Consider the following 72,089-nt stretch of genomic DNA (forward strand, 5'->3'; position numbering starts at 1 on the left):
TTCATTGTTCCTAAATTTTCACTAACCCACTGCTGATATAGTCTGTTGGATTGTGTTCTGTCATTTCACTTGTTTATAATACAGACTGGTCATGTCTCCATTCAAAAAGGCTGCTGTGAAAGGAGGTTCTTCCAAAGGGAAGGAACCCGTAATTGATGTTGATGAAGACACACCTCTCCCGAAAGTGACTCGCTCTTCATCACAGCGATTCGATCCCAATAAGTTCAGATCCTTTTCAGCCTATCAGTCATATGAGAATTTTTTTTCTTCATGCCACACCATTACTAGAGAGAGCTGTGGATCTGCCCTCACTTCATAACACTGACATTCCGGTATGTTTTGCTCACAAGGATTGGAATTACCTTCTCTCTGATCCAGATATCGTGTATGAAGAGTTGGTTAAAGAATTTTATGCGAACGCAATTGTGGAAGGAGACGAACTTAAGTGCTGGGTTCGGCAAAAGAGTTTTTCTGTCTCTCCTACATACCTGGCAGAAATTCTTCACATCAACAGACCCATTTTTCGTCATTCACCGGTCTATAATGATCTATGTCCTGATGAGGAGCTTCTCAAACAAAGTCTTGGTCAAGACTTGGAGTTCTCACCCAACGGCAAATCCATCAGTGTTTCCTCCCTTTCTCCGAAACTGCGAGTGCTTACAATTGTGATGTTTCACAATTTGTACCCTTTATCAAGTACTGGGTATATGAATCTCGGACGTGCTTTGTTTCTTCATGATCTAATCTCTGATGAAGAAATCGACATTTGTGCTCACATCTTTCATGTTCTGCGCAAAACGGTTCTTCGCAGTGAGTCTCGGATCTGCATTCCTTTCTGCAGTCTCATTTCACGGATCTTGAAGCTCAAGGGGATTTATCCAACGACTGATGAGTCTCCTATCCCCAAACCGAGTCCGATCAACATGCGTACATACAATGCAAGTGTTGGACATAGTCGGAAGAGAGCCAAACCAGAAACTTCTGCATCTCACAGTGACTCTCAGTTCAGCAATCTCTCCCTCGATGAGAAACTTGATCGCATTGTTTCCTCTGTCCACGAGTTGAATACAAAGATGTCTGGACTCACTGCTTCTCTACACCATCAAAGCAACCGATGGGATATGAAGTTTACCTCTCTTCAGAATCAGTTGGATCAAATTCAGAGAAAGCTCGAAGAGGATGACTAGCCTATTCCATGACAAAAAGGGGGAGTGATAGGCATAATCAAGGGGGAGGATATTACCCTAAGGGGGAGCGTCTTTATCTAAGGGGGAGTGTCTTTATTTTTTTGTTTCCTTCTTCTCTTTAAGTTGATATATTATGTTTTGTAAAACTGTTATTCAGGTACTTGTTTGTTTGTACCCATATGCTTATGTAAGCTTTTAGGGTTATTGTTTTATGCATAGTTTGTAGGCTTTATGGTATGTACCATGCTTAAGTACAGCCTTTATGCTATGTTGAAATCAGTACTTTAATCTAAATATTCTGCATTTTGGTTTATGTACTGTCACTCTTGTGCCCTTGTAGGATTGTTCCTAGATGCATATGCCTTGTGTGCTATGCATTGGTTGAGTGTTGAGCATACAAGTGTCTTGCCTTGTGCTTGTTAACTTGTATGTCTTTGTGTTCATTCCAAGTGTGAATGAGCACTGTGATCACTACCTTGTGGTGTTCACTTGGTTGATCAAGCCATGGTTTGTTTATTACCTCCATCTTTGCTTGATCTCATATTGCCTGTTTCATATGCATTTATAATTTTCTGCTTACAATGATCATGGTGTATTGTTGTGTTTCAGGAGTTTATGTTCATATGATTCAAGTGCTTCACAGCTTCTAGAGTTAGGTGTGAGTGAGTTTTGTTCAACTGTTCCCAACTCACATGTTAAGTCTAGAGTCTGTTTTAGGGTTTTGTCACGGAATAGCCAAAGGGGGAGATTGTAAGGTTGAATTTATTCAACAATCTAATTGGCTTTATTCCGTGCCAAATTTGCTTGTAATTCATCATTTAGTAACCTTGTATTTAGGTGGGATTGTTGTAAGGGTAGTGAGTGAGATAGTGTGAAGATTGCTCAAGAGTGTGCAAGAAAACAGAGTGTCGCGGCTGGGACTCGCGGGTGGACTCGCGGCTTCAACCCGCCAGAAGATGCACACGTGCCAAGCATGCTGGAAGATGAACAGTCATGCTAGCTGGAGCACTACAGGACAAAACAGGACAACTGGCCATACGGTTAACTCGCGACTGGATCTCGCGACTTGGTCAAGCCGTGAGGTCAAGCCGCGAGCCACCCCTGTTTTGGAAAAACCTGACGTTTCGCATTCCTCTTCACTCCAGTATAAATACCCTTTTAACCCACGATTGAAAGAGAGCTTCCGGAGAGAATTTTGAGAGAGAAACCCTAAAGAAAAACCAGATTGTTTCACCCACAATCTCTACCTTAGAGTCTCATCAAATTCCCTCACTCTCTTCCTCTCCATTGTCAAATCCTTGAGAGGCATTATACCAAACCTGGTTCTCACCATTATCATCTCTGTGAGACAGACGTTTGGAGTTCTGGGAAGCAGTTAGGAAGGAGTCAATCTTCATTGGTTGATGCTACGGTGTAGTAGCGGAATCCGGAAAGCTAGAAAAGAAAAAGGTTCGGCGCAACCTCGTTGGAGCAAGAAGCTTGGAGGGCTTAGGTGCATTGGGTAGATTAGGCTTGGAGGGTCTATTGCTGTCCTTGTATCCCAACTGTATTTTCTAGTGGATTGATTACCGCTTGGAGGGCGGCGGAGAGGTTTTTCGCCGAGGTCTTCGGTTTCCTCTTCGATAACACATCCGGGTGTTATCTCTGTGTTTGCATCTTCCTTCCTCTCTATCTCTGCCTTTACATTATCTGCTGCGGTTTATTTTGTTATGGCTTAGATAGTTGTTTAACCAATTTCATATTATAGCATATGTTAAGTTTCCGCACACTAGTTGTTTAACATATTGCTTGTGTTGGTTAAGTTGGTTTTTGGGGGTCTAAACGTTCAAAAGTGTTTTTGTACACGTTTTTGAACTTTCATCTATATTAATTGAGATTTATTTGATTTTAGGTATTATTCTTTTGGGGACTAATAGATCATGGATGGTTCATTTTATTTAAATAAAATTATTTCAACTTAAACTCAAACTCATCATTATCATTTTTTTAAAACAAATTTATTTTTGTTTAATACAAACTTAATAAGGAGTAGAACTCTATCTCTCTGACAAGTCTAACTTATAATCAAATTCAAACATTGATAATTTAATCATGAACACTATAAAAGCAAAGCAAACCCCAATATTTTTTTTTTTTAAAGCCAAGAAGACATATGAGCTCTTCTTATGTTATTTTTTGTAAGCCATTGCATGTTTAAGTAATGGCTTATTCATCAAATTGTAACACAAATTGAAGTCATACAAGAGCAAATCATGCAATGATGTAGTTTCTTAAATTTTTTATAAAATTATTTTAGTTTACTTCACGAATAGGTAGGTTCTCGTGTATAGCACGGGTTAGCGACTAGTTATAGTTATAAAGATTACCCTAGTACATAATTAACCTTTAAATTGATTTTTTTTTCTCAAATGTTGCAAGAATGGTCCAAGAGGCTTTTGACAAAAAAAATTATCTAGGTTGCATTTGGAGGCCTATATTTAGATTTGGATTGAATTTTAAATAGATTTGGAATGCCTTAAAATTAAAATGAATTATTGGAATTTACTATATACATAAAAGAATATGAAATTCAGATGTTTTAAATTTATTTTTTGAATGATTTATTAACCTATAAATTTGAATTTGAAATCCTACTTCCATCTCTTCCAAGATAACTAAAATACCTTCAAAATCTCAAAAAATTTCATTGAAACCTTCAAAATTACTTAAATATACTCTAAACCTTTAAATTAATATATATATATATATATATATATACAATTTTCAAAATCACCAACCTCAAAAACGAAAAAATGATTGAAAAAAAAAATCCCCAAAATCTTTAAAATAACTAAAATAATTTAAAAAATCTTTAAAATGACTAAATTATCCTAAAACCTACAAAATGACCACAATAACCTTCAACCTTCCAAAATAATCAAAATAAGTAAATAATACTATTGAAAACCTATAAAATGATTAAAAAACCTGATAGTTTTTAGACCCCTTAAACAATTGATTAAATCTAGGTAATTAGCCAAGTTGTTACTTAGTCCAATTAAACAAGTCTAGGTTATCACAATAATAAAGATCAAATCATGCAAAGCAGCGGAAAATAAATAACACAAGATATGATCACCTAGGAAACCAAACCGGTAAAAACCTGGGGAGGATTTGACCTAGCTATCCTCAAGGTAAAAAGCAAATCCACTAGAAAGAATCGAAGTTCATACAATAAGACTTACAAGCCCCCACGCTCGACTTCTTATTGCTACCAACCAGTAGAACTTACTGACTCGACCACGTGCAAGTTCCGAATCCACGGACTCCTTCTTTCTTGGATTCACTACCAGATACAAGCACACCCGCTTGTGTTTTCTTTAAACTTCAATGGTAGCAACTGAATTGATCATCAAGACGTAGATAAATCTTCTCCTTGAAAACCCTAAGTTTGTGTAAAGGAAAGATCTTCTAGATCTCACAAGAGAGTTACACAAACCACAATTATGAGCAACACTAAAACGTGGCTAGGGTTTGCCTTTTATACTTAGGACAAATAAGAAACCCTAAAAACGTTTTAAAACACTTAGGGCTAAGTTGGACGAATCTGCAGAAAAACATTCTGCCCGAGTTTCGATCGATCGAGCCTGTCTTTCGATCAATCGAGCCAGGCCGAAAGGCACAATCATTTCCTACTTTAACTCGATTCTAACTTTACATAGATGCACAACTTTGAGCTAGACTTAAGCACTTCTAAACACATTGTTTTGATCATGGTTTGCCAACAATACAAATTAGAGTTCTAAATACATAAAATACTAAGACTTTAGAATCTAACAAACTCTCCCTTTGGCAATCCGTGACAAAACACAACTAGAAGCACAAAGTTTACAAAATAAAAAAGCCATTTACAAAATAATGCTCATAAAACAAATTCAATCCTAACTACTATCCATCAGTTGCAAGTGTAGACAGCAGCTCAATTGAATCAACCTGTATATTTCCTGAAATACTAAACAAAATGCATAACCGCATGTGTGGAAACAATACAAGTAAACAAAATAACTTCTTGATTTCAAACAACACACAAATAAAGACAAATATCAATGAATAACTCATAAATATAAATCAATAAGTAGTTTGAAACAAGAAACATATAAAGTACCAACAAAACATAAAACTCCTCCTAACATGAATATCCCAACAAGAACATGGCAAGAGCTAAAAATGTAAAGTACAAAGTGAAGCACCTAGATACAATCTAAACTCCACAAGCTCCAACCAAAATAAATAAACTCCCCCTGAAAACAAAAACTCTACAAAGTACTCCCCCTTTTTGTGACAGAATGCCAAAGGGCAAACAAGATATCCATCATCAAAAGGGAGGTGGTCTAAACTGCGCCAACTCCGCACGCAAGACACGGATCTCATCGAGCACATCCACCAAAATCTGTCCTTAAGCCGCCTGAACGGTCAAGACATGATCCAACGTACGACGAATGTCTGAATCATCCGAAGCAGTCGGTGGAGGAACATCAGCATCAGCAGCAGCAACACCTGATGTCTCAGCAGCAGCAGTACCTGTAGAAGAGGGAGGAGGGGGAACACCACTAGATGACGCACCTCTAGGACGAGAAGGAGCAACTCTCAACTGAGCAGCCCTCTGACGAAGAAAGGTGGCACCTATGGGAGTAATAATATGAACAGGCTCACCAGATGGAAAACCATCTAGACCTAAGAAGAGCAAAATCCTATGAATGAAAATAGGATGAATCAGCGCATGCCCTACGGCAGAACTCCTATGAACCTCATTCAAAGAACGAAGGAACAAGTGAGGAAAACTGATAGACGCTCCATAAACAAAGGCATACAAAAACACACATCGCTCTAAAGGGATGGTGTGGAAGTGAGAAATAGGCCACAACGAATGACACGCTATCCTAAAGAAGAGATAAGCAGTCTTGGTAAGTTCAGCGGACGTGATCCGAGGATCAGAACCCTACTGGATAGATGACCCAGTGATGTAAGACATGACAACATCTAATGAGGGTGACTCATCATAAGGATAGTCAGGCTCCCGAACAACCGGAACCCCAAGAGCCTCAGCCACTACCCGAGGGGTAATGGTGAACTCAACACCTCGTATCCAACTCCTAACAAGGGTGTTGGAATCATAGATGTGGTAAGAGAGGTTCGAGAAGAACTCTCTAATCAAGGCGGTCGAGGGTGGATGATCTATCTCTAAGAGAGGCAACTAACCTCTAGATTCAAAATTGGCCCTAATGGCTGGATCAAGCTCATCCAACACAACAGCTCACTCAGCCTATATCTTACGCTTACAGTTCAAGGTCTCAAAGGCTTCTCTACACTTATCATTCCTAAACAACTCAACTCTAGTGGGAGACACAGAGGAAGTGGAAGTGGTCCTATGGGCTCTAGTTTTCCTAGGCATGGTGCTAGGATAAGGACCAACACAGAGAGAGAGAAAGAGAGAAAAAACAAAACCAAGGGCAGACTGCAAGTTGGCACAAAAACAGAATATAGAATAAAAGTCTATATGATGCATGAACATGTTAAATGACATGATGCATGTTCTAATGCAGTGAATTAAGTCCAAAAGGTTCAAATTCACAAAATTTGGCTTGAACATAGAGGTATCAACACAAAAACCCCAAAATTTGGAAAACCGCTTGATCAATTAAAAAATATTGACGAATTGATCACCACACATGATAGAAATCACATTTTAATGACCAAATTTATCAATGTAACAAGCCAATTTCATCAATTTAACCCAATTAGACAAAATCCCCAATTCGGAACAATTTCAAACCCTAGAATTTTCAATTTCTTAAAAACCACAAAATTGATCAAATTAAACTATAAGAATCATCATTAGAGCATCATAGAACAAAAACCCATTGATCAATTTCACCAAATAATAGGTTCGAATCATCAAAAACCCCAATATTTTGAAAGTGCCGAAAATACCCATAATAATGCATAAAAAATGCATGAAATCATGAAATAAAATGCAAAAGGAAGGGAAAAAGAGACTTACCGGCCTTCAAGGACAAAAACCTTGCAAAAATCTTGAAGGAAAACGACAAAAAATTGATGGTGGAGCCTATAGCCAATGCGGAGAGAGAGAAAAGCTTAAAAACTTTTGAAAAAGTCCTTTTGAAAAAGACAATCTGGCCTTTAAAAAAAAAAACATGTTTCACGAGTTTCGATCGATCGAAAAACAGCCTCAATCGATCGAAACAGACAGAGACTCTATAAAAACAATTTGAAACAAGTTCGATCGATCTAAAAACAGTTTCGATCGATTGAAATAGACAGAGACTCTCTCTATCAAATTTAAAAATTTTCGATCGATCGAAAAACATAATGGATCGATCGAAATAGGCAGAGACTCACCAAATTTTGAGGAAAAAACACAGTTTTTGAAAAACATTTAGAATTAACTCAAAGCATTGAAATTTAAGAACAAAAATACATGAGTATGTGATGATATGATTTTCAAAACAAGAATTTTAAGCCCAAATTCCCAAAAACAAAATTTCTTGCATTCTCCACAAATTTTCCAGCAACAAATTAATTTTGCACAAAATTCAAAGTATTTGCAAAACTTGGTTGGTCAGACCATAAACACACACAATAACATGTACAATGTTTAGCAAAGAGTAACTTGTGTAGTGTGTGCAACTAACAAAAGCTTGAGATACATGTGAGGTGATATGTGAATAGCAATTAATCACAAAGTCTACAAAATTCATCACAAAGAATTTAAAAGAGACTATCACCTAAAGAGTTACATCATATAACTCCCACATCTCCTAGATCATAAGCTTACAATCATGTAAGTTTCCTGTATTTATGCCTCATAATATACATACCAATTTTAAGTTATGTGAGTTTGGTATCAAGCCTAGTAGTACACACCAATTTTGATTTTAAGAATTAAGCAATTTAACCCGAGGCTTCACCTTATGTTCTTTTTGTGAATGTGCTACACTTTCTCGAGCACAAAATCTTATGATATGCACTAAGGTGTTCATGATTGGCTAGTGAACAGTGGTGAGATGGTTATTTATGCCTTTCTCTAAAAGTTCAAGTCAAACATTTAAAAACATGTGACTTCAAGATTAAGACATAGTAATCAAAAACCATAAACATCTTTCCCACACAACATGCACTACAAAGCTTCAACTAGTAAAGTGCAATAAATAAGCTCATTAAAGCTAAACAAGGTACATAAACTTGTTATGTAAAGATAATATGGCCAATCATTGATTATAAATCCAAGATGTGAAATACAAAACACAAAAATCTTTTTGGTTTTAAAAAATTTATGACCAAAAACAAAAAACACACATTATGCTAAATAAACAATGCAAATGCAATGCATGACAGTGCTTAACTAAGCTATAGAAGGTACACAAACAAGAAATATCAATTTCTTAATTAACTCATGAGTACATGTACAAACTAGTACATACTCATACAAAATCAAAAAATAGCTTAGCACATATATAACACATTCTATTCAAGTGTCTCTACAATGTCAAGCATGTTCTAAATCAAGAGAGAGATATCATAACTCATGTAATCCTCAAGAAAAATAAAACTAGACACAAAATAAATTATTTTTGTCTTTTTGAAATTTTTTAATGTTTTTGGATTTTTTTTAATAAAAAAACAACCAAAAATAGAAACAAGACATGTTCACAATTAATTGAAAGAATTAAATCAGAGACAAGTCAGCAGCACTAACCTTAGAGAATCTTTTCTCACCCATCTAACACGAGTCTTCGGCTTTATAGGTGAAAATTCATGAGAAGCAGAGTGTATTTGAGGAATTATACCAATCTTCTGAGAAAGACTAAAATCCTGCAAATTCCTTTCACAAGCCAACAAGCTTAAATTTTTCAAAAGAATATGAAACAATTTATATGGACTTATGGCAAGAGAAATATCATCACAAATCCTAGATTGAAACACAGAATGCTTAAATTTCAGTTTATGACAATTAGGACGAATGTGACCATGGACACCACAAAAGTGGCAGACAGGAACAAATTTAGGAACATCGGTATTCCTAGTGGGGTTTCCGGTCACAGGCTTTGGTTCTTGCCTCAACAAAGAACAATTTGGTCTAATATGACCAACAACACCACAAAGGTGACAAGTAGGCACAAAAACATATTTATTATGCTCTCTAACAATAGGTTTAGACTTAGGTTTAGAAACTTCAGCGTCTACATTAGAACTTTTCCCTTTGTCTAACCTAACAAAATAAGCATTTTCTTTATTATTCCTCTTAAAATGAGAGATATAAACTTTCTCAATTTTAGGCTTAAGAGAAACAGAAACACTTCTGTTATCAACAGCAGACTTGGTACAAGTCAAATTTTCAATTTTAGCTTTAGATTCAACTAACTTTTGTTCCAAGCTTTTCATCTTCTCATCTTGAGAGGAAATTTGATTTCTCAAAAATTCATTCTTTTTATTAGATTCATCTAATCTAACAACCAATTCCTCTTTTTCAAGATTAGCCAATTTTAACTCTTCATTGAATTTCTTAACAATTTTCATAGATTTCAATAATTCCTCACGAAGAGTTTCACAGGCATCAATAAAATCAACAAAAGCATGAGCAGAAACATGATCAGAAAGACACTTCAAATTATCCATGACAACAGGGGTCAAGGATCAGCTCTTAGATCAAAAGATCTAAAACAAAAGAGCAACACGCTCTGATACCATTTGATAGTTTTTAGACCCCTTAAATAATTGATTAAACCTAGGTAATTAGCTAAGTTGTTACTTAGTCCAATTAAACAAGTCTAGGTTATCACAATAATAAAGATCAAATCATGCAAAGTAGCAGAAAATAAATAACACAAAATATGATCACCCAGGAAACCAAACCGATAAAAACCTGGGGAGGATTTGACTTAGCTATCCTCAAGGTAAAAAGCAAATCCACTAGAAAGAATCGAAGTTCATACAATAAGACTTACAAGCCCCCACGCTCGACTTCGTATTGCTACCAACTAGTAGAACTTACTGACACGACCACGTGCAAGCTCCGAATCCACAGACTCCTTCTTTCTTGGATTCACCACCAGATACAAGCACACCCGCTTGTGTTTTCTTTAACCTTCAATGGCAGTAACTAAATTGATCATCAAGGCGTAGATAAATCTTCTCCTTGAAAACCCTAAGTTTGTGTAAAGGAAAGCTCCTCTAGATCTCACAAAAGATTTACACAAACCGCAATTATGAGCAACACTAAAACGTGGTTAGGGTTTGCCTTTTATACTTAGGACAAATAAGAAACCCTAAAAACGTTTTAAAACACTTAGGGCTGAGTTAGACGAATCTGCAGAAAAACATTCTGCCTAAGCTTCGATCGATCGAGCCTGTCTTTCGATCGATCGAGCCAGGCCGAAAGGCACAATCCTTTCCTGCTTTAACTCGATTCCAACTTTACATAGATGCACAACTTTGAGCTAGACTTAAACACTTCTAAACAAATTGTTTTGATCATGGTTTGCCAACAATACAAATTAGAGTTCTAAATACATAAAATCCTAAGACTTTAGAACCTAACAAAACCTTTAAAACCGCTTCTCAAAAAAAAAAAAAAATCTTCACAACTTCAAGTACAGTTGAGACTTGAGATACTCTTAAAACCAACAAAATGATAAAAATACCCCCAAAATCATTGAAACCTCCTAAAACCTCCATACTGATCATGATATACCCCAAAGCATTGTGAAACTGCCTCCAAACTTTTAAAAGTCACAAAAAACGTCCTCCAAGATTCTTGAAGTAACTCACAAACCTCAACAATGAACCAGGCATCATGTCACTTTTAATACATTCTTGGTATTGGATCTTGCTATCTTTATTGAATCTCCTTAATTAATTCTTACAGTAATTTTGGAGAATTCGTTGTGAGAATTTACTGTTAGATAGAGAGAGATGCCAAACAAACCTAAAAAATGGAAAACACGTTCTTCTGCCTAGATAGCTATAAAATGGCTTTTATGTATAGATACCAAAAATTTCTTTAATGTTCCGAGTATCATATAGGAAGTGGTCCATGTCTGTGCTATTGTTGGGCCTCTCCGCCCCAGGCTTTACTCATTATAGGCTCTATCCATGTTGAGGAAATGGAACTTCGTTTAGTGTCTTCAGACCAAATGTCTGACTTGAGCCCTGTAAGAGATTCCGCTAGGCCTCAAATTTGGGCCTCCTCAAGCTAACATAATGTAAAGAACTTATTTTTATATGAATTTTGTATTTAATATTAAGTGGGTTAAAATGAGTTGTGCTACATTCGTGTTAAATAAACACGATAATTAAAAAAAAAAAATGATCTATTTATTAAGCGTGTCAAGTGGGTCAGGTTGTATCAACCCACTTCATTAATAGGTTGAGTTAAGGTTAAAGAGACATGACACGATTATTAAATAGGTCGAGTTCGGGTTAAAACTATTAGTCGAATACCCCTACCTCGACATGACATGAACCTGACACACTAACCTAAATTAACACTCCTATTAACATTATGATTCATGGCACCCACATAGTTCATGGATAGGTTTATAGAAATAATGAGTTTAAAACCATGCTATTAGATAGAGCCAACATTTGATAACATCATTAATAGGTTGAGTTAAGGTTAAAGGGACATGACACAATTATTAAATAGGTCAGGTTCGAGTTAAGGTATTTAATCGAATACCCCTACCTTGACATGACATGAACTTGACACGCTAACCCAAATTGACACCCATATTAACATTATGATTCATGGCACCCACATAGTTCATGGATAGGTTTATAGAAATGATGAGTTTAAAACCACACTATTAGATAAAGCTACCACCAGGTAGTGTGGCGTAGTGATTGCCCCCTTCTTAATGGCTGTGCCAAGTGCAGGTTCGAGTCCTCATACCCCACAGGTGTGGGGTTTGGATTTTGGTTTCTAAAAAAAAACAAAGCACAAGGGTGGAGTCCAAGTTGTGGGCACCATTATGTGTTGGTGGTACCCACAGGCTATGTATCTGTGGGGTGTGGTCGGCTGTGATAACACACGTGAGCCACCCTTTTTGTTCCTCAAAAAAAAAAAAAGATAAAGCCGACATTTGATTACCGGTTTGGCTTGGCCTGAATTAGAGCCTCATCAAGACTATGATAGAAATGATGAATTTAGGACCACTTTATCAAATAGAATCAACTTCTTCTTTATGAACTGAGTACAATCTTTTCTAGATTGAGATCCAGCTATTGCACTATACAATTAACACATGTATGTGAGGTATAAAAATTGATAGGGTGAAAAAATAAAAAGGTAAAAGAGTTAAAAAGTTAAAGAAAATTTTACTTTATCAACTTAATTTTACATCTCACATGATGTGGTAATTGTGTGGTGCAAAAACTCTAACTATTGCACTGAATCCAAATCCATATTTTCCCTACAAAAAATGATAGGTCATGAGTTCAAGTTTGGAATCTGTCTCTCCAAAAAAAACATAAGTAAAGTTACCTACCAATCACATGTCTCAAACCCTACAAAATGAGAGTTATGTAAACTAAGTATGACTTTTTTGATATTTTGGAAGCGTATTTATCAAATAGTTTAGACCTCGATTGTGATAATTATCAAGCCAAGTTTATTAATCAGTCCAATTATGCTTATGGCCTTGGTTAACAATTGTCAGGGACGTTTTACTACATGACCAAAAATGTAAGAACAACCCAAATCTCCCCTTGGGTTCTTTAGAAGTGATTATTTGTGGAGAGTATCAAGCCCAAAATTCCAATATTTTGTGAGTAGAGGCTAATGGTGCTTTAACAAGAGATAAATCAAAATACCAAAAACAAAAATGCAAAGAAATGCATAAAAATGCAATAGGTCCAAAGCTTCAATTTGCAGTCAATAAGAAGAGGAAATTGAGAGAGGTTATGGGGAAGAGAGGGAAGGTTCCCTCCTACCCATATTTCCACCTCTAAACTCAAAATTGTGAGAGTGTCTCCTAGTTGAATAAGCTTTTGGTATAAAGTTTAATAACAAAATGCATAAAAACAATAGATCTGAAACTTCGACCAATAGTCGGCGAGAAGAGAAAATTGAGAGAAGTTGTGAGGAAAAGAGGGAAGGCTCTCCTGTACCCATATTTCCAACCCTAAGTTTCAAAATTTTGAGAATTTTAGCTAACTGAATGAGCTTTTGCTCTAAAGTTTTAGTTATATGGGGAAAGTGTGGTTTTTCTTTTTTGAATCTAATTAGAGCCTTTTATATTGAGTTTTGGGTGCTCCTAATGACTAGTTTTTGGGCGGGGAGATGAGCCTATGGACCTCCAAGATGCTAAATTGATGTTTGGTTTATTTTGCCTTTTGTTTGGATAAAAGGGTTGGCTTTCTTTCTACATAATTTTTGAAATAAAGTGGTTGGCTATATCAGCTATTGTTTCCTTGCCATTGTAGGCTTTTGGTAGCTACATTTGGTGGTTACAATAGGCTAGCTAATTAGTTTAGGGCCAGCTATGTTTTTTGGGTGGAAAAGAAAATATGGCAGCAAACTTGGTCCACAAACAACAAGAGCAGAAGACCTCCTCGGGGGTGGAAATTTTAGATACAAGACCTACTCCATGAGCCTAAGGTGCTACTAGTGTCCCTTACCCACTTGGTAGCACGCACGTGTTGAGCTCATGCAAAAGGTTTAGAAGAAACTGACCCATACCCTCAAAACCACACTTCCTCAATTTCTTTACTATGTCGCATGGGCTTCGGTCATTCTAAAAGAATAAAATACAATATAATACATGAATTGAACCCATAAGGAAGTTGGGCTTGGTTGAATCGGCCTTGTAAAAAAGGTGTCACAAAAATTGGTATCAACAACAATATTAATGCCTATTGTGTAAAACAAATGATAGCGGCAACATAAGTACACATGATATGGTGACATAGGGAAAACCGATGGAAAATTATTCAAAAGCAAAAACCACAGTGGGGTTTTGCCACCAACCCCAAGGAAAACAATTCACCTCATAGAATCAAAGCTTTTAAAAGATAGAATAACTTTATTCTAAATTGCTACAACCTGTGGTACTTAATGTCATTACCCAATGCAACTATGAAACCACAAACTTCTTCTATATATGAACCATTGCATGTGAACTTCCTGATCATGACTCCAAGTACCCACTTGAAGCTTTTTTTCCAAGAACTAGATAATTCTGGATGCAGCAGCTTCTGAATCATTGAATTTTCGATTTTTTTCAATTTTGATCTCTGAATGATGCTTTGAGAGAGCTTGGTATGAACTAACCCTAGATGTAAAGGCACAGCTCTTTAAAAGTCTTGAATCACGTCCTATAGGATTTCTTTTATAGCTTGGCTTAGGAGGCACTAAACCCTAGAAACTTAAACAGTTAAATGGGCTCAAAAACTAAAATTGGATACGATTGTTGATCGATTGACTTCAATTCTCGATAGAATGAAAGTATTAAATCTCGATTTATCAAGTATCTATCGAAACAGTGTTAAGAACACAAAAATAATAAGTGTTCCTTTAGTAGTCTTGAGCATCAATCTTGAATTTGAATCAACTCAAAACACACTCACAAGACTTACATTTGATCACATGAAAATGCTCACAAGGCTTGCATTTCATCACAATGTTCATGGTTTTCCAACCTACCACTATGGACTCAACAATATTGAACAACATGATGTGGTAGTGCAATAATACAAGAGCAAAATTGCCACTTCCAGTTTTCCACACATACACAATTCTTTTCGGAGAGAATCTACCAAGCCAGCTCCAAAAACAATGAAATCTCAAAATTTTCTAAAACCCAGCCCTCCCTCATCCTTTGGTTTACACAGGATACTCCATTCCAAAGTAGTGAGGTAGTGCTTGGTTCTTTCTATTGATTTTGATCTCCACCAAAAGTGTTTCAAAATTGAATCTATGCTTTCACTAAAGCTTTTACTTTTAGGAAATAATAGCACTGACATTGTATAAGAGGAATTGGCTAACGCTACTAACTTGATCGGAGTGGCTCTTCCCGTTCAAGACTGACTCTTGTACTTCCAATTTGCTAGCTATGTATTTGTGAGTTGTGACTCTAAATTTGTTGGATCTAAAAATTTGTATACTAATTATATGTTTACTATGAGCTTTCTTTTTCCTTTTTTTTAGTTACTTAATCTTAATTAGGGTTAGTTCTTGACGTTAATGTAATCAATGGAAAATCTATGATACTAGACCAAAATTAAAGAAGAAAACAATGAGATTAAGAACAAAATAGATGTCATGCCTCAAACGTTTAAACAATTTGCTCGCCATCAACAAGAATTTTTTTAAATATATTTTATTTACTGATTTTGCAAACACTTTAAATTCAAAGTTAGAACCCCTTAAAAGTTACTGTGACTTTTGAATGAAGTTGTGGTGTGCTTTTGTGTTAGAACTCATTTCCCTCTATCTTGTGTGTGTGTTTGTTTCTCAAAATAAAAATAAAAATAAAAATAAAAATAAAAATCCCCCAAAAAATCAATTAAATTGTCACAATGAAATAGTTTATTCATTCTAAAGAAATTCCATATATGTACACACAAAAAAAAAAAAAAAAAAGTCTGCTTCACCAAGTTTTGTGACTAGTTTTATGATATATGGAAGCATTTGATTTTTTTACACTCCATCCAATGTTTACAATTTATTTTTGAGAAACCCATCCAATGTTTACTTGATAACTCATTTTTCTCCGCATGAACATTTTAGTTTTTTTTTTTTTTTTATTTGGCTTTTAACTTTTATGAGTTATAAATAGTATTAAAGTACCATGACTTTTGAGTAGAGTTTGTAGTATGCTTTTGTATTAGAACCCCTTTCCCTCTCCCTTGTGTGTGTGTTTGTTTTTCAAAAAAAAAAAAAAAAAAAAGAATTAAAGTGTTAAATGTTATTTTACGAAAATTACAACTCACCATTCTATTAGACTAAAGTAACCTCATGTTAAACGAATTTAGAATAAATTATTTTTTTACATTCTCTGAAAAAAATTCTAATTAAATTTACGACAGATTGTATTTTATATTTTTTTGCCCCATCCCGTTGGTCATTATGTGTAACCTTAATGGGCTCTATTCTCATATGGGTCTATCTTTTGTAAAGAGCATTCCCTGCTAGGAATGCAAAATTACCATGTAGAAAATAAAATACCAAAAGATACCCCCATTAGCTGGTGCATGATTGTAGCAAACAATATGCATATTATTGTAGCATGGTGTAAAACATATTTTGATTGATTTTTTTTTTCTCTCTCTTGTTTTGGTTATAGTGGGCTTGTTACTTTTGTTTTTTGGGCTGTTGGTATTGCTGCAAGTGGTGTAAAAGAACATATTATTTTATTATAATTTAGTGTAAAATAAAAAATGAGATGTATGATATGTTGTTTATGTGGTAATGTAAAATAAATAATGTGGGTTTTGGTAGTGTACAAAAATGCATATTTTTTATAAGAATCTAATGGAAATGCAATAATACAACTGAATAGGCTCTTGACCAATTTTTTTTTCTCTGTTTTTGAAAAGAAAGTATCATGTATAAATTCACAATTATCTTAGATTAGTTTGTTTGTTTGCTCTCTTTTGTTTTTAGATAGACATCTTATGATTAATTTTGAACTTGGGTATGTAGGAATAAGCCCAAATTTAGGTAAGCCCACTTGAGAGAGAAAGAAGATCGCAGAAACTTGTGGCTGTGTGGCACCATATTGTCTATGCGCCTTATCCACTGGCTGTTGTGGTCGTTATAACTTCAAATATAGTGATAATACATTCTCTGACATTTGCTTCCCTCTTCATAATACCACCAAGAATTCTCCACCATGGCTTCCTCCATTGTGTACCCAGCAATACCTTCAGAGGTAAGTTTCATCGATATCATCTAAGACTAAGTTTCTTCGTTCATAAATGTAGTCCTCAGGTTGCCAAATGCCAAACCTTTGTTTGGAACTTAACATGGTGTTGTTTTTCAGCTATGCTCTAGAAAGAGTGCAATTTTCTCTTCCTCAAATGCACTTCTTGTCAAGCCCACAAGGACCCAGATGGTGGGGAAGGGCAAGGGAGTGAGAATCACTTGCCAAGCCACAAGTATTGCCGATGATCGAGTTCCTGACATGGCTAAGAGGGAGACCTTGAATCTGCTTCTTCTAGGTGCTCTTTCACTTCCGACTGCAGGCATGTTGATTCCTTATGCTACTTTCTTTGCCCCACCTGGGTGAGTCTTGCCCCCTTCCATATTCTTTTTTCTTTGTTATTTACTTTCCTCATTAATTTCTTTATATGATCGATTACTTTATTTTTATTGCTGATTAGAATATGGTTGGCTAGGGCTGGGGTGTGGAGCAAGCCTGGGATTCAAGTTAGAGTAGGATTTCTATCTTGTATAAAAAAGAAAAAAGAATATAGTTGGCTAGCTGCTATGTGATTTAGATTAAAGTTATTTATATAGTCTAAAAATCGAATGCATTTATTCTCCCACATTAAATCGTCTGTGGTCTTTATTTCTTTCCATAGAAAAGATTTTCATTGAAAATTTGTTAAGCTGAAAGCTAACTTTTTTTCCTCCTTCCCCCACAAATCTAACTAAATGAAACATGATATATTTTATCTCTCAAAAGTTTAAGCGGTTAAAGCAGTTAGAAAATGGTTAATTCAATCATTTAACCTTAATTCTAATACTCATTTTTCATGTGTTAGTCTAAACTCCCATTTAATAAGTGAAGCCCTCTAGGTATGACTTTTAACTTTTTAAATGGGAAATAGAAAGGGAGACAAGGTTCAGGACCACATGCTCCCAAAAGGCTAAACGGTTAGGATTTGTGAATTTAATTGTTTAACTATTGTTCTAACACTTTACTTAACGTGCAAATCTAGACTCTCCCTTAATAAGTAGGGCTTAAGATGTTGGGTTTTTTTTACTTTTTTAAATGGAGGTAGAGTAGAGACATGGTTCAACTTCAGGACTTCTTGCTCTGGTAAATTACCGACTTTTTTCAAAAGTTTAAGTTATTTGACAATGATGAATTTAATCATAATTCAAACAATGTTTAGAATGGAGGGAGACAATAGGGAGAGGAGAGGAAAATAGAAGGGAAAGAATATAATCAAACATCATGACCAGATATATACAAAAGAAATGGAACCTTAAATTTTCTTGGTGGTATTTTGACTTGAAACAACAATGATAGGTAGCGAGGCAAATTTTCAGTAAATTTTACAATATTGATTAAGAATGAATTTAAAGGCTGTTGCTTTTCAAAATTTTACTTTGTATGTTAGTTGAATACTCTAAAGTCTAAACTCACCTTTTGAAAGGAAACATCAAAAAATTTTGAATGAGCAATCATCTCCTTATCTGGGAGGAAAAGAAAATGATGATTGGTGATCATGATTGGCACATTAGAATGCAGATATGTATTATATAAATATTTCTCCCCCATTATGCTCATCCAATTATCTGTCTTCATTAAGAAGGTATATTAAGGTGAGCAATAACTTCGTTGGTATAAATGGCTGATAAAAGTAGCGTTTTTCCCAGAGAACAGGATAATAAGTAAGTCTAGACCTATATTTGCAAGTTACTGGAAGATCCATCTCTACAGTGGCTTCGATTTATATTTTGACATCCTTTTGAGGCCAAAGAGATGAAACATAGCATTGTCAGCATAATCTCTTTCTTATTTTTTATTTTCTATTTGAAGTCAGCATAATCTCATTGATTTGCTTGAAATGTGATGGAAAGTTGTCTTCTACAAAATGGAGTTCCTTATTATTATCTTGACTCTATTGTCACTATATGAACATTGCCTCTGCCTCTAAATCTAACTCTTAGCAGCTAAGTTCTAAAATTGCACTGGCATCATGCCTATTGCTCATTGTATTTGGCATTAATTTGCCGATAGTTATGTTTGTTATCATCAAGATACCAAATTTTTGTTCAAGTTGGAATCTGAGTTTTCTAATCTCTCTTCTTATGCTTAATTGGAAAACAATTACAGATCAGGAGGTGCTGGTGGTGGTACCATTGCAAAGGATGCCATTGGCAATGATATCATTGCAGCTGAATGGGTCAAAACCCATGGCCCAGGGGACCGGACCCTTTCACAAGGACTAAAGGTACTGATATATCACACTACTCACCACTGAAACTATTTGCCATAAACATGGATTCAGAGAGATTTTATTAATATGTTTTCAAAGGGAAGGAGCATTGAATACGCACGATTGAAATTTTACACGGCAGGCATGTTTGGGCACCCTATAACTCACAACATGCTCTCAAAATAAGGTGTTGGAGTAAGAATATAATAAAATATGTGAAAAGCAATCCATAGGAAGGCAGAGACACTAAGGATATGCTAGGACTTAAAATATGTGACAATCAGGGACTTTTTTAAATGTAGGCATGAAGGATATGCTAGGAATTTAAGATCATGATAGAGCAGTTGTTATGATTGAAAGAGAGAGAGTAAAGATTACCTTGGTTTGACTTGATAGCCTACATTCGTAAGCCCTAAACAACTAAATCTTTACTATATTAACTATATTATTGCAATGAGTTTATTGAGAGTATATAGAATGCTATCAACCCTAAACTAATCATTACCTAGTCCTAGGTCGTAGATATACAATACAAAGTATTGTTGTTAAAGCGGAAGTACTTATGTCTATTTGTTGAAATAAAGGAAGTTGAAAAAGAAAATTGACATAAATATACACGATTGACGATACAACAACAAGAATTTACGTGGTTTGAAAAAGAAAATTGTACTAGCTAGTATAATAAACCTAAACCGAAGTCTGGGTTTTAAGCAGGATGTCTTTCAAAGTGCTGTATACATCGTCAATAATAGATTGTAGCACATTTCAAATTTAGACTCATGTACAGTTATAGAAAAGCAATATGGATTTTTCACTTTTGATTTCCAGGGAGATCCAACCTACCTTGTTGTGGAGAAAGACAGAACTCTGGCAACGTATGGAATTAATGCTGTCTGCACGCACCTTGGGTGTGTTGTGCCATGGAACACAGCTGAGAAAAAGTTCATTTGCCCTTGTCATGGATCCCAGTACAATGATCAAGGGAGAGTTGTTAGGGGACCTGCACCTCTGGTAATTGAAACATAACTTTACCCTTTCTTGGTTATTCAATTTCTTCTAGTTCTAGATGACATTGCATGTAAAAGTACCATTAATAAAATGACCTACTTATTTGAATGACCTCTATGTTGAAATGGTATCAATGTTTAATGTGATTTAAAATATTTTTGAGAAATTTAGCCATCTGAATTCCCTTGTGATTACCAAAAGTTCTAGTTCCTTGAACATCTGAAACATATGAAGCATGCGGATGTATAACTTTCCTTTGCATATTTATTGACTTCTTTTTTTTTTTTGGTACTTGTTGGAACAGTCTTTGGCATTGGCCCATGCAGATGTGGATCCTGATAATGGAAAGGTTGTGTTTGTACCATGGGTCGAAACAGATTTTAGGACCGGTGAAAATCCATGGTGGGCTTGATTCTCTTCTCAGCACGTCCCTCCATCATATATCCTAAGTTGAAATGGGTAATTAATCAGAATGTTATGCACCATTGCTTAAGCATACTGTAACATTGATTTGAAAAGTTTGTAATTTTAGCACCAAAAAAAAAAAAAAAAACGAAGGGTTGTATTTTGTAAAATGAAACAAAAGATTTTGATTCTGTCACCGTAATTATCTGATATTGACAGTTTCTTTTGTTCTATTGATTGCATCTTATTGCATTTATTATTTGTATCTTGTACACGTATACAGTTTTCACAAGAAACGAAACACGTTTGTTTTTTAAAGATAACATTGATTCTAAAAGGGTTCTTTGAATCCACTAGAATAATATTGGAGAAAACTCTTAATTAAGTTTTATTGATTGAAAAACTTAATTGTCTTATAGGTTATAATGTGTTTAAATAGAAATCAGAAGGCTACGTGGAGATGCTTAGAAAACACTAAAGCAAAAAAAAGCTAGGAAAATATCTAAAAACCCTAATTTGCATTAAAGTACAAATTTGATGGCAAAATAGGAAAAATTACCAAAAATGAAAAAAATTGATATAATTGCGAAATCAAATATATTGTCTCCAAGAGACGTCTTAAAAATTAAAATATAAGAGACATTATTCTAAATTTTAAGTTAAAAGTTATAACAAAAATAAAAATTACTAAAAATGGCAAAAATAAATATTTTAGAGACTAACTAAAGAAATTTGCCTAAAAAGTGATTGGTCTTGACCGAAGGCAATGAGTTTTTTTCTTAGTGCCGTTTCATATGATATCACTAATTTTCACAAAATACGATCATTAGAGCATTTGCAGCTGGCCTTGTATATCCTATATGTTGATAAATTTTACCATCAAATCCTTAAAATGATGCTCCAACCGAATTGCCAAATTGTGCCAATTGTAAAAAATTTTACAATGTTGCTACAGTACCATCCTATTTCTAGGATGGTACTGTAGCAAGATTGTAAAAATTATAATAATATTTTAATTGGAAATATCAGCTCACTCTCTACACGGTCTCTTTCATCCCCTCTCTCTCTCTCTCTCTCTCTCTCTCTCTCTCTCTCACCATAGCACATCTCACCAAGCGGTCCAAGCCTCTCTTTTTCTCTCCCATACCTCTGCCAAGCACTCTTTCTCACCCCATGGGTTAGCTAGGTCAATTTTCTCAGCTTCATCACGGTGATCCCTCCCTCTGAACCCAAACCCAACTCTCCCCTCTCTCTTCTGATCTTGCCCAACTCATTGAGTCAAAGCTCCATGGCCAGTGCTTCGAGCTCCATGGCCTAGATGGCCAGATCTTCAAGATCCACAAAATGTTTGGGTTTGTTTTGGGCATGCAAAGGCCATGGGTGGCTGAATTTGTGGTGGTTGGGTTTTTTTATCTTTGAATTTTTATGGTTGCTGGTATTTTTTTGTTTGGGGTTTATTGCTAAGATTTTATTGCTAATTTTTTGTTTAGGGTTTATTGATGAGATTTTATTGCGATGGTGGCAAAATTTTTCTAGCGTGATTTGTGGGTCCAGCGTGTGGGTGATGGCTGGGTTGCTGGCCATTGGGTATTGCTGAATTGGGTATGGGTTTGATATGGATGGTGGTTGAATTTTATCTCTGCTCTTTCTTTCTTTGTGAGTATGGCTGAATTGGCATTGGAGAGAAAAAACATCAAGGCTTTTTTCAAGTTTCAGCAAGGCATGTATTGTTGGGTGGTTGTTCTGGGTTTGGGTTGGTGGTGGGTGGATGAGAAAGAGAGAAAAACAGAGAGACAAAGAACAAAGATGAAGAGAGAAGAGAGAAGAGAGAGAGATTTTTTTTTTTTATAGATAATTTATTTTGTAATTTATATTATTTTAATATATTGTAGGTAAAAATAAAGGTTGGGATACTGGATGTATTATAAAATGATATTGTATAATTGATAAAGTAGTTTTTTGGAATGGTAAAATAAGATATGATGGCATTTCCGGATGGAAATGCTTTTATCATCAGTGATCTCCATTAGCATTTTTCTATTTCTTGGATTTCTTGCACACTGAATTTTGGCCATTTTTTTGCACAAGGAAAGCATGTGCTGTTCATATATTCTAGGCAAAAACACCATTTTGGTCCTTACATTTTGAGGTCACGGTCAATTTGGTCCTTACATTTTGGTAGCAGTCAATATGATCCTTATTATTTTCAACTTCTAATTAATTTGGTCCATACTGTTAACTCACTAATGGAAAATGCTTAGGTGGCAAACGGTTTGCATGATTTGTGCCCATGTGGCTAACATAATAATATAAAATTAAATAATTAAACATCAAAAATCCACATAAGCATTTTAATGAAGAAAAAAAGGCCATGTCAGATAAACAAAATCTAAAAAAATAATAATAATTGAAAGAAAAAAATTAAAGAAAAAGATTTTTTTTTTTTTTGGTAAATCCTCGATTTCTTCTAATTTCTTTTGTATTCTTGCACTTTCTTAAGTACCAAACATAGTACCCAGCAACACAACAATAAAAAAAAAAAAAAAAAAAAAAAAAGTTCCTCTATATCTTGAACAAATACCAAACACGTAAAATGTAAAGAAACTGCAAAAAACTTGGACAAGAAATAATTCAATAAAATTGTCCAAGCTAAGAAAAGACTCATCAAATTCCCAATGCCTTGCGCTTCGATTAGTCAATTCACACCAACAGACAACCCAAATCAAATTCAAACGGCTTTTTTCTTTCGAATTCTTTGCATCAACGAAATCCACTATGGAGGCTGATTTGCCTTTGTCCTCAGCCCAAGCATGTCGCACCGCTGCAGTTTAGCGTCATGCAACTATTGGGCTTTCTTGGCGTCGTTTATGGCCGCAACAATCTGAAGTTGCCCTTTCTCTCTTTGACTTTAGGGCGAGGGTTTGTGCAAGTGATGTGGATTTTGTTTTGTTAGGTTGTATTTAAGAATATGGGTGAATGGTAAGGGGTCGGGGCGAATTTGTGCAACCTAATATATTTTTTTTTTTTTTCCAGATTGTTGTGTTTCTGGGTAAGCGTTTGGTAGCTAAGAAACAGGAAGAGTACAAAAGAAAATTTATAAAAAAAAAAAAAAAAAAAAAAAAAAAAAAAAAAAAAAAAAAAAAAAAACTGAGGAATTTTGTTTTGAATTCTTTTTTTTTTTTTCTTTCAAAATTTCTTTTTCTTTAGATTTTGTTTATCTGGCATGGCCTTTTTTTTTCTTCGTTAAAATGCTTATGTGGATTTTTGCTGTTTAATTATTTAATTTTATATTATTATGTTAGCCACATGGGCGCCAATTATGCAAATCGTTTGGCACCTAAGCATTTTCCGTTAGTGAGTTAATAGTAGGGACCAAATTGACTGTAACTTAAAAATAACAAGGACCATATTGACTGCTACCAAAATGTAGGGATCAAATTGACCGTGATCTCAAAATGTAAGGACCAAAATGGTGTTTTCACCTATATTCTATATCATTATATGTTCATTGTGTCCTGTTCAAGGACACGTGGCATAATTTGCTTATGTAAGTTGCCTACAAAAACACAGGAACCAAGCCAGTAGTTAAGCAGATAAAAAGCCTTCCAAAAAAAAATCAACGAAGGAGCAATCAGAACTAAATTATATTCCAAAGCAAATTACGTCGATATCTGTCTCCGAATTCCTAACTTTTTTTGTTTGTATATGCTTTGCAATTAAGTTAGGATATCTCCACATTTAAGTGAGATGATAGACAAAAAGGATTAGTCTCAGCTTCTCACTTCCTAATCGTTCAAATTAAATGAAGTGGTTCCACATTCCCATAAAGTCAATTACAAGTTGTCTCAAGTTCTCAACAAAAAAAAGAGAGGGAGATAGAATAAGGTACAACTTCCATTTAAATATACATTATACAATAATTTAAAATAGTATTCTAAATATAATTCAGTATAAATATCGGTAAGACAACAACCATTGAATACATAAATAAATACTCCCTCTGTCCTACTTTTTTTGTCCTCTATTCTATTTTGAGATGTTTCAAAATAGTTTCCTGTTTCAAAAAATAAAAGTCATTAATTTATTAATGTTCCTATTATACCCCTATTAATTTACTAATTCAATTTTTTGATAAATTTTTTTAAGGGTAGTTTTGGAAACTTATACATTTTTAAAAGATAGATAAGATAATAAATGATGTTCCCTTAAAAATTTTGACTTTTTAAATAGGACAAAAAAAGTGGGACGGAAGGAGTATAATTAAATAACTAATCATATACGTGGTTAGCCTCTTGGAGTTAGAGTAATGGTAAATGTGAAACTAAGAAAAAAAAATAGTAACTAATATAAGTTTTTACTTGTAAAGTGCATGACTTTCTAACCATACACGTGGTCAATTTCTTGAAATTGGACCAAGCACTAAAAGACTTTTTGGATTTGAAAATTTATAGAGCATTTATCAAACTACTTGATTAAAATGAGAGAAAAACTAAGAAAACATAGAAGAGAAAAAGAAAGATAGAGAGAACAAGAAAATAATCACAAATATAAATAAAGATCTGTTGGTTGTAACAGTGGTGTATTTTTTTGTTGATGAAGAAGAAAAGTATAAGGAAAAACAAATTTATTCTGTTGTCAATGGAAAAGTAAGCCAAAATGCTGGAAAAAAAAGTTTTTATTTTTATTTTTTTATTTAACGTATGAGCAAAATTTTGAAACTTTTTTTTTTTTTTTTGGTTATAAAATTAAATATTTTCTAAGTAGTACTATTGATAGAACACTTTCACAATAAAACTTAAGTAATAAGTTGTTAAAGGTAGGAAAAAAGTAATGTTAGTTGTAGGTACGGAAAAAAACTAATTAGAACTTGCCACTTAACCTTTATATGTGAAATTATTGTGAAAGTAGCATTAAGATGATCATATTCAAACTTGTATTAGCTAGGTTTAAACAAAATTTAGGGTTAGGGGTTCAAAAAAATTAATATATATGCCCAACCCCCTACATTTAGGGTTAGGGGTTCAAAAAAATTAATATATATGGCCAACCCCCTACCCCTAAGGTAAGGTCACTCTTTGTGTGTGTGTGTGTGTGTGTGTGTGTGTGTGTGTGTGTGTGTGTGTGTGTGTGTGTGTGTGTGTGTGTGTGTGTGTGTGTGTGTGTGTGTGTGTGTGTGTGTGTGTGTGTGTGTGGCAACATTGTTGCCTTGCCGCCTTACATGGATGATATTAGAGGACCGAAAGTGCCCCCTTATAGACATAAAGTCTTTTACTAATTGGCCAACCAGTGCATTTGAAACCATACCCAACTGTAAGCACTTCACCACTAGTTCAATGTCACCTTCAAAACACACCTGGCTAAAACCGAGGTCCCTGGCAAAAATAGTAGCTTTCCTAGCCGCCAACATCTCAAGAATTTCCACTGTTACTGGCATCTGCACCTTCTTCGACAGAGCCACCAACACCTGCCCTTCGTTGTTGCGAATGACCACTCTAATACCAGCTTCCTGATCCTCACCGAACACCGCCCTGTCGAAGTTAGCTTTAACTGAAAATCCAAACGGAGGCTGCCATTGCACTAGGCTGGGTCTATTTCCTCTCACCGTTCCCTGTTTTCCTTGCTGAAACTCAGCCAACAGAGCTGAGGTAGAGTGGGCGACTCTAGAGCATGGCTGAGGATTATTATTCGCTTTCAACTTGTTTCTCTGCATCCAGATCAGCCATGCCGTCATCGCAAACAACTCTAGACTAAAACCTTCTACCTTGGTAAAACTCACAAGGTCACTCATGACTTGAAGGCTCTGACCCTTTCTCCTCACCTCCCTAAAAGCTAGTGCCCACGCCTCATGGACCTTCTCGCAGTCCCATAAAGTGTGAAATTCATCTTCAGCCATGCATCCACATTGGTCACACGTCGAGTTATCCACCACCCTTCTTTTTTGGAGATTAACCTTCATTGAAAGGGCTCTTGAGCAAGCACGCCATAGAAATACCTTCACCTTATTTGTAGGAATGGCAACGGGTCGGGTTCGGGCTGGGTTTCTTTATACCTGGACCTGACCCGCGGGTCCAACCCCAAAACCCGAACCCGCCCCGTTTAATAAACGGGTTTTTTTTTTTAAATCCAAACCCGCCCTGTCGGGCCCCGCGGGCTTCGCCAGCCACTTCGGGGCCTTAATCCATGGCCATAAAATCTTTAAAAAAAAAAAAAAAAAAGACTTTCCCTTTCAAACACAAAATCACACAAACACAAACTCACAGATTCGAGACACAATCTTATAAAAAGAAAAAAAGAGTTTCCTTTCAAACACAGAATCACAAACTCAAATTCACAAAATCACAAACACAAACTCACAGATTTGAGAATTGCGAGAGGACATGAACCTAAAATAAAAATGAACCCAAAAATAAAAATTGGAGAACTCGGTCCACCAAGGCTCTATCTCCGATGATCGGCGATGGTTTCAGCCACCAATTCCACCTCTAGGCCGAAGCTCACGGCCTAAACCTCGCAAATCTCTCTCCGATCTAACCTCCATGCTTCTCCGTGGAAATAGCAACCATCAAGTGATGAGAGTGAAGGTGAGGGTGGGTTGGTGAGTGACTGAGAGTGACGGTTAGGGTGACTAGGTAAGGCCGTGTGGGGTGGCTTGAGAGAAAATGAGACTGAGAGAGTTATTGAGGGTGAGGTGAGTGCACAGAGAGGAGGCGGCTTGGAGAGACTTCAGACAAATGAAAAAAGGATTAGGGTTTGTTATAAGTTACATATATATATAGGTAGGTATTTTAGTAATTTTGTTTTAAGTTTAAATGGGTCGGGTCCGGGTTCGGGCCGGGTTTTTTCCAAAACCCGGACCTGACCCTATTTGTTATCGGACCGGGTACCCGTGGATCGAGCATAAATTGCCATCCCTACTTATTTGGCACTTTCAGCCGCCAAATATCCTTCCAGAAACGTTTAATCACCTTCGAATTCGAACTGGAAGACAGGGAGTTCATCTCAAACTCGCACAACAACTGATAGCTAGTTTTGACAGAGTAGAAACCCGACCTGCATCTTGGCCAAGAGAGACAGTCCTCTTGATCTGTGACACATAAGGGAATACTCTTGATTCTTTGGGCTTCAAAAGGTAGGAAGATGTCATCCACTAGTTGCTCATTCCAGCCTCCTTCACCCGGCTCCAACTAATTAGCTACTGACCAATTTGAAACCTCTTCAATTCTTGGAGAAACTACACAAGCCGAGGCCCCCCAAGCAACCACTTGTCATTGTATATGTTTATCTTAGTGCCATTCCCTGCTCGCCAAAGTAAACCTGACTGAACCAACTTTGAGGCCTTTACTATGCTTTGCCATGCATACGACCCCGACGCTACCTTAACATCAAAAACTGACCCACTTGGGAAATACTTTGCACTAAAGACCAGGTAAAAGAGACACTTACTAAGAAATAATTAATACAACATTTTAAAGATGAATAGTTATTCCTCATTTTAAAGAATAACTATTCATAAGAAGTGATTATTCTTTGTAATAAAAATATAATCAAACTGAAGAATAACTAAATCATAAGAATAATTATTACATTATTGCACTTATTATAGTCTACCAAATATGCCCTTAACATTTTGATTTTATTTCAGAATTTTTCCTAATCATCAAATGATACAAGGAAGACCTTCACAAATTTTCCGGCCGACTTTGACTGTGTCCAACTTGGAGGAAATAAATCGAAGTAACCAACAAATACGGTTGAAACTTGAAAATATAACACACTGTCACATATAATTAATGTCGTAACAGGTGCAGGTACAACTTTATTAATTATGTATACCCTTAAGAATGGCATCAGCTCCTTCCTTGATCAACTTCCACGCAGCAGCCACGTGGTGATCTTCAGTAAGTGTGGCTCCCACAGCAAACCTCAGGATATATATACCACCGACTATTGTGTGGGTCATATAAACCCGCCCACTTGAGTTGATCCACTCAAGTAGCTTCCGGTTCAACAACTCGGTATAACCCGACCCGGCCCATGAAAACGGGTTTAACCGAAAACACACTAACCCGAATCGCCTTGGCACGAGGATTTCGAACCGTGGATCGGATTTCACGAGCCCCTCGAACACCTTCGCCATCCGAACATCGGACCGGATATGACTTTGGAGGTTTGCAACACCATAGCTACGCAATACAAGCCATAATCGGAGCGACTTGAATTTCCGACCCGTACCCACTTGCCAATCCTTAAAATCCACCACAGACTCGGACTCACTTGCTCTGTTTCTCAAATACTCCGGGTTTGTACTCAATGCCTTCACCAATAACATTGGGCTTTTGACCCACAAACAACAACAATCTAAGTAACTCAGTAGCCACTTATGTGGGCTTAGACTCAATGAATCAACTCCTTCAATCCCATTGAAATGTTGCCTAAACTCGGGACAAATACATGCACTACCACCATAAGCAGCATCAACATGCATCCACATACCGTACTCACCTGCCACGTCAGCAAGAGGCTCGAGAGGATCAACGGCTGTGGTTGAAGTTGTCCCCACCGTAGCACAAAGGTAAAGTGGGATCAACCCGGCTGCCACGTCAGCCTCCACAGCCTTACGAAGGAGTACAGGGGATAAAGAAAAAGCTGCATCAAGGTTTGTGGGGATGGATTTTATGTTACATGGAGTTATACCAGCTAGTTTAGCAGCCTTGGTGAAAGTGGAATGTGTCTGATCAGAGCAATACACAACAAGCTTTCGAATACTTTGGTTGCTGCCATTTGTAGCTAGCACGCGATCTCTGGCGGCAATGAGAGTGACAAGAATGGCTTCACTAGTGGTGTTTTGAATGATACCACCACCAGTGCCAGAGAACATGAATGAGTTTGGGAGTTTAAGCATGTTAGCCAACCAATCCATGACTATCATTTCAAGTTCTGTGGCAGCAGGTGAGGCTAGCCAGTTGAAGCCAACAGAGTTGAATGAAGTGCACAACATTTCTCCTATAAAAGCTGCAGTACTCACTGTAGCTGGAAAGAATGCAAAGAAGTTTGGACTTAACCAATGGGTCATGCCAGGGATTATGTTTTTGGTCACGTCGGAGAGAATGGTTTCTAGGGGTTCAGGAAGGTATGGTGCAGTTTGGGGAAGGAGAGTACGGAGGTAACCAGGTTGGACTTGGCTTAGAACTGGGTAGCTTTCGATTTGTTTGTAGTAGTCAGCTATGAAGTCCACCATTTGGTGAGCTTGTTTTCGAAATTCTTCAGGGTCTAAGGGCTTGAATTCACGTTGGGGTGAGGAAGAGTTATCGGAGCTCAAGTCTAGGCTACCCATTTTGAAGGAGAACAAAGAAGTTGAAGAGGATTAATGGTGGTGTGCAAAATGAGCTGGTTAGAGGGGTTTAAATTAAGGGAGATAGGGAGCATGTGGGACAAATGGGACGGATGGAAATTAGACGGTTTGGTGTTTTTTTTTTTGTAAAAATGTCCAGTCATTATAACTTTTGATTACAAAGTGGTTGTGGAGTGGAGTGGGGGTAAGTACCGGTGCGTAGATGGATTTTTTTTTTTTTTGTTGTTGAGATTTTGGTCATTGAATAGGAGTACGTTGGCTTGTCTTTACAGAAAGTGATCGACGTTCTTGTCTGATAATTTGGTCAATGCACACACATCCTTACATTGAGACTGGTGCCTCCACAGTCATTCTATCATGACTTTTCTGATTATATTACTGTGCTGTCCTTCATTTCATCATGACTTTACTGATTGTAGAAATGTAATAAGGACTGTGCTATAAGCCTGCCTATACCTCGTTTCATCATGACTTAAATTCTCGAAATAGAAGAAATGTATGGATCGTGCCGTGCCTCTTTCCATCATGACTTTATTAGATATAGGAATGTAAGGGCATTAGTATTGGAGAAGGTTAATGTCAAATTTTTCTGGAATGTAAGGGCATAGCATCCACATCCGACCCTAAATCTCATTTTATTTTACCATTCCAAAAAATTACTTTATCAATTATACCATATCATTTTACAATACACCCACCATCCCAAAATTCTATTATTTTACCATCTTATTAAAATATTATTTTTTTAATCTTTTTTTATTATTACTTTTCCAACTATCACCTTTTTTGTTTTCAAAATCAACTATTCTCCAGAACTGTGCACTATTAAAATAAAATTTTTTTGGATGGCATACTGCTACAGTGCGATCTCACATATGAGATCGCACTGTAGCAGTATGCCAAAAAATTTTGGCCGGTCCCAGGTTTAGCAATCCAATTGCTGGGGTAATTTGGGCCCAAATGCCAAATATACTTTACAATTTGGCATTTGAGAAGCCCACTGTTGATGCTCTTAGTATTGGAGAAGGTTAATGTCAAATTTTTCAAGAAAAATACTCTTGCATCAGGGGATTGTAAATAGCATTATTATTGTGGGGCCCGGCCCAAAAATGATGGGCTATTCCAAACTCAGGCCCGTCCGAGGAGCGTCCTGTCCGAAGAGAAGTCTCATATGAAGCGTTACTCAATCCCAATAGTGCCAAGGAAATCTGTCCGAGGAGTAACTCCTCCTCGGACATCACGAAGCCCAGACGAGGAACTTTCCCCAGCCATTTCAGCTCATTTTCCCAACATATAAAATGAATTAAATCCAAAATATCTCATGGAAGGCTACCACCACATTAATTGCGCCCCAACCACCCTCTTGGCCGCATTAATGAGGAAAAGACTCCTGAACAGTACCGCCTTGGCCTCTGCAACTCACAAAGGGACTGATGAGGGCGTCTGATGGGACAGGTGCTCAAGTGGATGCTTGGATGATTAACAGGTGTAAGGTTGAGATGAAAAGAAGAGAAATATATAATGTAGTGGAGTCCCTCAAAGAAGGGGACGGAAAAAACTGTATGAGGAACAAAAAGAAATAAAATCATACTTGAGAAATATCCATTCTAGTGTTTTTATTTTCTTTCTGCAAACAATACTGCCCATGCACTAGACCGAACAAGTTCACTGAGGCTAAGTTCTTTGACCCATCCTCTACAAATATTTATTGCGGGTTGCGCTTTGGGTCAAGGCCTAATCAACATAAGTTGGGCCAGGAAAATCGTGCAACTACAAATGGCGTCGTCTGTGGGAAGAGCTAAGGCATCAGCTAGTGCAACGGTCGAGCATGGAAGAACTAGATCCGCACCAGGAGGATCCTCACCAAGCTAACTCCCAACGGACACGACCCGCCGAGTCCTAGAGGCAAAATAACCCAATCAACCCAGGCAGCAGGGGGAATCGTGAGGGAAGTGTGCATACTATCCGGACGAGCCAGAGTCACACTCAGACAGGAAGTCACGTGTCTCAGAGGCGAAATAGTCACCAGGCCATGCAGCGAGAGATAGATGACTTAAAAAGGAAGTTACGACGTGTACAGCGAAGACGATCTCCCTCTGACTCAGGCGAGTCTTCTAATGCGGAGGACATGAGTTACAGACGAAGGTCAAGGACCCCCCCAAGTGAGACCTTTTCTTACGAAAAAGAACCACGCCCAGTACGGAAGTATGAGAGCCCATCCAGCAAAGGTTCGGGGAGCGACGCCATGAAGAAGGCGTTGGATCAGGTCTCAAGGTCACCCTTCACGAATAGAATCGAAGGGGCTAAGCTGCCAAGACGCTTCAACCAACCGGTATTCGCCATCTATACCGGCAGAACAGACCAGGTAGAGCACGTGAGTCAGTTCAACCAAAAAATGGCGATCTATTCGCAAAACGAAGCCCTAATGTGCAAGATCTTCCCATCCAGCTTGGGATCGATGGCAATGAGGTGGTTCAACAGCCTGAAGACAAACTCCGTAGGCTCCTACAAGCAGCTCACTCAAGCTTTTTGCTCCCGTTTTATTACAAACACCAGAGTCCCTCGACCTCTCAGTTCGCTACTGTCCTTATCCATGCATGAAGGAGAAACCCTGAAAGCATACTCGGATAGGTATTGGGAGGTGTATAACGATTTAGATGACAACCATGATAATGTTGCTATCAGCACGTTCAAAAGCGGCCTCCCCACCGGGCATGGCTTAAGGAAATCCCTCACCGGAAAACCAGTTACTGACGTCCAACAGCTAATGGATAGGATCGACAAGTACAAAAGAGTGGAGGAAGATCAGCTGCAAGGGAAGGGAAAGGAGAAGGTTATCCCCTTTAAAGCAAATGATTTCAGGACGGACCGTCACAATCCTGGTCAGCCGAGGAGAGATTTTCCGCGATAGGCTGGGCAGAGCAACCCACAAACAATGAATGCCGTATTCAGAGAGCCGGTACAACAAGTACTGGAGAAAGTAAGGGATGAACCCTATTTCAGATGGCCGGGAAAGATGGCTGGAGACCCCGCCAAACGTAATCAGAACTTGTATTGCCACTATCATCAGGACCACGGGCATACTACTGAGGACTGCAGGAATCTGTGGAATCACCTGGATCAATTGGTCCGAGAAGGAAAGCTACGTCACCTGCTGCACCCATCGAGCGGCCATCCCGGCCAAGCAACACAAGAACCTCGAAGGGACGTGTCTTTAAGACCCCCCACCGGGACGATACATGTCATCCTCGCTGCACCGGGAAGAACTGGGCCACCCATCCCCAGGGTATTAGCCGTGGATCGCCTTCCCTCCGAGGGCAGGCAAAGGGAGCCCAAAAAATCAAAAAAGGGAAGCTCTTTGATACTGGGATTCTCGGATGAGGATAAGAGAGGAACAATTCAACCTCACGATGATGCCTTGGTGGTCACCTTGCGGATTGGGGGTTTCGATGTGAAGAGGGTGTTAGTAGACTCTGGAAGTGCGGTGGAGATAATGTACCCCGACCTATACAAGGGGCTGAACTTGAAGTCGGAAGATTTGACAGCTTATGACTCCCCCCTTCTCAGCTTCGAGGGGAAGATTGTTACGCCAAAGGGGCAAATCCGACTGCCCGTACAGCAGCATTCTTCTCGGCCTCTGTAGCCTCTCGGATCAGCTGGGCCTCCTCCTTTACCCGCCTCAGCTCATCCTCTACCTTTTGCAAAGCAGTCTTGAGATCCTGCACTGCCTGCCTCTCGGTGGTGAGGTTAAGCTGTGTCGTGTACAGCTCTTTGCGCTGGTCCTCCGCCTGGGTCTCGGCGCTCTTCAAACCAGCCTCTGCACTTTTGCGCCGATTCTCCGACACCTTGAACTCGTCCGTGAGTTTAAGGTGCTCATGCTTGAGGGACCCCAAGGCTTTCTCCATCTCCGCCCGAGCCTGGGTCTCAGCCTCAGCCCGACTACGGCTATCACGGCAAAACTCATCAGCCACGAACACCTGCTGAGTAATCTACGAACGAAACAAGATTGTGTTGAAAAAGAAACCTAACAGGGGTAAACAAATTAATAAAACAGTAAAAGGATTACTTACCAATGCGAGATCCCTTTTTAGGGATAGGAAGAGCTCGTGCTGAGAGAACCGCCTATAGGCCTCCATGTCCCGAGGAAGGAGTAGGGGTTGCTCTAAGGCGTCAGCCATGTACCCTGCTCGGCCTCGGTTATACTCTCGGACCGAAGCATTGGAAAGGATGGCCACCCCATCCAGTTCCAACTTGGGGTTCCATGCACGAGGGGCAGCGCACACTTCAGCAACGTTCTCCTCATCCCGGCTCTCCAAGAAGTTACCCCTTCTGCTCCTTGGCGCCCGCATGGTCTTTTGCTGCTTGGTCGGCTGGGCAATCACCTCACCTTCCTCAGTAGTGTCAACCGGCCTCTTCTTCTTTAGGTCCGGATTAATCTTAAGACCAGGGTCCGAGACGCCCTGAGGGACCACAGGGGGAAGGGTTTTGACTTGTGGTGAAGTTGGTCCCTTCGATGACTGACTCTTCGATGACTGACCTTTCCCTCGGGAGGACATCAGCTCCTTTAGAGTCTTTCCCTTTCCTGCCATGGGCTCTATCTCTTCGTCTGAAGTATCGTCCGAGCAGATAACGATTGAGGGAATACCAACTGCGAAATGTTGGTCCTGCTCTGCTTCGGGATTAGAAAGCTCCACCAAGGGGTTTTGCTGAATTTCCTCCTCGAAGTAAAACTTATCTATCTCTTCCTCAAGGGAAAGACGAGATGATTCAGCCTCTTCTTCAACCAAAACAGTAGCGCCAGGCTCGTTTACCGGAGGTAGCTGCTCTGCTAAGTAGGGATTTCTGACACCTGGCAACACAACTGGTGGCAAATCGTGGTCAGCTAGGAATCCGTCCTGGGACACGTCAATTCTAGCCAGCCTCGGACTGCCAGCCCTTATAGCGTGACCGATTGCCTAGAAAGCGCTGCTCAGAGGTTGATAGCCCAAAACCAGATGGGCCGCACGCAACTGTCCGTCCTCGGTAGATTAAATCTCCGACCTGAGAAGATAGTTCAGCGCTGGCACGTTCACAAGGCTTATCCGAGGAGCGACGTGAACTTTGTCTGCAAACAACCAAGAAAAGTGGGGTTAGTCCATGAAATTTTCCAATTACACACAAAACAAGAAAAAAATAATAACCCCTTAATACTAAATCCTTTCCCAAAAAGGACCGATCCTAAAAACGCCGCACCTGGGTTCCCTGCCCGAGTTGGACAATGAATACCGTCGAACCACTCCCCAGAAGCAATGAGGAAGTCATTCTTCACGGTCTTATTGGATACTGGGAGACAAGAGATCAACCTAACGTCCTCGTTCCGGGATTTAAGATAATACCCATCATCCCCGAGGCGGTGACATTCGTACAGATAAGCCACATCGTGCCAGGTGAGGCCTAGATTCATCCGCTCGTCTAAGACGTCTACACAGCCTAGTATCTTGAACATATTCGGGGCACACTGATACGGCGTCAACCTATGGTTGAACAGGTATTCCCTTGTAATCCTACGCATGGGAAGTGTCATCCCTCCCTCTATGAAAGCAATCATGGGGATAACAACTTCTCCCTCAGCTCTATCTGTCAATATTCCTTCAAGAGGACAGTGCCGCAGCCCAACCCCCGGGGGAATGTGGTATTTCGCCCTAAAGGCTTCCATATCGGCTGGAGTTTTTACTAATTTCTCGAATCTACCCATCTGAACTGAACTGGGGAAATGAAAGTAAAGACTGAAAAGAAAAGTAGAGTCCGAGGAGGGAATTGAAACGGAGAGAAAAGCGAAATGTACTGGTACCTTCACAAAACGCTCAAGGGGACGCCTGGAAATCTCTCTTGGACGAAACGCTTCACAAAAACGGCTACGGCGGCGTAACGGACGCAAGTGTTCGTATATCTCTGGGATTCGATGGAGTTCTCTGGAGTCTTTTGAGGTTTGTGAAATGCAGATGAAAGAAGCAACTGAACCCCTCTGACATCTTATATAGCCGGGAGGAGAGAGAAAAGATCATCCCTACCTAAAAATACGGGAAAAAACGATGGCCGTTCGATCCACGCCAAGCCGTTGGATGAAGGGAACATAACGCCTCCAGAAGTTAATGGCCACGCCTCGTAAATTGTAGCGCGTCAAAAGTAACGGTCCGCACGCGCGCCCCACGATCTCCTTATTTCCATCCACTCACAAACATCAAAACCCCGCTTTTCCCCTCGGAGGGAGGTAAAAACCGGAGTTTTGAGGGGCTATTGTGGGGCCCGGCCCAAAAATGATGGGCTATTCCAAACTCAGGCCCGTCCGAGGAGCGTCCTGTCCGAAGAGAAGCCTCATATGAAGCGTTACTCAATCCCAATAGCGCCAAGGAAACCTGTCCGAGGAGTAACTCCTCCTCGGACATCCCGAAGCCTAGACGAGGAACTTTCCCCAGCCATTTCAGCTCATCTTCCCAACATATAAAATGAATTAAATCCAAAATATCTCATGGAAGGCTACCACCACATTAATTGCGCCCCAACCACCCTCTTGGCCGCATTAATGAGGAAAAGACTCCTGAACAGTACCGCCTTGGCCTCTGCAACTCACAAAGGGACTGATGAGGGCGTCTGATGGGACAGGTGCTCAAGTGGATGCTTGGATGATTAACAGGTGTAAGGTTGAGATGAAAAGAAGAGAAATATATAATGTAGTGGAGTCCCTCAAAGAAGGGGACGGAAAAAACTGTCTGAGGAACAAAAAGAAATAAAATCATACTTGAGAAATATCCATTCTAGTGTTTTTATTTTCTTTCTGCAAACAATACTGCCCATGCACTAGACCGAACAAGTTCACTGAGGCTAAGTTCTTTGACCCATCCTCTACAAATATTTATTGCGGGTTGCGCTTTGGGCCAAGGCCTAATCAACATAAGTTGGGCCAGGAAAATCGTGCAACTACAATTATAATTTTTTTTGCAATACTGTTACAGTATAATTCTAAACATAGAATTGCACTGTTCACAGTATTGTAAAAAAATAATAATATTTTATTATGTTTTTTCCCACGAAATCTTCTCTCTCTTCCTTCTCTGTTTCTCCGTTTGCTCTCTCCTCTCTTCAAACCCAAACATCATCCTCCTCTCAACATCAACATCACACCATCCTCCATCGCTGAAGCTTCACCAAGCCTTTCACCCATCTCCATCGCTGAAGCATCACTACCCACAACCACTGTCACCACAACCACAGCCACAGCCACAGCCATAGCCACCACAGCCACCACCACCACCCACAACCTCAACCCAAACCAGGGGCGGCCCAACATAATTTGGGGCCTAAGGCGAAAAATTTATGCGGGGCCTTTAATAGATAAATATTAATTAAACAAAATTATTTAATACTAATCAAATTAAGGTTAATTTGATACATTAAATACATAAATAATACCAACTAGACTAATGTTAATTTCATATAGAGAATTGAATATTATAGTTGAATTATAAATATTAATAAAAAGAAATAAAAATATATTGGAATTGGAAAAGATACTTTATTTTGGATATAAGACGATGCATAGTTAAATAAAGTTGTAATCTAATTTTTAATTTTATATTTTGATTTTAAGAGAGAGAGAGATATTATTTGGTGTATGGTTTTGTAGGATATTAGTTTACAAAAATCAAAGTCTCAAACTATTAGGGGAGATTAATCTATAATTGATGATTTAACACATTTGCAACATCTTTTTGAAATATTTTAGGGTTTCAATTGAGTTAAGGTTGTCTCGTACTTTGAGAGTTTTAATAGAAATGAAAAAGAAAAATGTGCTAATTAAAAGTACTATAAAATGTTCCAAATATAATGTGATATTGTTTATCATTGATAAATTTCATTAATTTAACTAATGAATGTTTATATCACATTTTTTGTGATTAATAACAAGGCAATTTGTAAGCTAATAGTAAAATTTGTACATCACTAATAAAAAAAATGTACAACCTTTAGAAAATATATATAATTTTATAAAAATTTGGACCTTTAACTATAAAAAATGGGGCCCTTTTTCTCAAGAAAAATTTTGTTTTTTAGTGGGCCTTAGGCCTAGGCCTAACTTGCCTAGGCCTTGAGCCGGCCCTGACCCCAACCACCATCAACCACCATAAACCAAAACCCACTCACCCACCCACCTGCCACCACCGTAAACCCCAACCCAAAATCAATCCGCCACCAATACCATAACCCATACCCATCCACAACTAGCACCCAAAGCCACTCTGATCAACCCACGAACCCAACCACAAAAATCAAACCCCAACCCAAAATCAATCCGCCACCAACACCATAACCCATACCCATCTACAACCAGCACCCAAAGCCACTCCGATCAACCCTCAAACCCAACCACAAAAATCAAATCCCACCAAAATCAATCAAAACCCAACAAAATTAAAACTCACCGAAAAACGATCCACGATCCACCACAGAGACCCACGATCCACCGCAGAGACCCACGATCCACGATCCACCGCAGAGATGCAGAAATTCCATGATCCACGATCCATCGTAGAGACCCACGATTCACAAAAAACCATTGCAGCCCAGCCACACCCAGCACCAGAGAGACCCACAAACTCGAGAGGCAGTCAGGCATAGAGAAAGGGAAATGGAGGGGAAGAGAGAAAGTGACAGAGAGCATGGAAGAGAATGAAAAAAATGATGAAATTCCAGCCAAGTCTGAAAAAATGTAGCGGTTGGAAATAAATAATAAAGAATGATTAAAAAATAGTATTTTAATAAAAATAGAGTTTTGGGATGTAGGAGAAATGGTAAAATGGAATGGTATAATGATAAAGTGGTTTTTTTGGAATGGTAAAATAGAGTAGAATTAGAATTTTTTGATACTAATGCTCTAAGGACTGTGTTGTGCCTTTTTCTATCATGGCACTTCACTACCTTTGTAAAATACATTCTCAAAAAAAAAAAAAAATTACCTTTGTAAAATACAAAATACAAACCTCGTCAATGAGGTTTGGGCTAATATTATTAGGTATTATCAAGATTTTTTGAAGTTATCTAATTTGTTCCTATTGGGTCTCAAATAATAAGTGAAAATGTATTTTTCGTCCTTATATTTTACCTTGATTTTCATTTTAGTCTCTACATTTTATTTTTATCAAATTTAGTTTTTATTTTAAAAAAGGCCAACCATTTTAGTCTCTACAGTCAGTGTCCTAACGGAAATATCCTAGGTAGCAAACGACGGATTAAAATATTAATTTTTCTCTCTTAAATGTCACTACTCCTGCCAAATCACATTCCCACCTTAATTTCTTACACGTGAGCCTCACGTGACACACACATGTGTGCGTCACTCCCTTTTAAACCACCACCTCCAACAAAATAGTAATCCCTAAACCCTATTTTTCACGATTTGAGCTCCTCTGACCTAAATTTCTTGCTCCTCTCCTCTCGTACATTTGAGCTCCTCTACCTCTGCCCTTACCTCAAAATCACAGACCATAGAATCAAACTCTGTATCAACTGGTGGAAGCCTGAGGAGAAGAAGTCCAATGAGATGCTTCTGTGGTAAGAAACCAGTGGTAGTGGTGTCGTGGACAGCAAACAACCCTGGCAAAAGATTTTACGGTTGTCCAAATTACTAGGTAATGTCTAATATTAAAGTTTTTTTTTCCCTAGTATTTTGCTGCGATTTTGGTAAGCATACATATGGGTTCAATCTTTGATTTCAATTTAAGTGATAGCTTTGGGCTCTACTTAGCGCATAGGAAATGGAACGATAGTGCTGATAAGAGTAGATAAAAGGTTACCTAATCCTCACTCTCGAAAGGTGATCACACCCACTAGCATCTCTATAGCCAACCCAGGGGGTTCAAATGAACCCCTAGCTTGGCCCAAAAAAAAATTATATATAATTTTTTTTTTGGCCCTTAAAATAAAATTTTCAACACCCTAACTCTAAATTTTGTTTAAACCTAATTGAAGTAAATTTGAAATATGATTAAATTAGTGCTATTTTCACAATATTTTTACAATAAAGGTTAAGTGACAAGTTGTAATTGACTTTTTATCTAAACCCAAAACTGACATCACTTTTTTACATTTCTTTAATAACTTGTCATCTAGATTTTATTGCGTAAATGTTTTGTCAGTAGCACTACTCTTAAAATTGCTCATTTGTTAAAAAATAAATAAACCTTCTTTACTGTTGATGGTAGAATGAAACTATTTTTTCTTCCACTTTTCTTTTTCATCAACAAAAAATTACACCACTTGTATAACCAAGTGTATTTACATCTATGATTCTTTTCTCATTCTCTCTTTCTCCCTTCTATATTTTCTTTTAATCAAGTAGTTTGATAAGTGTTCTATAGTTTTTTGAGTCTAGAAAGTCTTTTAGTGCTTGCTTCAATTTCAAGAGAATGACCACATGTGTACGTGGTTAGAAATCCATACATTTCAAAAGCAAAATCTTATATAAGTTACTATTTATTTTCCTTAGTTTAATGTTTATTTTCAGACCTACTCTTAGATGTGTTACTATTCTTCTTTATCATATATTTTTATTTAATTGATATTACATATGATTATAATAAATTATTATTAATTTGACAAATATTATGATTAGTTATTTATTTATATTTATTTATGCATTCTATCATTGTTTTCTTACTAATCTTTAAACTATTAATAATTATTTTAGACTATTTTACAATCTAATTGTATTGTATACTATTTAGAATACCATGTTAAATTATTGTATGTAATATGACAATTGTATAAAAAAAAATTATCATTTTATTTTTTACTCCCCCACAACAAAATCCTAGCTCAAGACACTATTGACCCCCCTAAAAGAAAATCTTGAAGTCGCCACTGATCACACCTCTCAGAAACTTCCTAGGTAATATATGGGTTTGTGATCTAACAAATGAGGAGGAATCAAGTTGGCTACTTGACCAGGTCCATCAAGAATATTTGCCCCATGAAGCTCAAGCCATTCTTTGCATTCCTCTCAGTATCCATAAGCTAGATGACTCCCTCATTTGGCATGGTACCTCTCAAGGTGTTTACTCAACCAAGAGCGCCTATAAACTCCTATCTGAATCTGATTATCAAGCACAAGCTAGTTCTTCAAGTCCATCTGCTCATAGTGGTTTTTGGAAGTCAATCTAGAATCTAAATGTCCCTAGTAAAGTGAAGCATCTTATTTGGAGGGCTAGCTGCGATTCTTTTCCCACTAATTAAACCCCTTAAAGTGACATGTTACCCAAAATTCTGTGTGAGATGTGTAAGGAAGATCATGAGAATGCAGTCTATGCTCTTTGGGGATGTATTTCAGTCAAGGAAGTGTGATGGGAAGGGCAACGATTTAGACCTTCTTAATCAGAAAGGTTTGTTAATTTTGCTGATCTTTTTGTTGGTATTCTTAGTTTCCCATATTCACTTGATGCTGAGATTTTTGCTATGGTGGCCTGGAGCTTGTGGTATAGAAGGAACGCTCTTCGACTTCAATAACCTTCCCTACCGATCTCACATATTTTCTCTTTTGTAGTAGATCACCTACGAGAATTCCAGGAGGTTCATGATTATCCTCTCCCTCCCCCTCTCCCTACGCCCACTCACGGAACTTCCTGGATTCCCCCCTTTCACGCACCTTTCAAAATCAACTTCAATGGAGCTTTGTTCAAGGACATCTCTGCTTTTGGTCTAGGAGTAGTTATCTGCAACAACCAAGGGGAGGCCATTGGTGCAATGTTAGAGAATATCTCATTCCCTTACTCGGTGGTGGACGTGGAAGCTTTGGCTTGCAGAAGGGTTCTAATTTTTGCTTGAGAACTTAGTATTACTGAAGCTGAAGTTGAAGGGGATTCGGCCATGGCCATTGATTTCATCAATTCTGAAGGCTGATGTATGGCAGGTCGTGGTCACATAATTGAAGATTCACGCTTAGCTATGCTTGATTTTGGCTTTATTTCTTTCTCTCATGTAACACAATCTAGTAATTCTGTAGCTCATCATTTAGCCAAAAAAAGTAAAAGGTTTGTTAGAACCTCAGTTTTGGTTGGAGGAGGTGCCTAAAGACATCACTCCTTTTCTAAACCATGACAAAATTTTGATTTAATAATACTCACGATCTTGATTCTAAAAAATATAAAACAAAAAAAGGGGTCAACCCACCCATGTAATCTACAAGTTGAAATGACTAGTGGATCCAACAAGTTAGTGAATGGTAAAATCGTCTTTCTCTAGGGATAAAAAAGTCACTGCATATACATATATATATATATATATATTTTTTTTTTTTTTTCAGAAAGTTTAAGAATATACTACAGATGATGTGGCCAATTATTAGTGATGAGTAAAAATATTATATCAATGATGGATTGAGATAGCAACTAATAAATGAGTTTCATTTAGCTCAATTAATAAAAAAATTTATAATTGAATAAAAAATTTAGAGTTTAATTTCGTCGTACACTAAAAATCGATTAGTATCTTATAATAAAATATAATCTGGAAGCTTTTGAAACTCTCAATCAAATAAAAAATAGACAACTAATATAAACGTGTCAACTTAACTAACTATTATTATGAACGGTCCCAATCCACTTTTGTCAGGCCTAAATGTACACGCCATTCCGTTACGACTGTCATGTGCCTTGTACTATTAGGCCTTTACCAATGATACAAATATACCATTCACTGACTTTCTAGACCAATGAAAAACCATCAGATTGGTCCATTTCCTCCATCACTGGGGATGCTACTGACATGAGTGTATTTTTTGATAATGGTGAGTTTTACTGGGTTAAGAGATCTCTAAACTCAGTAGCTCATCAGCTGCTAAATATGCTATTGCTCTTAAAGCAGGTTTCTTGTGTAATAACTATGCTTTGCCTCCCCCTATCTTGAAAGCTTGTAGGAAAGATTATTATACCTCCTGTTGTTCTTCTTAGTCTAATGAAATGATAGATTATCAAAAAAAAAAAAAAAAAGACCAATGAAAAAAATTAGAGCCATATAGATATCTCTTTGCACCTGGCCCTAACTTCGTTCAACAATGTTGTTCAAGCAAATTATCAAATTCTTATTTATAAAAGTTTCAAAACATCAAAAATATTCCCCTTAACTCAATTGGAACATATTTTTGCCTTGGAATAAAACTCATGTCTGAACTTTGAATTCATACTATTCAAAAAAGATGTTGCACAAAAGAGCCATTGGAAACACTTCGACACAAAATATTTTGAAAACTATTATGGAAGTAAGAAAGATATCAAAAACAAATAATATTAACAAAGAGAAAAATTAGGAAAAAAGAAAAGAAAAAAGTGGACCCAATCTTACATAATAGAGGACACCATAGACTTATGACCAACCAGAGAAATTTTCACTAATAAATATAAAGATTACAAAAATAATATAAAGAAGTTCTCCCAAAACCTAAATCCCAAATAAACTTAATGTACTTTTTCTTACCAATAACATGGACTAGAGAATTTTTTATTCATCAATTCTAATTTGCCTGACAATGCCACAACACTTATGTATTAGGTTTTCCTCCAAATTTTTCCTATGAAACGATTTGCTTGTGAAAGTCTCTATTGGGAATTATTTAAATGTTAGAAACTCATGAGTAAAACTCACCCTTATAAGGAGATGGTGCCCAAGAGTTTATAGACATATGGTTAAGCTTACACTTAAACCATGCAAGACATTAGGATCATAACATACCACTACACTCCACAGCCAACATCCATGACAGCTCACTCTAGCGACATTTACCCAATGGTAGCCTTTTCTCTTTTGGCGGCTCCACTCACTTATTAGTTATTTTAATCTAGCCTTTAGGTTGCCCCCTTCGAGATCCGATTACAAAAGTCACAATCCATTTGATCCCATATTCAATGAGCTATGTCTGATTACTTGACACGGTGGTTGGCTCTAATACCAAATGTTAGGAACCCATGGTATAACTCACCCTTGAAAACCGGCTTGCAATGGAAGGATACCCAAGAGTTTATAAACACATAATTAAGCTTATACTTAATCTATGTGGAACATTAGGATCATAACACTAAATCTCTTAAAATTGCTATGAAATTCCAAAAAGATATAAAAATGGCAAAGCTTGAAAAAGAGGAATTCATTGTGAGATTCGATAAATCGAATAAAAAGAATGAAATTTGTAGGAAAAAAAATTTCCACTTAAGATGAAAAACTTAGAATAAGAGTTAGTTGAGTCTAAAGCTAAACTAGAAAATTTGTGTAATACCAAGCCTACTGATGATAACATATCAATTTTTGTTCCCATTAAGCTTAAAGATGACAAAGTTTATATTCCTCCTCTTAAGAGGATTCAAAAAAAAAAAAAAAAAAAAAAAAAAAAAAAAAAACCCACTAATTTTGCTAGGTTTTAAAAAGGTAAAAACTCTGATATTGGTACTTAAATTTCCAAACTTGTGTCTAAACCCACTAGTAAATTGCAAAAAAAAAAATAATAATTGATTTTGTGCCTACCTATCACCACTATAGTATTGTTGATTACATTAGACCAAATTGTTCTTCGATGAGGCAAGAACCAAAACATGTGACTAAAATTCCTTTTAGGAATAGTGATGTTCCTAAATTTATTCATGTTTGTCATTTTTGTGGTGTCTCAGGTCACATTCATCCTCACTATCATAAATTAAAATTTAAACTTTCTGTGTTTCAATCTAGGATATGTGATCATGTACACAAATGCAGAAAAATTGTTTGATTTGCTATAGAAAAATTTAAGATTATTAGCTTATGAAATAACATTTTAGGATTTTTGTCTCTCTCAAAAGAATTTTATTCTTCCTAAAATACAATCTATTTTTCATAATTTTTCACTTTCAAAGCCAAAGACATGTGTTATGAGGGTGAAAAAAGACTTTTTGAAGTGAGTGTTGTTTCTTTATCCTTAATTTAATTCTTTCAATTATTAATGGACATGTTTCCTTTCTATTTTTGGTTCTTTTATTATTTTTGTTTGTTTTGATTATTCAAAAAAAAAAATCCAAAAACATCTAAAATTTTCAAACAAACAAAAATATTTTATTTTGTGTCTTATTTTATTTTTCTTGAGATGTATTATATGAATTCTAATATCTCTCTCAACTTAGAACATACTTGACATTGTAGAGTAACATAGAAAGTGTGTGTTACATAACTAGGTGTATGACTATTTTGAGATAAATACAAATTGTGGTGTCAATTGTATAAAAGTCATGTATGCATTGTATTTTCTACTTTAGCACATGCACACTTATTACTCATTATTAAATCTGTTGTAGGTTAATTTTATGAAATGAATATTCATTGAGAACCTTGAGTTTTTTAGTCGAGCATTGATATGAGTCTTGAAAAAATTCTATAGTAAAAATGGCTATCTCTGTTTTTGTATGGTGAGTATTTACTAGCTTTTATATATACTCATAGGTTAATTAAGAAATTGAAATTTTTTGTTTATGTGCCCTTTATAGCTTAGTTGAGTACTGTTTATGCACTTACTAATTTAGTTAAGCAAGTGTTGGTTTCTATGTGATTTATGACTAAAATTTATGATTGAATTACTTCAGTCAAATATCACTCATTTTGACAGGAATAACTAAAAAATCCAAAAAGAAATGTATAAATGACAATCTCACCACTGATGTTCGTCAATCAAAAATAACCTAGTGCTAAAAACAAATCCATGCAAATTAAGGGATGCACAACACTTTAGAAAAAGAAAGGGTAAAATATATATATATATATATATATATATATTTGGGTTGAAAATAAAAAATTTACAAAAAAAAAAAAAAAAAAAAAACTTGTATGCCTTTGCTAAAAAAACTTTATTTTTTATGCACGTGTCTTTTGAGAGATGTGAAGTTATTGGATGTATATCGAAGATGATAGTCCCCATCAAACCGTTATGATATAACTCAAGTGATTATTTTTTATTTTTGTAATCATACCTCTCATAGGTTTTAACACTTGCTCACTAACTAGTTCCACAGACTATATGCATACACTTTGCTAAACTGGGTATTGAATTTGATTCTTCAACTACTTGATCATATTTTTAGTTCTGCATATGTTAGTACATGCTAATCTTGATGTGAGAATTGTTGAATTTAAAAAAAAAATATATATATATATATATATATATTTGGAAAGATAAGGTGGATAATAAATGTGCAAATCTAAATAAAATATCTTTAAAAAAAATGTGCATAGAAAAAAAAGTATAAAAAAAAAAAAAAAAAAAAAAAAGATGTATCCAAGTTCAAAAATCTTTGACTGACGTAAAAACATTGGAATTTTGATTATGTTTGTGTTCATAATTTTTTCTCTACCCTTGAGGTTGATTTTAATTCTCAAGACACCTTGACATTAAAACACCTTGCATTCTGAATTTTTATATCATTAAGATCTATATTATATAGTCTAAATTGATTGTGCTTGGAAGTATTTGCATGCATCTGTTTATGAGTCACATAGTAACAAATTTGCATATATTCAAAGAGAAAATATTTGTATTCATGTGAATCTTTACTTATTTCTTTTAAGTTTGGTTTGTGTTTCTTTATTTCTTTTACCCGCCTACTAAATTTCCCCAAAATTGTTTTACCCAAAAATTGTTTTATCATTCTTATATTTTTATAAAGGGAGAAAAATGTTTTTAAAACCTATGCTCTTATAAGAGGAGTTGCCTCTATTTTCTATAGAGCTTATTTCTTTTGTGTTTCCTTAATTGTCACCTATCTCTTGACCTCTCTTGTGCATATTTTCTATCTACCTTCTAATTGGATTGTCTCTGTCAATACGTGACAAAAAGGGAGAGAGAATTTGAGAAATTTGGGAATCCTGTTTAAAATGTTTTTAACTATTTTTATTTAGGAAGAGATGAAATTGTTTTTGAATGGGAAAAGAAAAGAAGTTTTCGATATTTCTAACTTAGGGGGAGAGTTAGTTTGAATTATTCTTGCATACATGCTATTTCAGTAGGCTTTGCAAGTTTATGTATTTGGGGGGTGTTGTACTGATTGCTTATGATTCATATTTTCTTAGTTGTGTTCAACAAGTTAGTATCAAACTATTTGCTTTATGCCTCACATGTTTTATGCTTATATTGATGACAATTTATTTTATAGTATAGTGATTCATATTATTTATTTGCCTTTATTTTCACACATGCGTTTATGTGCTCTTAGATTGGGATTTGTGATGTATTTGGGCATTTTATTGTATATGGGCAATATATTGTAAATGTGATTTTGTCACGAATTGCCAAAGGGGGAGATTGTTAGATTTTGTTTATGTTGGCAATTCATGAGCAAAAATATTTTGTAAGTGTCTTTAGAGATTTATTTTTGAAGATAGGATTGCTACAAAGTTCTGCAATTCAGAATGAGAATCTGGAAATTTCGACTAATCAAGCACATAAATTCAATCGATCGAAATTCGTAAATCGGATCAGTTTGCAGATTTTAAAGCCCAGCTTATTGTCCAATCTACTAGGGTTTCGTGCCACATATTCTACTGTATAAAAGAGACTCTATAGGATGAGAGAGGTGTCTCTTATGCGTCTTATTATATATCTTGGATTTCTATACCCAAAGCTCTCTCATATCTTCCCCCGATAATATTCTTTGAAGCAACTCAAAAATCTGGTGTTGTAGAAGTTGTTGATCACACTAGTCATCAAAGGTGCTAGAGATTCAAATCTTCAAGGGAATATTGACGTCGTGGCTTGGAGGTTCACATTGCAGCAAATTACTATCAGAGACATCTGCTAGATTCCAAGCTCAATCTGATAACTGTAGTTAGATTTATAATGAATAGGGTTATTCTGATTGTAAATTTATATCTAATAGTGACTTTCTTAAGCTCAAGATTGATATGGTCAAGTCCTCCCAAGTTTTTCCCATGAAACGATTTGTTTCATTGGTTTTCTAAGTCATCATATCGTGTCTGATTTAATTTTTTGGACTTGCATGATATTGATGATTTATTTAATCTAAGACTTTTATAAAATATCTAATTAACAACTTGACCTTAAAATTGGTTAAATACAGTATTTTGATAGGGGTCTAGACCTTTTTTGTAAAAAAAAAAATATATATATATATATATAAGATAGAAATTCTACTCTAATCTAATCTAAGTGTATATGTGTATAAAACCCTCTACTGGAGATTTGATTCCCGATCCTTACCCTCTACACCTCACAAGTACTTATACTTGTAGAGTAATCATCATACTAAGGGTGTGCGGTGGTACAGGGGTCTAGACCTTATAAAATCAATCCCAATAGAATTCTCTAAATCAAGATAACTATAAAGAATACTATATTTATAAAAGAAGGTACTTAGTATGGCAAAGTTGACATGAAGCTTGAAGACATGAGAGGTGCTTACCTAACTTCACAAATAGCCAAAGAGGACCTAATAGGCTAATACACGTTTGAAGCGTTATATATATATATATATATATATACACACACTGTATAATAACTTATTAAATGCAATATATAATAATGCATTTGACAAATAATAAATTAATGAAATATTTTTATTCAGAAATCTCTTCAACAGTACCAATTGTCTAAGAAAACTATACAATAAAAATTAATATCAACATTTAACAAAATAATATGTCCATGTAAATTAATATCTAAACATTAAATTAGTATCAACATAAAATTCACAAATTATAAGCCATCCAAATGTATAAGCATTAAAAAAAAAATCAATTTTCTATATATATATATATATATAATAAGAGAATTGATTGAGCATCACAACTCTTAGCCTGCTTGATGATGTAGTTGAAATTCTCCATCATATTATACTTGGGTGATGCACGACTTATTTAAAATTTATATGTAAATAAATTATAGTCATGTTGATAATAAGCCATGTGATAAAAATGGATTAATTTTATAATTTGTAACTTCGTGCAAGTATGGTATTTAGTATGTAAATTTTATTATATATATTGAATTAAATTTATTTAAACTGCCACAAACATTTAGTAATAAAATTATAGTTGAGGAGAATTTATATTTTAGATGATAGAGTTTAATGTAGAGTAAAGTATTAGCAATAGTTTTTTTAATTTACAATAATCGGACAATTTAAACACTTGTCGCAAATATATAAATAAAAATTTTTAATCAATGCATTCTATGAAACCCAGGAAATAGCCTGGTGTAGTTATCGAATTATAAAAAAGAAAAACCAATTAAATAAAATGGGAATCTACCTAAAAATCCTATATTAATAATAAGTAAAAGGATGAATATTAAAATTGAGTTAAAAAAAAGATATTGAGATAAAATGAGAATCTACCTTAAAAGCCTATACAGCCTTTTCTTTACAACATTGACATTGAGTGTCAAGAGTCTTCAACCGTCTTAAAATCCATGGAATCTCCTACGACAACACTGAAAAAGAAAAGAAAAGAAAATATTATAAAAAAAAAAAAAAAAAAAACACACACACACACACACACACACATATATATATATATAGCAATAACTAAAATTGAAAATGCAAATCAGAAAGAAATTAAAATCTAAGTTAAAAAAAATAGAATAACATAGATCACAACCTTTGAATTGTATGTCAATTTAGGAGTCTTCAACAATTTTATAGGATGCTTGCTTGGAATCACTTGTGAAAAAATCAAAAATAAATTTTTAAAAAAAAGAATTACAACATATAACAAATGGAATGAAATATATACCAATAGATAAAATTGAAAATATAAATTAGAAGGAAAATTAAACTAAATTAAAAATAGAATTGTATATTATACAACCTTTAAATTTAATGTCAATTTAAGAGTTTCCTATGACAAAATTGATATAAAAATAAAATAAAAGATCTAAAACTATATAAAAGAAAGCGAATGGAACATGTATTTCATCAATCCTTTGAGAGATTTGATTCTCTAATGAAAAACAACAATAATTGACTCCATAATGAAAAACAACACTATTTCAAAAGTACTAAGAATTAGCTTTCAATTCCTATTAAAAAAATAAGTATGAGAATCAAACCTTTGTTGTTTATTGTTGGATTGAGATTGTGATATGGTGATAGATTGAACCTATTAATAACACAAATTTCCTTACCTTTCCATCTTAATGTTACAAATTGCATCTAGATTGTACCTACCTTTCATGATGGCATAACATCTGTCATCTTAGATTCATCGGATACAATTAACAATTTTTCACCCATGCAAAGTAGATGGAACATAACCTAATTGATTTAGGATTTTAAGATAGAGAAATCGTACAATTTTTTTGGAAAAGATTATTACAAATTAGTTGTACTTTTCTTTAGTTGCTTTATAACTTCTTTGGGTAAAGTAATGTTGATGACAACTTCTTCTTTTTTGTGGGCTTTTTATTTATTTTAATTACAATGATTTTTTAGATAAATATAACATATTATTTGTTCTTATCAACCTTTCTTCTATTGTTTTATCACTTCTTAGGATAAATTAATTTTTTTCTTTGTGGATATTTTTATTTTATTTTAAAATTTATACGTTTGATAATTAGGTTTTAATTTAAAAAAATCATATCCTATTTCCTTGCAGATCACGTTTTTTTTTGTTTTTTTTTTAATTAATTCTATATTTTTTAGTATGGCAATACAACACATTGATTAACAATTCTATTTTCAATAGGATTTAAATTTTATATCAAATGGGACTCTAAGAATATATATCCTTTAAAAAAAAATCTATCTTATATCCTTATTGCCTCATTTTATTTTTTATTTTTTAACATTATATTGGTATCAACATTTTTTTTTTCTTTCTATCCATAAAAGCATGACCCTTTTATTCCATTTTTCTCATAGGATAAGAACAAACACGTTAATTAGAAATCCTAATTATAATAGGATATAGTGATATACATAATATTTATTATTTATTTATTTATTTTATTTATTTTTCTTCAATTTTGTGCTGTCACTTGGCACAATTACGACTTCTAAGCTTAACTTTTATTATTCTTTGATTTTTCTTCAATTTTGTGCTGCATAAAAGAAGAAGAATAAATTGACAAACCGTAGAAATCAAAAATTGGGGGAAAAAAGAAGAAGTTTTATTTTTTATTTTTTATTTTTTTATTTTTAATGGATGAGAAGAAGTTAAGTTGATATTAAATTATTAAGTTTTTGTGTCTATCAAACTTTATCCAAAGAAGTGGTTTCAAATTAAAATTTTTATCAACCTAGAAATTATAGGAGAAAAAGATAAGAAAAAAAAATTATATCTATTTTTTTGAAAATCTATAAAAAAAAATATATATATATATATTGCAATTTAGTGGAACTACTTGATGCAACCATGGTTTCTAAGCTCAGCTTTTATTATATAGTATATGATATATATATATATATATATATATATTTATTGAGAAAATGAAGCGTTACATATTGATTATTTACAAATGCATATAATTTATGATTTTTTTTTTTTGCTAATAATAAATAGTGCTATTTAGGAAATGAATAACAAATAATGGTAGGGCTACTACTGATTTTATCACAATAAATTTATAATCTTATGAGGCAGCTTAGGATATGTAGTTCGATATCAGCCCACTTAATTATCCAATTGCCATGTCGATTCATTAATTAATCAATTAATTATTCTCTTATTAAAATAATTATAAGTTTTAAAAATTAAAGAAGGAAAATACTAAAGTTACAGACTATTTAACAATATCTTTTACAAACTAAAGTAATGAGTGGTTATTAATAAATAAAAAAAATAGTATCAGTAATGAGCCCAAATTAGAACCAGTAATAATTTACCAAATCAACAATTTGTAAAAATGATGTAAAATAGTTTATGGCTATAGGCAATCATTGCACAACCCTCCATAAAACTAAGGAAAATGCTTAAACTACAAATTTTTATTTCAAATTGTTGATGTGGTGATGGGTTATTAATAAGTAAAAAAGTGATGTTAACGGTGAGCTCAAATGAGAACCAGTAAAAATTTACTATATCAACAATTTGTAAAAATGATGTAAAATAGTTTATGACTATAGGCAGTCATCGTACAACCCTCCATAAAACTAAGGAAAATGCTTAAACTACAATTTTTTTTTTTTAATTTCAAATTATTGATGTGGCTAGGGGTTATTAGTAAGTAAAAAAGTGATGTTAATACTGGGCTCAAATGAGAATCAGTAAAAATTTACTAATCAACAATTTGTAAAAATGTTGTAAAATAGTTTCATCCAACATCATTGACTCATTGATCTAATCCTCACTAGCTATAGCTTTGTCACCACCATTCTGCGTTTGCCTCTCCTCTTTGTTGCTGCCCATCGCAAGGTCATTGTGGTTAACAACCAATTACGTCTTGAAACGTTTATTTGGGGTGTTAGGACATATGTGTTTCATTTGTTAAGAGCATATATCATGATTTTATATAATTGGCTTATCCTTTGACAAAATGCATTTTACTTGTATTTGGGTAGATTTAGGATGTCTTTAAATACTTCAAAAAACCTTGTTTCAAAATCAAGTATTGAAGTCTTCAAGTCTGTTCAAGAAAACAAGTTCAGAGTGCAAATTCATTAAACCTCGACAGCTAACTTGACAGCTGCATCTATCGAGCTTAAGGAAGCTGTTCTACATTCGGTGTGCTCGACACCTGCTCGACAACTGCTCGACACCTGCTCGACAACTGCTATCTGTCGAGACTTAAGATTTTCAGAATTCCAATCTGATTTTCTTGGGACCCATGAATGTGTCTATGGGCTTTCTTTTCTCCTAACCCTAGACATATAAAAGGATCAGTTTAAGGGCCGTCAAAGTGTTCACAAGTTGCACAAGTTTTGAGCAAACTCTGTTCAATCAAATTGTGACCAGAAACGAAGTTCTTGCTCTAGTTCATCTCTTTCTCTTGAAGAAGTTGCTGTGTATATGCATCGTAGGGTTTTGTGACCAAGCATCTTCTTAATCTTCATCGTGTGGATGAACTGAAGAACTTTGCAACCAACAACCTTCTTAGTTGGTGATTGAAGTCACGTACTGGGATCCGCGCAATTGGTTAGTCACGTATTGGGAGTCATGCATCTGAAAGGGGAACTGTCACTACAAAACAAGTCCAATTGGGTATTGGGGTAAGGGTTCAACTATAGGTTGGTAAAGTACTTGGATTCCCTTACTTGTAACCGCTTGTTGTGATAATAGTGAAGTTTTGGGAGTGGTGACCTGAAAATCATCCGGTGGGGTTTTTGCCGTTAGGTTTTCCTCATTCGTAAACAAATCACCATGTTATTTATTTTCCGTTGCATATTTAGTTTGTTGGTGATATGTTTGTACTACCACGCGTTTGCTTGATAAATTGATTAACTAATAACTTGGCTAATTAATTAATTAATTAATTTCTATCACAATGGGTCATTCAGTTTGTGGCCTATTAAGTGGTATCAGAGTAGACACACTTTGATTAGGGTTTAATCTTTACTATGTTGATCCATTAACCCCTGTTTGTCATGGATAGAGGACAGTCATTAATCATACCTCCTTTATTTGATGGCACTAACTATGCATACTGGAAAGTACGCATGAGAGTTTTCTTGCAGTCTTTAGATGAGAAAGTGTGGTAAGCTATGGAGATAGGCTGGACCAAGCCTAAAGAAGCGCCAGCCGACTGGGATGACGCCAAGATTAAGGTGGCAAACTTCAACAGCAGAGCATTGAATGCATTGTTCAATGCTGTCACCAATGAGGAGTTCAAGAAGATATCCTCAACTGAAATTACCAATGAGGCTTGGACCATTCTCCAGACAACCTATGAGGGTACTAAGGCTGTCAAGGACTCAAAGTTTCAAAGGCTCACTACAAGCTTTGAAGAGATAAAGATGAAGGAGGATGAGTCTTTCAATGAGTTCTATGCTAAGCTAAAGGACATAGTGAACTCAGCCTTCAATCTTAGGGAAACCATTCCTAAACCCAAGATTGTGAGGAAAGTGCTCAGATCTCTGCCCGAGAGATTTCATGCCAAGATTACGGCAATAGAGGAATCAAAGGATATTGACAAGATTCCTTTGACTGAGCTGGTTGGAAACTTCCAGACCTACGAGCTAAGGTTGACAAGAATAGGCAAGTCGGGTAAAAGCAAAAGTATGGCACTGAAGGCCAAGAATAGTGAAACAGATGAATCTTCTGATGATGAAGATTCCAAGATAAAGTCCTATATCACCAGGCAGTTCAAAAAATTTATGAAGAATGCCAATGGAAAGGGCTTTGATAAGGACCACAGGCAATCCAGTTCTTCTTAGATTAAAGGCCAAGAGAAAGGGAAGAAGGATCCTAAGGAAGCTAGTTAGAACACTGTTCCTTCAGGACCTAAGTGCTTTGGGTGTCAAGGCTTCGATCACATGAAGCATGAGTGTCCTACATACCTCAAGAGCGTATAGGAAGAGCAAGGCACTTGCTGTTACCTTGAGCGACACTAAGCCTGAGGATGATTCCGACAATAAGGATGACGGAATCTTAAATGCCTTCACGGCCACTGTCAATCATACTCATAGGATTGTTAAAGATGTGGTTGAAGAAGAGGAATTGGTGGAATCCAAATTTGAGAAGATGGATGATCAAGATGACATCCATACAACCTATGAGAAACTATACAAGCTTTTTGAGAAGTATGAGAAACTATATAGGCTAACCACCAAGAAGCTCAGTGATGTGGAATTTGACCGTGAGGAGCTTTTCACAAAGTTTGATGAGGCTAATCAGACTATTGGGGTGCTGAGATTTGAGAACAATTTCTTGGCTGAGAAAACCAAGAATCTTGAAGCAGAGCTATGTCAAGTCAAAGCTCAACTGGAAAGGACTTCAAGCACAAACCTGGATGAGATGCTAAGCATTCAGAAATCTACTTCAGATCGAACAGGCTTAGGGTATGGTCTTTCTTCCTCTAATACTGCTTCTTCTAGTACTACTGTTTTTGTTCCTCTTGCTAATAATGTTAAAACTGAATTAACTAGTGAGAACTTAGACAGGGGTAAATCTATCTTAGGAGCACCCCCTAAGCTTGAGAAGAAAGATGTTAAAAACTCTAGGGCTAAGAAGGTTAACTCTTAAAAGCCTAAACAAAAGAAGCAGCATCTCTGTCATCATTATGGAGCTGCCGATCATACTCGACCAAATTGCTACAAGTAGCTTGCCACTCAACAGAGTAACGGCATGATAAGATCTGGGAACCAGAATCAGCTTCAATCCTCTCTTGCTCCCCTTGGATATCTTCTCAAAGCCCTCATGTTCTTTTCGAACTTGAACGGTTTTAATTCTTCCCCTTCACCACCGGTTCAAGGGTTTGCTAGACGGAAAGGTTCTTCCAAAGTATGGAAGGAAAAGGGTTCCAAGTGATTCTGTCACTTTTCTATCTCTCTTCTTGTTATTGTGTGTGCATTTCTTAGGTGCTTTTATTTCATGTTTTGAGTTAGTCTAGTTTTTATACTTTGGTTGTTTAACATGTTTTTATTTGGTTATTTTTCAGTTTTTGCTTGTTTTGTTTTTTTAAAAAAATAAAAAAAAAATTGAAAAATCAGAAAATACAAAAACAGTGTGTGTTTTGTGTACATTGGTACTTGTGTACCTTGACTGACCATTGATACAAAGTCTTCTAAACTTTGTATCATTTGTAGGTTAGATGAGCATTTCTATGCACAACTAAACAGGTGAGCTTTGTGGCTCGTGTTTGTAATGAATACGATTAAGTTGTCTCTTAAACTTAACACTCATATCACTCTTTTTGATGAGAATGACTAAAAAATCCTGAGAGAAAGGCATAAATGACCATCTCATCACTGTTGCTCGCCAATCATAATAAGACACCTGTATGCTTAGACATAGCAAAATTGGAATGTCAAATATTATTGGGTATTTCTTTTCTCTCTCTAATAAGCCCATGCATGATATGCTTAAAAGAAAAATATGCAAAGAAAAATCAAAAGCAAAAAGATAAAAAAAATGCTTTAAATATGACTGCAAGCGTGTACTCTAGGAGATGTGGGAGTTATAGGATGTACCTCAAAGGTGATAGTCCCCATCAAGCAGTTATGATTGTGTGTGAGTTAAAGTGATTTTCTCATATCTCAAATCGTCATAACATGCATACACTTATGCAATCTTGCGATGTTTTTCACACACAATACGCAATATTCTTTGCTATTCTTGATACATGTGTAGATACAATGTGATTTGGCCATCATGAGGTTTTACATGTATTAATGTATGCTCACTAAACTGTCTTGACTTGTTTTTGAAATATAAAATTGGTTAGACTTGTTTAGTGTGTGTGTGTGTTTTTGAAGATCCATGTGCTTAAATTTTGTTTGAGAGATGATTTTGAGAGCTTAATATGTTGATTGGATCATTGGTTGAGTTGCATGTTGGATTGCATTCATGTCTGTGTTTTTCACATCTCGAAAAACTACTTTTAAAAGCTGGCTTAACACCTCCTCGATACCTCCTCAATAGCTAGCTATCTGTCGAGCTTCCTAAGCTTTTTCTTAACGCAATCTCACCTGCACCTCGATACCTGGTGGATCGATCGAGATTGGGTCTGTATGCTCGATAGCTTCTCGACACCTGGTGGATCGATTGAGCATCTAATCTTGATTCTGTTGAATTGATCCTTGATACCTTCTCGACACCTCAGCTGTCGACGAGTATTTTCTCGACACCTCCTCGATAGATCCCTCGATACCTGCATCTGTCGAGATTTACTGCTTGTCCTATATAAGTATCCTGTGCGATCCGGTTCTCATTTCCGTCGATCTCTCTCTCGATACTTCTCTGTTTCTCTCCCAAAAACACTCAAATCTCACTCCAATCTTGGTTCTCAAGGATTCTTCATGGTTTTTCAAGTTTTTCTTTACTTGGTAAGCTTCTAATCCTTTCTCATTCATGCATTTCATGTTTTGAAACCTAGGTTTTGGGGTTTTTGAAAAATTTTGGGGTTTTTCAAAATTGATGAGCTTTCATTGAAATTTTGGGTTGGGTTTTCACTTAAATGTGTTTAAAAACTCAAACATTGCATCACATTAGCATTATAATGGTATTGCCATGCATTTAGATGTGTGCTATATGTTTGTGTGCTGATAGGTTTGGATTGGACTGAGCCCATGATGCAATTTCTTTTGCATGTGTTAGGATATATGTGTTTCACTTGTTAAGAACATATGTCATGATTTTATGTAATTGGGTTATCCTTTGACAAAACACACTTTACTTGTATTTGGGTAGAATTAGGATGTTTTGAATATTTCAAAAAACCTTGTTTCAAGATCAAGTATTGAAGCTTTCAAGTCTGTTCAAGAAAACAAGTTCAGAGTGCAAAATCATTAAAGCTCGGCAGCTGGCTCGACAGCTACATCTGTCAAGCTTAAGGAAGTTGTTCTACATTCGGTGTGCTCGACACCTGCTATCTGTCGAGATTTAAGATTTTCAGAGTTTCAATCTGATTTTCTTGGGATCCGTGAATGTGTCTTTGGACCTTCTTTTCTCCTAAACCTAGACATATAAAAGGATCAGTTTAAGGGCCGTCAAAGTGTTCACAAGTTACACAAGTTTTGAGCAAATTCTATTTAAGCAAATTGTGACCGAAGACGAAGTTCTTGCCCTAGTTCATCTCTTTCTCTTGAAGAAGTTGCTGTGTATGTGCACTGTAGGGTTTTGCGACCAAGCATCTTCTTGATCTTCATCGTTTGGATGCACTGAAGAACTTTGCAACCAACAACCTTCTTAGTTGGTGATTGAAGTCGCGTACTGGGATCCGCGCAATTGGTTAGTCACATACTGGGAGTCATGCATCTGAAAAGGGAACTGTCACTACAAAACAAGTCCAATTGGGTATTGGGGTAAGGGTTCAACTGTAGGTTGGTAAGGTACTGGGATTCCTTTACTTGTAACCGTTTGTTGTGATAATAGTGGAGTTTCGGGAGTGATGAACTGAAAATCACCCAGTGGGGTTTTTGCCGTTAGGTTTTCCCCATTCATAAACAAATCACCGTGTTATTTATTTTCCACTGCGTATTTAGTTTATTGGTGATTTGTTTGTGCTACCACGCGTTTGCATGATAAATTGATTAATTAATTAATAACTTGACTAATTAATTAATTAATTTATATCACAATGGGTCATTCAGTTTGTGGCCTATCAGTATGTCACATGTTCATGCATTTCCCATGCATACGTACTTCTTTTCAATATACTTGTTATATTTGAAACTGGTTGGAACTTTTCTGATTGTCATTCTTTCTCTCCCTCTCTGTTAGTTTACGTTAGTGGTGTCTATGGCACCTAAGCGTAAACCCACTCCAGCCTGGAACCCTCTTCGTTCTGGTGCTTCTTCTTCATCTGATCCTACTCTATCTCACATTCGGTTTCATGATGATGATGCCTTTAAGGCATTTTCAGAGAACTTTTCTAGACGAGGAATTCATTCGGAACTCCAAGTCATTTTGACAGATTTTGCAGACACCGACCTTCCCTCTGTCATTCACAGTAGGGGATGGGAGTCACTGTGTGACGTCTCGGTCACCTGTCCTCTCGTGCTTATCCAGGAGTTCTACTCCAACATGCACGGGATTGATTGGTCAGTACCTTTTTTCTTCACTCGCGTTCAAGGTACGCGCATTCCTATCACACCGCAGTTGGTTACGGATGTGCTTCGAGTCCCTAGGATAGAGTTTCCTAACTATCCTAGTTGTGAGCGTCTAAGGACTGTGTCCAAGGATGAGCTCATGTCTGCTTTTTGTGAGCGCCCTACTGCTTAGGGTGAGCGTCTTTTTACACCATGTCGACCTTTTGCTAAAAGTCCTAGATTCATGAACACTATAACTCCATCACAGAGCCTCGTGCTCGATTTTTGTTATCACTTCTTGAGCATCTTACCATAGATTTTCCTTCTCATTTCATTTTGTCTATTATAGATGTTCATCTTGATTCAACGTCCCGTGATAAGCTCATCTTTCCTTCCGCTATCACAAGGATCTTACACCATTTTTCCGTTCCTTTTCCCTATTTCGACCATTTTTCCATCATGTGTGCCATAGATTACGCTACCGTTAAACGTAGCGAGGCTCAACTTTGGTCGCGGCAATCGGATTCAACAACTCCTTCCTCCCATTCAGCTCCATCCCGTTCAACTCCATCCACATCGGCTCCTCCTTCTTCTTCAAGCGATGTGTCTTTAGGAGACATCATGGCGTAGTTGCAGCACATGGATGCTCACCTTGACACACTCTCTACAGAGTTGTATCAGGTGAACGTTTGTGTCGGTCGTATTGCACGACGACAGGCGTCCATGGGTGGTTTTGTTCCTGAGGCTACTCCTTCACCACCTTCTCCTGTGGCTTCTAATTCTGAGGATGAGGATGATGATGATGGTGATGACGATGATGCTGATGGAGATGCTAGCTCTACCGATGAAATGTCTACTTGACACTCTTACCCTTTGTCATTTGTGACAAAAAGGGGGAGTAGTTTTGGTATGAGAGTAATCCATCTTAGGGGGAGAGTTAGTATAGGACCATTTTGTTAGAGGGGGGTGTTGATACATTTTGAGGGATGTAGTAAGGATAGTATGTATCTTTTCTTTTCTTTCTTTTCAGATACATTACTCTTGTACATGAGGTCTTGTGACCATTTATAGACATACATTGTACTTATCTCTTTCTTTATATTAATGTATGCTTTTTTTTCACCTACCCCTTCATGTGTTGTTTCTTTTCTCCCTTTATACACATGTTTCTTATATTTGTATGCAATCTATTATTTTTGTTTCACACAAAGATACCTTGATGAGTTTTGTTTAAAGTGTTTCAGAAATATAGGTTGTCAAAGTCTATTTGTCATAAACTCTCTTCTTGCAAAGTTTTTCAAGAGTTTGTGTTAGGATAGATTTTATTGTATTCAACAAATGAATATAAGTTGAGTGATTTATGACTTCTCTCATATGTTCATTTGTTTGTTGTGGTTTTGTCACAGATTGCCAAAGGAGAAGACTGTTAGGACATATGTGTTTCATGTGTTAAGAACATATGTCATGATTTTATGTAATTGGTTTATCCTTTGACAAAACGCACTTTACTTGTATTTGGGTAGATTTAGGATGTATTTAAATACTTCAAGAAACCTTGTTTCAAGATCAAGTATTAAAGTCTCCAAGTCTATTCAAGAAAACAAGTTCAGAGTGCAAATTCATTAAAACTTGACAGCTGCATCAATCGAGCTTAAGGAAGCTGTTCTACATTCGGTGTTCTTGACACCTACTATCTGTCGAGACTTAAGATTTTTAGAATTCCAATCTGATTTTCTTAGGATCCGTGAATGTGTCTGTGAGCTTTCTTTTCTCCTAACCCTAGACATATAAAATGATCAATTTAAGGGTCGTCAAAGTGTTCACAAGTTGCACAAGTTTTGAGCAAACTCTGTTCAAGCAAATTGTGACCGGAGACGAAGTTCTTACCCTAGTTCATCTCTTTCTCTTGAAGAAGTTGCTGTGTATGTGCACCGTAGGGTTTTGTGACCAAGCATCTTCTTGATCTTCATCGTGTGGATGAACTGAAGAACTTTGCGACCAACAACCTTCTTAGTTGGTGATTGAAGTCACGTACTGAGATTCGCGTAATTGGTTAGTCACGTACTGGGAGTCGTGCATCTGAAAGGGGAACTGTCACTACAGAACAAGTCCAATTGGGTATTGAGGTAAGGGTTCAACTGTAGGTTGGTAAGGTACTTGGATTCCTTTACTTGTAACCGCTTGTTGTGATAATAGTGGAGTTTCGGGAGTGGTGACCTGAAAATCACCCGGTGGGGTTTTTGCCTTTAGGTTTTCCCCATTCGTAAACAAATCACCGTGCTATTTATTTTCCGCTGCATATTTAGTTTGTTGGTGATTTGTTTGTGCTACCTTACGTTTGCTTGATAAATTGATTAATTAATAACTTGGCTAATTAATTAATTAATTTCTATCATAAGGGGTCATTCAGTTTGTGGCCTATCATGGGGTTTGTTTAGATACTGCTTATTGTTGAAAATTGAAAACACTGTTGCGAAATAATATTTAATTGTGTGAATAGTGCCTTGGGACCCAGTTTTAAAGGTTTTTTTTGCTAAATTTTGTACTTACGAATCCTGTGAACAGTATACGGAACCCACCATTTTTTAGCAAAACGCATAAACGCACGTTCAACGTGTATTCCAAATGCACACTTGGTACAAACAACAATAATTTTCTCCAAGATTTATAGATCTCAAATTTCACAAATTCTTTTGCTTTGATCGCTTTGTTGGGGAAGAGCAACTGGAGTACCCCCTGTAGGAACTCTTCAATTGCTTCACATACGCACCAAAATTACATTGAGAACAAAATGGTGCAAGAAATTTTTATTAAAAAAAAAGAGAGAGAATTACGGGCTGGTAGATGAGGGTTAGGATGGTGAAGAGCAAAGGCGGCTTGATGCATTTAGGGGTCTTAGGCGAAAATTGACTGGAGACTTTTCATATATTTAAATATGATTTTTTTTTTTATAAAAAAATTAATATTACTTAAATTCTATAATCTTGTTTTAGATGCAAAATTATTAATTAACTATGTAAAATCTTTTTTTCTTTAGAAAATCTATAGACACAAAAAAATTGACAAAATTTTGCACAGTTGTTAATATGGTAGATTGGTAATGGTAAGTAAAAATGTGATGTTAGTGATAGACCTAAATGAAAACTAGTAAAAATTTGCTAGCTCAACTGTTGTGAAATTCTTTGTATATTTTTTTTTTTTTTTTTTGTGAAAAGTGTTATATTCACAATATTTTCACAACAAATCCTAAATATTAAGTTGTTACTGGTTCTAATTTAAACCCACCACTGAAATTTCTTTTTTCCCCACTAATAACAGCCAGTAACAATCTTCTATTTAAGATTTGTTGTGAAAAATGTTGTAGACGTAACATTTTTCTCTCTTTTTTCTTGTTTTTTATTTGATAAAAAATGTTATTTTATTTATTGGCTAATATTTTTGGGCTTAATAAATAAGTTTATAATATAAAAAATTATTGTATTGGCCAAAATTTAAGGGCCTTTTTCTACTTGGGGCCTTAGGCGACCGCCTCACTTGCTTTCATACTAGAGCCGGCCCTGGTGAAGAGTAATTACAAACAACCATCATTATATTATGTATATAGAATAAACTTATAGTTAGATACAATTATAATATCTTCTAAAAAAAAAGACAAGTATAATAAATCCTAATCCAATCTTGCTATGTTTTTAAAGTTTAGATGTCTGAATTTACTTACAACCATTGTTCAAAGTTTGGAGCAACACTTGATATGGTCAATCAATTTGAACTTTGGAGAAGGATTAGAACTCGGCAATGAGGTGCTGATGATTATTTTTAAACAAAATAATAAAAAACAATCAATAAGAAGTTTGACGTGGAATTTTTTTAGTATTTAATTGGTAATGGTTCATGCCATATTGATCGCACTCACAATAGTTTGTACGGAATTTTCATTTGAATAAATGGGAAAATTTTAGGTGTAGTTTGTTTGGTGTTGTGCCTTAAGATTCTTAATTAAATTAAACACATGACTGTTTGGACCAATGCGACACAAACAATATCTTTCATAGAAAATTAAAATTCAATATAATTAAGTGTTGAATTCAAGTGGGAACTCAAGAGCATCAATTAAGAAAGTATAACGGAGTTTTACATAATAAATAATAACTATAACATTACTCTAGTGGTCTTAGGAAAAAAAGAAAAAAAAAAGCATTACTCTATTGAGAGACACCATTTTTCAGCCTTGGACTTAGTCTCTACACCAATGAAAATGTTAGGACATAGGTGATTCAATGTTAGAAATATATGTCATTATTTTATGTAATTGGCTAATCCTATGACAAAACGCACTTAACTTGTAATTGGGTAGATCTAGGATGTGTTTAATGTTTCAAGAAACAAGGTTTCAAGTTCAAGTATTAAAGCCATGCAAGTCTGTCCAAGAATCAAGTATGAAAGTGCTGCTCATTAAACCTCGACATCTAGCATCTATCGAGGTTAAGAAAGCTATCTGAATCCCGTGGCTCGACATCTCAGGACTGTTTTTCATCATATCCATGAGTATGTGTTTGGGCTTTTTTTTCTCATAACCCTAAACATATATAAAGATTATTTTAAAGGCCGTAAAAGGTTACGCACAATTGTACAAGGGAAAATTTCACAAGAGTGAAGAAGTGTAATGGGAAACCTAGTTTGCCCTAGTTCTTGAAGAAGTTGCTGTGTTTTGTACACCAGAGGGTTTTGTGACCAAGCAACTTTATGATCTTTATCTTGTGATGAACTAAAAAACTTTGCAGCTAACAACCTTCTCTAGTTGGTGATTGAAATCGCGTACTGGGATCCACACAATTGGTTAGTCATGTATTGGGAGCCGTGCATTGAAAGGAGAGATTGTCACTACAGAACAAGTCCAATTGGGTATTGGGGTAAGGGTTCAATTGTAGGTTGGTATAACGTACTAAAATTCTTTTACTTGTAACCGCTTGTTTTAATAATAGTTGATTCTCGGGAGTGATGACCTTAAAATCACCCGGTGGAGTTTTTGTCGTGTAAGTTTTCTCCATTTGTAAACAAATCACTGTGTCAATTTAATTTCCGCTACATACTTAATTTGATTGGTGATTTGTTTGTGCTACCACGTAAATTGCATGTTAATTTAATTAATTAATAAACTTGGCTAATTAATCAATTAATGTATCACAAGGGGTGTTAGTGTATAGTTTAGACTAGTTTAGCCCATTGGGCTTAGCCCAGTATACTGTACTTGTGGTTTACTCCTTTTATTTGTACTACACATATACCTAGCCTATATAAGTCTCTCTATTGTACATTGTTATACACACATCAATATACAGACTATTCAGTCTTTCTCTCACACTTTATATTATTAATATGGTATCAGAGTCATTCCTCTAACTTTCTGGTTCCTGTGGACATCTCCAACGTTCTTCCGCTGCCCTCGCCTTCATCCAGTAGTCACTGTCAGAAGCGAGTCACCGCCGTCACGCCCACAGTCCCAGCAACTCTCGGATCTCATAGTTTTGCTCATCCAACTGTCAAAGTAAAGGCATTGAGTGACAGAACAGACAATCCCGAGCAAAACCCAACCAAGAACGGCCAGAAACCACCTCACACGCGTCAGCTGAAGTTTCTGCCTCACGAGCACGCACTCCACGCGCCTTCACACACCGTCCGTATCCCACACGCGCCTCACGCGCCAGGTCACACGGCCTCCACGCGCTCACACGCACCACACGCGCCTGCTCCATTTCACATACTGCCACGTCAGCCCTAGGGTGACATCACACTACCACCTCATCTGTTGACCATTGACTTAACCAGACCATTGACTTTGACCAAGTCAAAATATTTCAACAGGACTTGTCTTGCTCAGTTTTTCGCATAGATTCTGATTTTGGGCTCCATTTTTGCATTTGAGATCTCTAAATCTTACTTTTTAGTCATTTTCTTCATTATAGCTAACAGAGTGAACGAGATATCATACGTCCTATCACCATTATGTTGGATTGTCCTACTAGCTATCATGCATGGTCTCAGAATATGACTGTCTTTCTCAAGGGTCGTAAACTGTGGAGATATGTGACTGGTTCAATTCCTAAGCCAGTACCAAACCCTAAGTCCAAAGCCACAGCTGCTGAAGAGTCTTCCAAGACTGCTATTACAATAGATGATTATGAAGAACGCCTAGAGGAATGGGAGAGTATTTAGAGTAAGATCTTGTCTTGGAACTGCTAAGGCTGCTTGGAAATTTTTGGCTGATCGCTATAATTGCACTAATGATTCAAGCTTGGAGTTTCACATTGAATCAAAGCTTTATCAAATGCGCCAAGAGACAAGTCAATCTATTTCTGATTTTTATTCTCAGACTTCTACTATGTGGGAACAACTCTTTGCTACAGATCCTCCAGTTGTGTGTTCTAAGGACATTGAGCTCTTTGTCAAATATCGGGATTGACGTAAATTTATGCACTTCATGATAGGTTTATGTGAGAATTTTGAGCCTACTAAGGCTTCTTTGCTTAGTCAGTCTCCTACTCATTCTCTTGATGCTGCAGTAAAGGAGCTCATTTTTGAGGAGAATCGTCGGCCTACTTATCACATGTCATCATCTGATCATGTATTGGCTACACCTTCTCCACAGCCTCCCATTGTTGCATTCACTGCTCCTCCACAAATAAACTCCGAGCGTCCCACCTCTCAGTCTTCCAAAGGTACTTACTGCAAGTTTTGTCATGCCAAAGGCCATGACATCTCTGTTTGTCACAAACTACAGAAATTCGTGCAAGAGCAGAATAAAGCTTCTCTTCCTCAAGCAGCTGCTATATGTCCTTCAAATCCATCGGTTCCTACAGGTCCATCTTTGGCTTCCTCACTTACTACGGCTGATATTGAGGCAGTTGTTCAACATGTTTTATCCCGTACTTCCACTGCCTTTTCTGTCACCTTAGGTAAACAACCTTGGTTTTTTTTATACTACATGTTGTAACCATATGACTCCTGATGAATCCCAATTTTCTGATAAGGCACCCTTAGAACAACCAATCACCATTTACACTGCTGATGAAACTCCTATGCCTGTTAGTCATAAAGGAACAATCTCTTTTCCTTGTTTATCCCTTAGTGACACTTTTCATATTCCAAAGTTATCCCTCAATTTGCTTTCTATTGGTCAACTTTGTGAATTAGGCATAGATCTTCTATTTACTAATTATGGTGTAGATGTACAGGATCCCCGGACGGGTCAAGTGCTTGAGACAGGCCGTAAGGTTAGTCGCATGTTTAAGGTTCATGACTTGAAGATTCCTTCATAAGTTGTTTCTGCAGCTGCTACCACTACCACCTCCTCACCTGATCTATGGTATGCTCGTCTTGGTCATTCATCCTTATCTCATCTTCAGTTGTTAGCTTCTCAATGTCATTTAGGTTCAGTTCAGTTTCAAAAATTTGATTGTACTTCTTGTCATTTTGGCAAACAAACAAAATTGTCCTTTAATAAAAGTGACTCCTTTTCTTCTGCCCCTTTTGATCTTATACATTCTGATATTTGGCATCCTGCACCTGTTCCCATTGAGGGAGGATCTAAATATTCTGTCATATTCGTGGATGATTTTTCTCGATATACTTGGATTTATCTGCTTCACCATAGGTCTGAACTTGTGTCTATTTACCAATCATTTCATAAAATGATTGAAACACAGTTCAATCGCATCGTTAAAGTCTTTCGATCAGATAATGCTCAAGAATATAATGATAAATCTTTCCTATCCTTTTTAGACAGTCATGGTACTCTTCTTCAGCGGTCTTGTCCTTACACCTCTCAACAAAATGGTCGTGCAAAACGAAAACATCGTCACATTCTTGATATTGTCCGCACCCTTCTCAATTCTGCCTCTCTTCCTAAGCGCTTTTGGGGTGAGGCCGCACTCACTGCTGTGTACACCATTAATCATATTCCTTCACCAACTACACATAACAAATCACCATTTGAGCTTCTCTATGGTCAAACTCCTAACTACTCCTCTCTTCGGGTTTTTGGTTGTGCTTGCTTTGTCTCTCTTCCTCCTCATGAATGAACAAAGCTCCAATCTCGTACTTGTCTTTGTTGTTTCCTTGGTTATAGTGTGTCTCAAAAGGGGTTTCGCTGCTATGATCCCATTTCTCATCGCCTTCGTGTCTCCCATCATGTTGAGTTTTGGGAACATCGTCCTTTCACGAGTCTTCAACAGTTTCCTGCATCTTTTTCCTCAAAGTCTCTCATTTTTACTGATCTTTTCCTCCCTCTCTATCCTGAACTTGTGGAGGATTCTTCAACATCGACTGCCTCTCCAGACGACTCATCTTCGGTTTTGTCTCAAACATATGACTCGCTTGTCTTGGATCCTGTGGCACCACCCTCTCCTGAGTCTCCTGTTGGTCCTGAACTTCGTCGTTCCACTCAGGTAAGCATTCCTCCCCCTTATCTCATTGATTATCACTGCTCTTTTGCTCTTGCCACCCTCTATGAACCTCACACCTATCGTGAGCCCCATACTGACCCTCTTTGGCAGCAAGTTATGAACGAAGAACTAGATGCCCTTTATAAGAATCACACTTGGGATATGGTTGATTTGCTTCCTGGTCAGTCTATAGTAGGTTGTAGGTGGGTTTACAAGATTAAGACCAAGGCTGATGGATCTGTTGAACGATACAAGGCTCGCCTAGTTGCCAAAAGCTTTACTCAGGAGTACGGTATTGACTATAAGGAATTACTCATATTGCTTGCCTTACATCTATCAGATGTCTCATTGCTGTGGCTGTTGTTCGCTGTTGGCCTCTTTATCAAATGGCTGTGAAGAATGCTTTCCTCAATGGAGACCTCCATGAAGAAGTGTACATGTAACCACCCCTTGGTTATCCACACTTAGGCAGTCAAGTTTGCCACCTTCGTCGTGCTCTTTATGGCCTTAAGCAGGCTCCTCGAGCTTGGTTTGAAAAGTTTAGCTCAGTTGTTGCTCTCAGGGTTTCACTTCGAATCCTCACGACACTGCTCTCTTTGTTCGAAGATCCTCTGCTAGTATCACTCTTATTCTTCTTTATGTTGATGATATGATTATTACTGGAGATGATTCTGCAGGTATCCACTTTCTTCAACACTTCCTTAGTTAGCATTTTGAAATGAAAGATCTGGGCACTCTCAGCTATTTTCTTGGGCTTGAGGTTACCTCATCCTCTGATGGATACTATCTTTCCCAAACTAAATATGCTTTTGATCTTCTCTCTAAAGCCGATATCATCGATAACAAGACTGTTTACACTCCTTTAGAATACAATGCAAAGCTCACACCCTTGGATGGTGAACCTATATCCGATGCTACTTGCTATTGTCAGTTGGTTGGCAGTTTGATTTATCTCACTGTTACTCGTCCGGATATTTCACATGTTGTGGGTATGGTTAGTAAGTTCATGGATGCACCTCGTTTTGTCCACTATGTTGCTGTTCTTTGGATTCTCTGATATGTCAAAGGCACACTTTATCATAGTCTGCATTACTCTTCTCGATCTTCTCTCGAGCTTCATGCTTATTCAGATGCTGACTGGGCAGGTGATCCGACTGATCGATGCTCTATCACAGGTTTCTGTTTCCTGTTAGATACTTCTCTTGTCTCGTGGCGCAACAAGAAAGAGGATGTGGTTTCCCATTCCAATACTGAGGCTGAGTATCGTGCCCTTGCCGACACCACTTGTGAGCTTGTTTGGCTTCGCTTGCTCTTGGCTGACATGGATGCTCCATGGCCCACTGCCACTCCTCTTTATTGTGACAATCGTAGTGCTATCTACATTGCTCATAATGATGTCTTCCACAAACGCACCAAGCATATTGAGATCGACTGCCACATCACTCGTCAGCATCTCAAGAAAGGAAATCTCAAGTTGTTCTCCATCTCCTTTGCTGACCAGTCTGCTAATATCTTTACCAAGACTCACTCGCCTGGTCGTCTTCGAGATCTTATATCCAAACTCCAGTTGGCTTCCTTCTTGCCACCTCGAGTTTGAGGGGGGATGTTAGTGTATAGTTTAGACTAGTTTAGCCCATTGGGTTTAGCCTAGTATACTATACTTGTAGTTTATTCCTTTTACTTGTACTGCACACATACCTAGCCTATATAAGGCTCTCTATTGTACATTGTTATACACACATTAATATACAGACTATTCAGTCTTTCTCTCACACTTTATATTGTTAATAAGGGGTCAATACGTTTTTGGCCTATCAGAAAAGAATATAGATTTTGGGTAAATTTCTTTGACAAGCCAGAAGTTGAACTACCTCTAGGCTAGCCTATCTGGATAATATCTTTGAACATTACCATGCTATTCTCACAAATTTTTGTTCACAAATCAAGATTTTTGATCTTTACTAATTTTTTCTCTCGCATTTTATTTATCAAATTCTTATTTATTAAAAGTTTCGTAATACCAATGGTGATTTTTAAACTTGGTGAGAGATCAGCCAATATCTTAGCCCATACAAAATACAAACGCTACTTGTTCCCTCTTTCGTATTGATACTGGCGTCACATCTTTTGTTGGCAGACAAGGTAGATTGAAGTGGTTGAAAACGTAAGAGGTTTATGAATCAATGTCTTTGTCCATATATATATATATATATATATGCACACTTAAAACTTCACAAATGACTAAGGAGCCCGTAAGGACTAACACACGTTTGAAGCGTGGCCAGTTTAAAACTACCTACAAAATTTAAGTAATACTAGTAAACCACTAAACAAAAGGAACCATTTACCCATAAAAAAGACAAAAGGAACCAAATCTAGGGTGAGATTTGTTCATATTTTAAAAACGTGGTAAGAGACAAAAGGATAAGATTTAAATTTCTAAAAACGTGGTGAGAGTCGGAAAATGGGAGAACAACAACGATGACACATACAGGATGCGTCACAGGCGAAAGTGACGCTACAAGTTAGCTTCATGGATTTAAAGTTCATGTGTTTGGGTTTAGCTTATAAACTAGTTATTGCTTTTAAGCTTTTATGTACAGTTTATTTAAACTTCAGCTTTTTTTTACTTTTTCAAAGTATAAATACACTTCAGCATATTTTTTGCAAAAATCTAAATAAGTTGTTTTCAAAATCTAAATAAAAACTAATACACGTTTGAAGCTGGCCTGTTTAAAACTACCTACAAAATTTAAGTAATTCTAGTATACTACCAAACAAAAGGAACCATTTACCCCCAAAAAAAAAACTAAAGGAACCAAATCTAGGGTGAGATTTGTTCATATTTTAAAAACGTGGTAAGAGAACAAAAGGACGAGATTTAACGCATTTGAAGTTCAGATTTTAAAAACGTGGTGAGTCGAATACTCGGAGCACAACAACGACAACACACACAAGATGCGTCACAGGCAAAAGTGACGCTATAAGCTAGCTTCACGGATTTAAAGTTCATGTGTCCGGGACTAGCTTATAAGCTAGTTATTTGCTTTTAAGCTTTTATGTAAAGTTTATTTAAACTTCAATTATTTTTACTTTTTCGAAGTATAAATACACTTTAACATATTTTTAGCAAAAATCTAAATAAGTTATTTCCAAAAGAAGGCTTCTCAAATTTTATAGCACAATTTCTTCCTTTTAATTAATTTTTTTTCTTAGTTTTACCTGTATACTTAAGTATAATCTTATAAAAAAAATATAAGTTGTTTTCATTATCCTCCTTTTTTTATTAATAATTTGAAAGTTAGAAGAGAGAGATTTGAACCATGGATGTTTATGTTGGAAATTAGAAGGTGTCAACTAAGTTACAAGTCTTTTGGTGTTTTTCGTTATCATTATTGTTTTGAGCCTTTTTGTTAAAATAAAATAAAGATGAAAAAAATGTATAGAGAGTGGATACTAGAGATGACTAACATGGTTCAGTCTAACAGTCTACATCCACAACAAGAATCATGACTTTGTTTGGTTAGGGGGATAGAAAAGTGGAGGGACAAAAAATTGGAAGGAAGAGAAAAGTGGGGAGAGGAGAGGGAGAGAGGATAAAAGAGATTTTAATTTTCCCTCATGTTGTTTGATTATGGGTGAAAAGTGGGGGAATAGAAAACTCTTTTATTTTGTTGAGAATAAAAATAAGATGACTGAAAATTTAACCGGTAAAAATTTACAATTATATTCCTATTAGATAAAACAAAAAAAAGCAGATTATATTTTTATTAAAATAATATGTATGAATGAGAACTTCATTAAAAAAAAAAAAAAAAAAAAAAAAAAAAAAAAAAAAAAAACCAAAACTGATGGAAAATAAGAAACTAATAGTGGCAAAAAATAAACAAAAAATCAAAAAATCAAAAAAAAAACCCAAAATAGTAGAAAAAAGTGAAAAAAAAAATAAAGAAGAAAAAAAAAACACAAAAAATTCAATAACCCAAAATTGTAACTATTAGAAAATAAGAAATGAATAACCCCAAAACAATTAACAAAAAATCAAAACTAATGAAAAAATAAAACCCAAAATAGCATAAAAAGAAAAAAAAATACTCAAAGAAGAACGTTGGTTGGGTATTTTGGTCTAAAACTATAGAAGTGTTTGCTCCACATTTTCACTCTGGTTTTCTCTCTATTTTGGGGAGATTGAGTTTTAGTGGGACTAAGGAGAAAATATTAAATTACCAATTGTCTCAAAAGTTTAAACTATTAGGAAAATAGTGAATTTAGTCATTTAACCATAATTCTAATACTCCCCCTCACTTGTGTGAATTTAATCACTTAACTATAATTCTAACACTTCCCCTCACGTGTGGATCTAAACTTCCCCTTAATAAGTGGGAGCCCAACAAGTGAGCATTTAACATTTTAAATGGGAGGTGAATTTAATCACTTAACCATTATTCTAACACTCCCCCTCACTTGTGTGAATTCAATTACTTAATCATAATTCTAACACTCCCCCTCACTTGTCGAACTAAACTTTTCCTTAATAAGTGGGAGGTGGAACTAAACTTCTCCTTAATTCAATTACTTAATCATAATTCTAACACTCCCCCTCACTTGTGGAACTAAACTTTTCCTTAATAAGTGGGAGGTGGAACTAAACTTCTCCTTAATAAGTGGGAGCCCAACAAATTAGAATTTAACATTTTAAATAGGAGGTAGAGTAGAATTAGGGATTGAACTTAAGATCTTTCGCTCTGACACTATATTAAATTACGATTGTTCCAAAAACTTAAGCTGTTAGAAAAATGGTAAATTTAATCACTTAATTATAATTCTAACAAAAAACACTCAG

The 72,089-nt window shown here is 36.2% G+C and overlaps 2 protein-coding genes across 2 annotated transcripts; one reads left to right on the plus strand and one right to left on the minus strand.

Moving 5' to 3' along the window:
• Positions 1–16,952: 16,952 nt before the first annotated feature.
• LOC126695445 (cytochrome b6-f complex iron-sulfur subunit, chloroplastic) lies at positions 16,953–21,004 on the plus strand. Its single transcript, XM_050392204.1, has 5 exons — positions 16,953–17,119; positions 17,231–17,472; positions 19,256–19,373; positions 20,187–20,369; positions 20,671–21,004. The coding sequence occupies exons 1-5, from the start codon at positions 17,081–17,083 to the stop codon at positions 20,776–20,778; spliced, it is 690 nt and encodes a 229-aa protein (XP_050248161.1). The 5' UTR covers positions 16,953–17,080; the 3' UTR covers positions 20,779–21,004.
• A 7,370-nt stretch (positions 21,005–28,374) lies between these two features.
• On the minus strand, positions 28,375–30,278 carry LOC126695446 (tryptophan decarboxylase TDC2-like). Its single transcript, XM_050392205.1, has one exon. It carries the CDS (start codon positions 30,103–30,105, stop codon positions 28,591–28,593), a length of 1,515 nt encoding a protein of 504 aa, XP_050248162.1. The 5' UTR covers positions 30,106–30,278; the 3' UTR covers positions 28,375–28,590.
• Positions 30,279–72,089: the final 41,811 nt, after the last annotated feature.

The sequence above is a fragment of the Quercus robur genome, chromosome 8, assembly GCF_932294415.1.
Source record: "Quercus robur chromosome 8, dhQueRobu3.1, whole genome shotgun sequence".
Lineage (NCBI taxonomy): Eukaryota > Viridiplantae > Streptophyta > Magnoliopsida > Fagales > Fagaceae > Quercus > Quercus robur.

Coding starts and splice junctions, on each gene's coding strand:
- LOC126695445 (XM_050392204.1), top strand. CDS start 17,081: ATGGCTTCCTCCATTGTGTACCCAGCAATACCTTCAGAG. Junction 17,120..17,230: donor ACCCAGCAATACCTTCAGAG/GTAAGTTTCATC, acceptor GTTGTTTTTCAG/CTATGCTCTAGAAAGAGTGC. Junction 17,473..19,255: donor ACTTTCTTTGCCCCACCTGG/GTGAGTCTTGCC, acceptor AAACAATTACAG/ATCAGGAGGTGCTGGTGGTG.
- LOC126695446 (XM_050392205.1), bottom strand. CDS start 30,105: ATGGGTAGCCTAGACTTGAGCTCCGATAACTCTTCCTCACCCCAACGT.